Source organism: Camelus dromedarius, chromosome 17, assembly GCF_036321535.1.
Source record: "Camelus dromedarius isolate mCamDro1 chromosome 17, mCamDro1.pat, whole genome shotgun sequence".
NCBI lineage: Eukaryota > Metazoa > Chordata > Mammalia > Artiodactyla > Camelidae > Camelus > Camelus dromedarius.
In genome coordinates, this window is record NC_087452.1 from 1,859,993 (window position 1) to 1,918,629 (window position 58,637).

A 58,637-nucleotide genomic window follows, 5' to 3' on the forward strand; every position below is an offset into this window, starting at 1 on the left:
TTTTCGTCATGATTGGTGCTGCCAAGTGTCTGAGCAAGCAATTACTGATGGATGGTTCATTTTTGTGTCAATGTGTATGGGCCGTGCTGCCCACATATGTGGTCAAATATTATTCTAGAAGTTTCTGGGTGAGTGTTTTTGGATAAGACAAGCAGTCAAATCAGTGGACTTTGAGTAAAGCAGATGGCCTTCCATAATGTGGGTGGGCCTCGTCCAACCAGCTGAAGGCCTGAATCAAACAAAAGACTAACCTCCCCAACATAAGAGGGAATTCTGCAGCAGACGGACTTCAGACTTAATTTGAACGGTAACATCGACTCTTACCTGGGTCTCTAGACTGCATGCAGGCCCACCCTGCAGATTTTGGGCAGGCCAGCCATGGGCCAATTCCTTAAAAATAAATCTCTCCCTAGATATATACACATCCTCTTGTTTCTGTTTCTCTGCAGAACCCTGACTAATGCCCTGGCACTAGTATGTTTATTTTCCAGAGTACATTCAGACACTGGGTGAATTCCTTTGCACTCCAGATTCTTTATATTGATTTCTGTTCTAGAGGCCTTTTCTTTTCTTCACCCAGCGTTTTAGGGCCAGCTTTATTTTTTAGGGGGTTGGGGAGGAGAATGTGGGAGAAGAGGAAACATTCTTGCTTTTAAAAATAGGTCTGACCTTTGAGCCTCTAAATGAACTTTTGGGATTCTGCCCTAAGAAAACATGTCTAGATATGGAGGAAGTTTTATGTACAAAGATTAAAAAAAAAGGTTTCAACCACTATGCATTTATTTGGGGTAAGGGAGCTTGGAAAGAACCTAAATGTCCCAGACAAGGGGTAGCATAGAAATGACCTTCAACAGGAAGTTTTGATTAGAATGTTGATTGGAATGCTAATATTGGTTCAAAAATGCTAGTAAAGGGGAAAACTGGACAGCGGTTTATAACTGCTGTACACAATTGTAATTGCAGTTTCCACTTAAACCTAAATGTTTAGCAATAAGAGATGAACGAATAAAATTTTAGTACAAACACAATGGGATGGAGTCTAGTCTACCCTTAAAAATGACTCAGTTAATACATACGAATAATGGAAATACGGTTCTGCCTGTGAGGACCTCCCTGCATGCTGCCTCTGGATGGAACACGGCTCTCTGGTTTGCCACAGTCCCCATCCCTCCCTGTTGTCAATCTGCCCGGAGTCTGGGACTTTTGTTCCAGCCTCACCTCTGTGGATCAGTGTCCTCCAGTGGCACTCTGTACCCATGTGGCCTTCTCTGTGACACCTTGTGCCTGCCACGTGGACTTCCTTGAGGGAATAGACCTTGGTATAATCATATTTGGTTTGGGTTGGCCAGTAATGGGCTTGTGACTGTTACATCATATGGTGGGGAAAAGTTTATTATTTTAACCACTGGCCCCAGAGTTCCGTTGAGGGAGAGAAGTTTCTTGTCTGAAGACTTCTGTGACTGTTGCTTGGGGAAGAAGCAAGAAGTGACACTTGCTTGCAGGTGTCTAATGCAGCCCCAGGAGGGGCCTTGCTTCCCTGAGAAAGGGAGGGCTCTGCTGTTGTTTCTGGAGAAGAGAGGTGGCGAGGAGGACACGGAGGGAGAGAGAGTGCGGAGATGACAAAGGATGGGGCCGGGTGAGCCCGCGTGGCCTCATGGCCAGGACGGAGGGGCCAAAGGCCATTTTGGGAGCAGAAATGTGCTTCCAAGGTGTGTCTGTCACAGAGACAAGGTAAGTCTCCTCTCCTCCCACCTGAGGTCCTCCTGCCTCCTGCTCTGCTCACTGCTGTGTTGTGAGAACAAGGTTTTCATGGAACTTGGGGGCTGAGTATTGATGCAAAGTTGACCTGGGCTGTCGGGGCAGTCATGTGGGAAGCAGGTGCCCGCAGCCGGCAGAGGGTGTGAGACGCGGAGTCCTGGGACCTGGTGGGCACTGGGAAAGGGCTGGGGCGTCCAGAGACTGTGGAACTGGGGGTGGCGTGGAGGTGGGACAAGCCGTTTTCCTGGGAGCTGGGAGACAGAGAAGCCCCAATTGGTATCTGTCATGGCAAAAATGGACACAGGTTTCCAGAAGGAGCCAGACAGGTGCTGAGAGTAAAAATACCCATCTCTGAGCCTGGCTGAAATGGCCGAGCGGCTGGTTTATTTGGAGCTACTGGTGGGCGGGCTGCCCGGGCGGCGTGCGGGGGGGGGGGGGGCGGGCTCAGGGCCTGGCCCGCCCGCCCCGGGGTGAGAGGGTGCACAGCAGGCCCGCCAGGAGAGCCAGGCTCAGCGTGGCCACGGCGGCCAGCGCCGCGTCCCACCACAGCCCCGGGGAGACCCCCGCCTTCGCGAGGCGCCAGCCGCAGCCGCCCAGCTCGGAGCCGCCCAGCTGGCCGAGCGCGCGGCCGGCGGCCACGCCGGGGCCGGCGCAGCGCACGAGCTGCAGCTCCTCGGGCGCGCGGTCCCGCAGCCACAGGCGCAAGTACGTGAGCGCGCAGTCGCAGTGCCAGGGGTTCTGCGCCGCGTCGAGGGCCTGCAGCTGTGGCAGGTGGTCGAAGGCGCCGGGGGCCACGGAGTGCAGGCTGTTGTTGGCCAGCAGGAGGCGGCGGGTGTGGACCGGCAGGGCGGGCAGCGCCGTGAGTCCCCGGCCCCGGCAGTCCACCTGCAGCCCCATGGTGTCCAGGGCCCGGCAGGCGCACGGGGCGGGGCAGTCCTCCGCGGCCTCGGCGGCCGCCCAGACCAGCAGCAAGGCCGCCCAGGCGGGCATGGGGCCGGCGGGCTGCAGGGAGAGGGGCTGCGAGGTGAGGGGGGCCTCCAGAGGCCTGCGCCCCATCCCGAGGGCCGGCGGGACCCCACCACCCGGTTAAGGGACCACTCACCTCCCCCTCAGGTCAGGCCTCGGTTTTCTCCTCTGTGAGATGAGTGGTGGAGACAAGGAAGTGAGGCAAGCCCACCTCTGGCTGGCGACCCTCCTGGACACTCAGAAGGCAGGGCGTTGGGGTGGCTGTGGTGGGGGCGGGGAGTGGGGCTCAGCCCGTGCTTGCGAAGGGGGAGGGCCCTCCTGTCCCCTGGCAGGGACCCCAGCCCCTGCTCAGGGCGGGGGGCGGGGGTGGTGTGCAGATGCCTGCTAAATGATCCCAGCTCTGGCCCCTGCCCCCAGAGGCTGGAAGGGTCCTGGAGAGGGCCTCCCAGGCTGCTCCCACCAGCCCATCTTCTATCCTGGGGTCCAACCCATCGATGGTGTGCCCAGCACAGACCCTATCTCAGCCCACGCATTCCAAACAGCTGGGCCACTGCAGAGTAAATTCTCTCGTGGTCCCTGATGTAGAAAGCAGCTGGGCGAGGTTGCTGAGGGGGGACAGGGAAGGGAACCCAGAAGGGACGCCATCTGGAAACCCACTGAGGGAGGATCAAGTTTGGAGTTGGGGCATTGAGGCCCAGAGAGGGAGACTGACTTGTGCGGGGCAGCCCAGCACTTTGTGCCAGAGACCAGACTCACTCAAGTCTTGTGAGCCCAGTCTTCTGCCTGGTCCATGCCCTCCCTCCATGACTCAGTGGGGGCTGAGTCTCCTGCTGAAGACAAGCTCCTCAACCAGGGCCTGGCCCGTGGCAGGCTTCCACTGAACATTTGTCGAATAAACCAGTGAATCTTGACTCAGCCAAGGACCCGATGTCTCAGAGGGAATGCCCCCAGCCCGTTGTCTATGGGGGAGCGAAGGAGGGGCAGAGGCTGGACTTGCCTGCTGGTGCCCTCCCTCCCTGCAGGGTCTGGACCCACTGTCCCCCCAGGAGGGCCCACACTGTGGGGAGCAGTGCTGGGTGATGAGGGCCACTTACCTGACAGGCCTGCAGTCAGGGCACCCCTTTCTCTGGCCTGAACTGCCCTGGCTGAGGCTGCAGTGGCCGCTCTGTGTGAGGCGGCTGATGGTGGCCCCAGCTTGAGTTGGGAGGAAGGAAATGGCAAAAATAGCCTGGCTTATCCCCGCGTGCAGCCCCGAGGGCCTATCTCCCTGGGGTCCTGGGACCTCGCACACAGAACCGCAGGTCAACCCCCACTTACAGAGAGGTCCCGCACCGCACCTGCTGTACCACCAGTGCTTCCAGGAGCCCCAGTACAGGGTGTGCGGGAGAACCCGGGGGGCCCTGGTCCCAGGAGGTGGGGAAGGCTTCCAGGAGGAGGAGGCCCCTGAGGTCAACAGCTCTGCTGGTTGTTCCTCCAAATGTCAGTTTTCCTCATCTGTAAAATGGGACCAGTAACCCCTCACAGAGGAGGATGGGGCGGCTGCCACGGGCTGAGAACCCCAAGTGGGGAGAGGGACTTGGTTTGTAATTCTCCTTGGTCCTTCTGAAGATGGAGAAAGTCTCCTCTGGGTGCCGTTGCATCTGTAGCGCCTTTGAACACTTGCTGGTCCTTCTTTTTAACTGAGAGCTGCATTAGCCTCAAGCTAGAAGTCAAGACCACTGTCTTATGGGTATCATATTTATTTCTAAAGTGTCATTCTGCTCAGGGTGGTGACACCAGCTTGCCATCTCTGTTGGTGATCTGAAGTTCTCCTTAAAAGAGAAGTGTATCTTTGATTATATTTTTAACATTGTAAAATAGGAATTAAAATCAAGCCCAATAGTAAAATGTTGTGAACAATTATAAAAATTAAAACATGAGCTATGCAGTTTATCACAAGTTATAAAAGTGTCACTGTTACGAAATGTCAACTTAGTCAATAAGGGATTTGCAGAGATGACAAAATTTGCAGCGGTGGAGGGCTGGGGGGCACTGAGGTGTGGGGACCCCTGAGGTATGGCAGTGCTTTGGGAACAAGTAGCAAGGTTCTAGCAACCTCTGCAAACAGAGGCTCGGCCAGAGGGGCCCAGGGGCAGGGCCCAGAGTGGGGGCTGCTGAGGAGGGGCCGAGCCCCCATCCATTTCCCGTGGTCGAGGCCAGTGTCAGCCAAAGATGTCAAACCTGAGAAGAGGGTCTGGGGCCCCCATCTGGAATGTTCTGAATCCTCTAAAACTCAGAGGGTTAGAGCTGGAGAGGGAAACTCAGGCCTGGAGTAGCCGTGATGCCAGCTGACGGGACACTGGGCCTTGGAGCGGGGCCAGGTCACCTCACCCCGCAGGAGGGAGGGAGCCTGCAACCCTCCAGCTGACTCTTGTTCTTAAACCAGGGTCGCAGCACCAGGGGTCACAGCAGCCAAGTCAAGGGCGGGGCTGAGGGTGCTTCCCCCCACCCCACTGGACCCTCATGGTCAGGACAGGGAGTGGGTGCCTGCTGTGTTTTGTCGCAGTGTCCTGTGGCTCCCAGCCCTCTGCTGTGGGGGAGCTGACCTCCAGCATTTGTGTGCTTATCGCCTGCTTCTCCCCACAGACATCAGCCCCTGAGAGCTGGCGGCCAAGTCACCGTGCTGGGTCGGTGTGGGCACCTCCAGCCGTCGGGGAGCTGTGCGTGCTCTGACTGTGAAGGAGGAGGTGGGGGTTCCATCAGCAGGAGGGACCCGTCCTTGTCCCATCCCACCAGCCCTTACTGCACGGAGCAGCGCTGTCAGCAACCCTCTGCTCCCAGGACACCTGGGGTTCCTTTTTAAAAAAATACTCAGAGATGTGTATTGCAGTGTTGCTAATGGTCGCCAGAAACGGGAAACCAAGGCAGACTCACTGGCGCAGCACATGGCACAGTATCACACGGATGTCGTGGAAAATGAAGGCAAGCTGTAAGAGCTGTGTTGAAGGAATTTCCACTGAGTATTGCTGAATGGCACGCATCAAATGCACCAGAATGTAGGATTATACCCTACTTTGGTCAAACAAATTGTGACCGACTACCCTTGCCCAGGGTTACTGAAGAGTGTGGGTTTTTTATCTCCTATCTCAGGGCGTCCCTCCCAGACTGGCCTGGCCCTCCCCTCAGGTGGCCTTCCTAGGGGGGCCACATCTCCCCTACAGCCTGCACTGAAGGGGCCCAGTCTGCACTCAGGGTAGGAGCAGGGTGGTCACCCTCCTTCTTCGCCCACGGAGGCTGCCAGCCTCCCGCTGCTCAGCCCAAACCAGGCGGGTAGGTGTGCTGTCACCTGCTGTCACCCCTGCCCTGGAGGGTGCCTGCCTGTGGGGTCACCAGGTAGGTACTCAGCGAGGGCTTTCTCCTGAGCCTGGGCCCCAGACAGGAAGTCAGCCTCCTGGGCCCTCCCTCCCTGCCTTGTGGACCCCGCCTTGCCCACCTCCCCCTGCATGCAGGCCTTTTCAGCAGGTGGGGAAGGGGCCCCAGTGAGTGGGGGACCCACTGCCCCCGGGCTGTTTCCTGACCTGACCTCACCTGGTCAGCCCCACATGCTCTCTAGGGCCTCTGAGGTTTCCCATTTATTTTCAGCAGGTACAACATAAACCAACAGAAGACACAAATAAGAAATCTTCTCATTGTGGAAAAGCTGGGCTACATGGATGAGCAGGAAGAAGGTGATAAAAGCTCCCCTCAACCCCAGTATCCGACAAGACTACCTTTTGTTCTTTCCTGCCTATGTTGTTTTCTGACCCAAATAGGGCCACGCGGGGCCCATGCCCTTCTGGAACCTCCTTTCCCATCTGTTGGTACACCGGCAGGTCACCAGCATCCACGTGGCTCCACAGTGGATGCTTATCGTTTATTCAAGAGCTCTCCCTCGCTCCTTACCTCCCTGACAGGCCTTTGTGGGATGTGCTGGGGGTGGGGGGCAGCCGTCTGGGCTTCCTGGGGGGCTCCTCCTTCCACAGCCTGAGTAGGCTGACCACACGGTTTTCCCTGTGGGGAGATGCAGGCGTTCCCGCTCTGGCCCCATCAGGTTTCTTATCAGGTCACCCTACTACCTGCCTATGGAAGCCCTCTCTCTGGCTCATTGCTGTGTCTGTAGACACACTCATGCCTCCTTTACTGTGGAAAGATCCTGTGTGCGTGCATCTGTGTGCATGTGCGTGTATGCAGGTGTGTGCTTGTGCACAGGCCCACAGTTCTGCCTTCCCACCTGCTACAGCCCAAGAGGGTCCTGCCCCCGTAAGAACCCCTCAGAACAGCTCCCACCGCCCCGCAGCCAGATCCCGGACCATCTGATCTGACATCGCAGCTCTGCCTGGTCTGTACTTCACCACACAGCTGACCCTGAAAGAGGGAGGTTTCCCAGGAGGCCTGCCTGTGAACGTGGGAGCCCTTAAATGCGGAGAGCTCTGTGCAGCTGGTGGCAGAAGCAGCAGCATGGGACGCAGCAGACGGGAAGTCAGGGCGATTCTGGGCTGAGAAGGGCTCAGGGGCCATGGCTGAGTTGAGGAGGAAGTGGGTTCCTCCCAGGGCCTCGGGGTGGGGCACAGCCCTACCCACACCGCGCCTTCTACCGGGGAGCTTGAAGCAGGGAGCCCAGAGCCACGTGCACGTTCTGCCCACAAAGAGTGAGCCACAAGACATGGGTGTTGCTGTCAGCCCTGACGTTTGTGGTGATCTGTTACAGCAGCAAGAGAACGCCAACTTAAGGGGCCCACTCTGCTCTCGACCCCTTTCGCAGGTTCAAGGACATGGCCCCTACCCATCACCCCTCCTCCCTGGACTGTTCCCAGCAGGTTGCAAACTCGGATGGAGAGTGTGACCCTTCTGAGAAGCCTGCCCCTGATTCCTGTTCTCCCAGGACTCCTCTTCTGTTGCAGACAAGTGCCTTACAGCTCAGCTGTGACAGCAACCTGGATCTGGGCGAGAAACCAAGCAGCATTCAGAGAGTTGAACAACTCAGGTTTGTTATGCCAGCGGGCCCAGAGGAGTTAACACTCCAAGCTCTGGACCCCGTCTGTAGGTTTACACAGGCTTTACTAGGCTGCCAGTTTACACTCTGCAACATCATATGCAACTAAGGTATAACAAAAGTTGACTAATTAGGAACAAGCTTTGTAGAAATGGGCCAATCAAGAGTGAGAGGAATAACCAATCAGGAGTGAGCTCCATGCAAATGAAGTACTACAAATGGACCAATCAGGAGTTAGCTTAGGGAACCAATAGAATTTTAGGGGTAAGTTCCACTTTCCTAGAAGCCATTTCAGAGACAAAAAGTGAGATAGAGCCGCTGGGCCAGGGAACCGGATGGTGTTGGCAGGAGAGCAGCGGCCCTGCCTGGGGGCCCTGCCGGTCTTTTTATGGGGCTCCCCGCCTCACTTCCACAGCACCTAGCAGGACCTAAGATTATCTCATTTTGACATGTTGCCCCGTTGATGAAATGTCTCCATCACATCTCCACTGGGTGTGATCTTCAGAAGGGCAGGGACTTGGTGCTCTTAACCGTTGTTGAGGACCACACCTGGGCCCAGGGCCTAAACAAGAACTTTGCCCGAATTGCTTTTCTGGAAACTTGGATTCAGCTGCGTCCGGTTTGAGCTCAAGCCGGTTGAGACTGGTTAGGCCGTGTTAGGACCACGACCCTCCAACTGGGCCTGCACGAGTGTCCGCTTGGTGACCTTTTGACTCCCAGGGCCTCAAATGCCACCCTCAAAAGGTGCTAAGGCTGCCTCTTACTTGTACGGTTTGTTTTTTATGAGGGGGGTAATTAGGTTTACTCATTTATTTCTGCTTGGAGGAGGGGCTGGGGCTCTAACTCCGGCCCGCTTGCGCGCTGAGCACGCGCGCTCTACCCACCCCCAGGGCTGCCTCTCTCTGCCCATGCGCCCGCGCAGGCCCGTCCTGTCCAATCGCCGCCCGCGTCCTCCGCAGCCTCCGCCCTATCCCATAAACGCCCGAGTTGGGGAGGGGTTTCAGGTTAGTTCTGTCTGGCCGTCGTCGCTGGGCGCCCCAGAAGGAGCCCCTCCTCTGCTGCACGCCTGGCGTGGGCCTCGCTGCCCGCGGGCAGACAGGCCTGGGGTGCTGCTCCCTGGGGCTCTGCGGACACGCGCTCGACCAACTGGCTGCTTGGGGCCGGGCTGGGGGCTGCGCGCCCTCTCAGTGGTCCGCGGAAGGCCTCGCCCCTCTCAGCCTGTTTGCCCAGCTTGGAGCCGGGCTGCTGCGAGCCAGGCTCCTCGGCTGCAGGGCGGCCTGGTGCCCCTGCTTGGCCCCCGCAACCTAAGGACTTATGTTTCCAGACGAGAAGGATGGACAGTCTGCAGCGCCAAAACCCACTTCCCAGTGCTGGTCTCCTTGGGCTCAGCCGACCAGGCGCACCTGGTTGCTGTTTCCTGTGGATTCATTGTCAGGCTCTGCGGGACAGGTGAGGCTGCTTTCTCAGCTGAGAACAGACACTTTCCTTTTTTTTTTCTTTTTTTAATTGAAGTATAGTTGGTTTGTTGCAGCGAAGTGTGTTACAGCTCTGTGTTATAGCTCAGTTGTGACAGCAACCTGGATCCTGGCGAGAAATCAAGCAGCACTTGGAGAGTTGAAGAACTCTGGTTTATAATGCCTGTGAGCCCAGAGGAGTTAACACTCCAATCTCTGCACCTTGTCTGTAGGTTTACACAGGCTTTTGTAGGCTGCCAGTCTAGACTTTGCAACATCTTGCAACATCATATGCAGAGTAGGTGTTAGAATTGGGCCAATTAGGAGTGATAGAAATGGACCAATCAGGAGTGAACTTTGGTAGCCAATAGAGTCTTAGGGGTAAATTCCGTTCGTCTAAAAGCAAGCCACAGAAGCAAAACGCGAGATAATGCCCCCGGTGCAGGGAACGGGATGGCGCTGGTGGAAAGTAGTGGCCTTGCCTGTGGGTCCTGCTGGTCTTTTCATGGGGCTTCCCACCTCAGGTTTACAATGTTGCGTCATTTCTGGTGTACAGCATGCTGGTTCAGTCATACGTATACGTATATTTGTTTTCATTATAGGTTACCACAAGACAGTGAATATAGTTCCCTGTGGTCTACAGTATGAGCTTATTTATCTATTTTTAAAAATTTTATTTGTTATTGCTTTATAGTTGATTTACAATGTTAGTTTCAGGTATACAGCAAAGCGATTCAGCTTACGTATATATATATATTTCAGATTATTTTCTTTTATATGCTATTATAAGATATTGAACTTTGTTCCCTGTGCTATACAGTAGGTCCTTGTTTTATATATAGTAATCCAAAACTCCTAATTTATCCCTCCCCAACCGTTTCCCCTTTGATTTATTTTCCAAGCACACGTCTTTATCTCGTCGAAATACCCCTTTGGTAAATGTAAGCCTTAAACTAGCTTGTAGCACATTATTTTCTTGTCTCTGGAAGTTCCTGGTACATCATTATTAAAGTCCATACTTTATTCAGATTTCCTTGGTTTTTGTCTAATGTCCTTTCTCTTTCTCCAGGATTTAGTTGTCATGTCTCCTTAGTCTCCTCTTGGTTGTGACAGTTTCTCAAACTTTCCTTACTTACAGTGACCTTGACAGGTTACAATGTTTCAGTTTCTGGTGTACAGCACAATACTTCAGTCATATAGGAACATATGTGTATTCGTTTTCATATTCTTTTTCACCATAGGTTACTTAAGACATTGAATATAGTTTCCTGTGCTATACAGTAGAAACTTGTTATTTATTTATTTTATATATATATTAGTATCTGCATATTTTGAACTCCCAGTTTATACCTTCCCACCCTCTTCCCCACCGGTAACCATAAGTTTGTCTTGATGTCTGCTAGTCTGTTTCTGTTTTGTAAATAAGTTTTTGTCATTTTTTTAATGATTCCACATATAAATGATATCACATGGTGTTTTTCTTTCTCTTTCTGGCTTCACTTAGAATGATGATCTCCAAGTTCATCCATGTTGCTGCAAATGGCATTATTTTTTATGGCTGAGTAGTGTTCCATTGTATAAATACACCACAGCTTCTTTTGTTTTTTAATTGAAGCAAGTCAATTACAGTGTGTCAATCTCTGGTGTACAGCAGTGTCCCAGTCATGCATATACCTACATGTATTCATTTTCGTATTTTTTCCATTAATGGGTATTACAAGATATTAAACATAGTTCCCTGTGCTATACAGAAGAAACTTTTTAAAGTCTGTTTTTATATGTAGTGGCTAACATTTGTAAATTTCCAACTCCCAAGTTTATCCCCTCCCACCCCCTTTCCCTGGTAACCATTGGATTGTTTATTAAGTCTGAGAGTCTGCTTCTGTTTTGTAGATGAGTTCATAGTATCCTTTCAAAAAAAATTCCACATATGAGTTATATCATATGGTATTGTTCTTTCTCTTTCTGGCTTCACTTAGAATGACGATCTCCAAGTTCATCCATGTTGCTGCAAATGGCATCATTTTATTTTTTATGGCAGAGTAGTATTCCATTGTATAAATATACGACAACTTTTTTATCCAGTCATCTGTTGATGGACATTTAGGTTGGTTACACATCCTGGCTATTGTATATAGGGCTACTATGAACATTGGGGTGCATGTATCTTTTCGAATTGGAGTTCCCTCCAGATACATACCCAGGAGTGGGATTGCTGGATCATATGGCAAGTCTATTTTTAGTCTTTTGAGGAATCTCCATACTGTTTTCCATAATGGCTGCACCAAACTACATTCCCATCAGCAGTGCAGGAGGGTTCCCTTCTCTCCACAGCCTCCCCAGCATTTATTGTTCATGGACTTTTGAATGATGGTTGTTCTGACTGATGTAGGTTGATACCTCATTGTAGTTTTGATTTGCATTTCTCTGCTAATTAGTGATATTGAGCACTTTTTCATGTGCCTGTTGGCCATTTGTATGTCTTCATTAGAGAATTGCTTGTTTAGGTCTTCTGCCCATTTTTGGATTGGGTTGTTTGTTTGATACTAAGGTGTATGAGCTGTTTATATATTCTGGAGACTAAGTACTTGTCAGTCTCATTTTTTGCAAGTATTTTCTCCTATTCTGTAGGTTGTCTTTTTGTTTTGTTTATGGTTTCCTTTGCTGTGTGAAAGCTTATAAGTTTAGTTAGGTCCCGTTTATTTATTTTTGCTTTTATTTGTATTGTTTGGGTGGGCTGCCCTAGGAGAACATTGTTGAGACCAAGGAAGTGAAAGACCTATATGCAGAGAACTATAAAACACTGACTAAGGAAATTAAAGATCGCTGAAAGAAATAGAAGTCTATCCCATGTCCTTGCATTGAAAGAATCAATGTTGTTAAAATGGTCACACTGCCCAAGGCAATCTGCAGATTCAATGTGATCCCTATTTAATTACCCAAGACATTTTTCACAGAATTAGAACAACTAATCCTAAAATTTTTGTGAATCACAAAAGACCCAGAATTGCCAAAGAATTACTGAAGAAAAAGAATGAAGCTGGAGGAATAACCCTCCCAGACTTCAGACAGCACTACAGAGCTGCAGTCATCAAAACAGCATGGTATTGGCACAAAAACAGACACATGGATCAATGGGACAGAATAGAGGGCCCAGAAATAAACTTACAAACTTTTGGTAAATTAATCTTTGACAAAGAAGACAAGAACATACAATGGGGTAAAGACAGCAAATGGTGTTGGGAAAACTGGACAGCTGCATGTAAATCAATGAAGTTAGAACACACCCTCACTCTATACACAAAAGTAAACTCAGAATGGCTTAAAGACTTAAATACAAGACAAGACACTATAAACTTCTTAGAAGAAACCATAGACAAAACATCTTCCAACATAAATCTCAGCAACGTTCTCCTAGGGCAGTCTACCCAGGCAATAGAATTTTTTTAATATATATTTTTATTGAAGTATAGTCAGTTTACAGTGTTGTGTCAGTCTCTGGTGTGCAGCACAGCACCTCAGTTATGCATGAATACACATATGTTCATTTTCATATTCTTTTTCACTGTAAGTTACTACAAGATATACAGTTCCCTGTGCTCTACAGTATAAGCTTGTTGTTTATCTATTTTATATATATTAGTACATGCAAATCTCAGACTCCTGATTCATCCCTTCCCGATCCCTTTCCCCCTGGTAACCGTAAGTTTGTTTTCTGTGTCTGTGAGTCTGTTTCTGTTTTGTAAATAAGTTCGTCTGTCTTTATTTTTTTACATTCCACATATGAGCGATATCATACGGTATTTTTCGTTCTCCTTCTGGCTTACTGCACTTAGAATGACAAACCTATTTTATATATAGTAGTTAGTATCTGCACGTCTCGAACTCCCAGTTTATCCCTCCCCGCTTCCCCCTCAACAGTAAGAGCGCTTTGACTGTCTCTGAGACTGTTTTACACCTGCCTTCTTAGAGTCATCTACGTAGATTTAAAAAAGTGAGCGGATTCTAAGGAAAAGGTAGAGTCGGCAACAGCACAGGTGGTGGGGAGAGTTGGCAGATACCCATGGAGGGGACCGCTGCCCTCTCCTGCTCTGAGCGCGCTGGGACCCTCTCACCGCGCTCCTCTATGCCACGGGTGCCGTCGCCACCTGGTGGCGCCAGTGTGAAACTACAGGATGTTTCCATGGTGGGGTGGGGTGGGAGCAATTTCAGGTCAGCCTGAATTTCAGGTCTGGCCATGATTTTGTGGCCAGAAAGTGAGAGAGGTCATTAGTTCAGATTTCCTAAAAAGCATTTTTAAGAAGTTGCAGACCATTTGAACAATCCCACAGGAGCCTTTCTAGAAAAAGGCAAAAGGAGAGTGGTGGACCTGAGGGCTGCCCACCAGTATTCTGTTCTCCTATTTTTCCCAAAACATGGTAGAATTCCTGCCCCACCCCCGCCCCTCCTGCCTCTTCCCCCTCCCCCCGGGCCACCTTCAGGGCCTGCAGCCAGTGTAGCTGCCCAGGGCCCACTCAGAAAGGCCCTGGGCTTGGGGTTTGGTGCCCTGCCGCCGTGGTCCTGAAATTTGTGGTCATCGTACCTTTGCGTTGTTTGTGAGTGAGGTCCAGTGGGCCCAGGGGCGTGCACCAGGGCCTGGGAGCCTGGGCTACACACTCCACTTCCCGACACCTCCCGACTCCTGGCTGCCTGCTCCCCTGGTCCTCTAGCCCCCAGCCTGCCCTTGACCAGCAGGCATCAGTCTGCAGCTGGTGGCAGAGGGTCCCTCAGGCCTGCCCTCTTCCCCCAGGTTCTTTTGAGTGTTCCTTCAGTGGGCTGCAAGCTGTGGGGGTCCTGTCCTCCTTCCAACCTGCTGGTGATGACTGTCTGGCCTCCGATGGTTACTGGTTAATATACCTAAACACCCGCTAAAATACTCCACAATTACCCTTTGTTCTCATTAGGAAATGTATCTGTTATCTGTGGCTGCTGCGTAACAAATCATTCCCCAAACTAGCAGCTTAAAACAATAACATGCATTCATTGATTATCTCCCAGTTTCTGTGGATCAAGTCCTTGTGTGTGGCTTAGCAGGGCAGCTTGGGTTCTGGGCACTGCAGGCAGGATCCCAACCAGGGCTACACTCAGGCTTGACCAGGGCTAGAAGACATGTGAGATGTGAGCTAGAAGGCTTCTGAGATGTGAGCCAGGCTGTTGGCTGGAGGCCTTGGTTCCTCACTGGCTATTGCCGGGGGACACTGGTCGCCTGTCGCAGGACCTTTCCCACAGGGTGCCTGAGTGTCCTCCAGTGTGGAGAGTGAGGGGGCAGCCCGGGCCGTCCATGACCTGGTGTCCCAGTCAGCGGCAGTTCCATCCTCTGTTAGAGGTGAGTGTCCAGGTGTGACGCACAGGCAGAGGGAAGGGCATTTGGATTTGTATCTCAGAGGGAGAGCGTCGGAGACTTGTAGACGTTTTAACAGGAGATTTTCAAATTCATGTAGTTGCAAGGCCTCTATCTGGAAGGCGCTACAGCTTGGCGAGGCATCTCCCAAGGGAGTGATTGGTTAACGGAGCTCGCAGGAGCCTCCAGGGACAGGAAACTTCGGGGTCCGGGCCGTGACGGATTCTCAGGCCTAGTGTCAGGGAGGGCCTGCTTTTGGTGAGGGTTGCTCAGGAATTGTGCACTTACCCTGCTTCCGACTGAAGGAAATCCTGTTTCCTGTGATGTAAGCTGCTCCTTTTCCCCCTGGAGGCGTCACCCCAGCCTTCAGCTCAGCAAAGGTGGCCCATCTTCCTGTGCAGTCGTGCCCGCTGACCCCTTCCTGTCAGTGACCTCTGGCCTTGATGCTCATGGGAGGCCCTGGCTGCTTACTGTGGTGACAGGCTGGTCGAGTGGTCATGAGTGTGGCTTGGGTCCTGGCTCAGCCATTGGGTTGCGTGGCCGTGGGCCAGGGTGGGGGGAACATCCTCATCAGTCGAGGGGGAGGTGGGAGGAAACCTCATGCCTGGTTTCTGTTGGTCACAGACCCAGCCCTTCTCTAGGGAAGTCCACGGTCCTCTCAGGACCTCTGCTCCTGAGGCCTCGGGCCAGGGCGGAGCATCAGGCTGGTGCTTAGGTGACATCCAAGTTCAAGGTCTTGAACTGAGGTCCCAGCCTCTCCCCCCTGGGTAGAAGGGAAGGCCACCAGGCTGCAGGTCAGCAAGGCTTAGGGTCCAGGGAGTGCCCGACACCGAGGCCGACTCTCTGCAAAGACGGCTGAGAGGCCTCCTGTACCCACTCTCCCCCTTTTTAAAAAAATAGACTTGACTTTTTAGAGAAGTTTTAGGTTTACAGCAAAATCGGGTGGAAAGCACAGAATTCCCCTGTGCCCCCTGCCCCCTGCCACGGCCTCCCCCGCTGTGAACACCCTCACCCGACGGCGCACTTGTTACAACTGATGAACCTGCGTGGACACGACACTGTCACCCAGAGTCCACAGCTCCCCCGAGGGGTCAGTCTTCGGGTTGTACGTCCCCGGGTTTGTAGCTTTCGACCCCCACCTCTGGCACCCACCAGTCTTCTCTGTAGCTGCGAGTCTGGGGGGCTAGGGTTTGTGTGTGATTCTGCATGTAAGTGAGGCCATGCGGTTTCTGTCTTTTCCTCATCTGGCTTATTTCACTTCGCATAGTTGTCGCAATGACAGGATTTCATTCTCTTTCTTTATGGCTGAAAGAATGTACAACACATAATAGAATCACATCTTCTTTATCCGTACGTTCATCGCTGGACGCCAAGCTGTGCCCACATCCTGGCTGTTGTAAGTAACTCTGCGTGAACATGGGGGTGCGAGTGTCTTTATGATTCTCTGTATTTACCTGTCTGTCTCTCCAGTTTGGGGGAGACCTGTTTGCCCTGTGATCTCATTTCTCTGAATTAAAAGAGCTGGTTTTTCAGTTGATGCAGCTTTTCACTTGTTGTTAGGACAGAGTGATTATACACTAGACTGGAAACTGCAGCCCTTCCTTCCTTCCTTCCTTCCTTCCTTCCTTAATATAGATGATGACAGATTTATTTTCCTACAAAGAATCCATTAGAATCATATAGCAGTGGTTCCCATTCACCTAATTATATGTATTATTTGTTATATTCATTCATTTCTTTTACATCCCATGTATAAGGGAAATCATGCAGTATTTGTCTTTCTCTGATTCATTTCACTAGGCATAGTAACCTCCAGGTCCATCCATATTGTTGCAAATCGTAAAATTTCATTCTTTATGTATGAGTAATATTCCTGTGTGTGTATGTGTCACATCTTTTTTATCCATTCATCCGCTGATAGGCACTTAGGCTGCTTCCATGTCTTGACTTGTAAATAATGAACATTGAGGTGATTGTATCTTTTTGAATTAGTGCTTTCATTTGCTCTGGATATATACCCGGGAGTGGAATTGCTGGATCATGTGGTGGCTCTGTTTTTAGTCTGAGGAAACTCCGTACTGTTCTCCTCAATGGCTGCACCAATTTGAATTCCTGCCAACGGTGCAGGAGGGTTCCCCATTCCCCGCATCGTCGCCAGCATTTGCTGTTTGTGGTCATTCTGATGATGGCCATTCTGAGGTGATGCCTCACTGTGGTTTTGACTTACATTTCTCTGATTAATGACGCTGAACATCTTTTCACACTCCTGTTGGCCATCTGTGTGTTGTCTTTGGGAAAATGTCTGTTCAGGTCTTTTGTGCATTTTTAATTAGATTGTTTTTTGTATTGAGTTGTGTGAGCTGTTAATATATTTTTGATACTAACCCTTATTGGTCGTGTCATTTGCAAATATTTCCTCCTGTTCAGTAGGTTGATGGTTTCCTTTGCTGTGCAAAAGCTTTTAAAGTTTAATTAGGTCTCATTTGTTTGTTTTTGCTTTTGTTTCATTTGCCTTAGGAGACAGAGCTAGAAAAATATTTATACGATTTATGTCAAAGACTATTCTGCCTATGTTTTCTTCTAGGAGTTTTACAGTTTTTGGTCTTAACGCTTAGGTCTTTAACCCATTTGAGTTTATTTTTGTAGGCGGTGTGAGAAGATGGTCTAATTCTTTAACATGTAGCTGTCCAGTTTTCCTAGCACCACTTATTTAAAAATTTTTTTTATTGAAGTACAGTCAGCTTACAATGTTGTGTCAAATTCTGGTGCACAGCGTAACGATTCAGTCATACATATACATACATACATTCGTTTTCATAGTCTTTTTCATTATAGGCGACTACAAGATATTGAGTATAGTTCCCCGTGCTGTGCAGTAGAAACTTGTTCTTCTTGTTCTTGTTTTTTGAGGATTCTCCTTGTATTTTCAGTGTAAGAGAGATTCTGCCAAAGTTCAGTGAGTGTTCTGTGGGAGCTGTTCCACCTGTAGATGTAGTTTTTGTTGTATTCGTGGGAGAGGGTGAGCACTGCGTCCTTCTGCTCTGCCGTCTTGGCAGTGCCCCGGCACCTCTCTTATTTTATTTATTTATTTATTTATTTATTTATTTATTTATTTATTTATTTATTTATTTATTTTTCAATTTTTCAGTTTTATTAGGTAGAATTGTTATAGTTTGCACATGCACAATATAGTGCATGTAAATACATATACACAATATACTGCACATTGTTTTTGCACATACGCGCACTGATCATTGTTTCCAAGAACAGTTTAGAGCTTTAGCTTTTTAAACTTACATAGTTACCAAAGGGATAAAGCCAACCACAAAATAAGAATCAACAGAATGCTGTAATCTAATCATATAGGACAGTCAAATGTGCTTACACATATTCAAGAGGTCAGTCATCTAAGTCATAAATAGTAAGTAGTTCATTTGTGTCCTTTTTTTTTTAGATTGTGCATATAAATGAGATCATATGGTATTTTTCTCTTTTTGGCTGACTTCAGTTAGAATGACAATGTCCAGGTCCATCCATGTTGTGGCAGATGGCATTATTTTATTCCTTTTTATGGCTGAGCAGTATTCCATTGTATTAATAACCACAGCTTCTCTATCCAGTCATCTGTCGATGGGCATTTAGGCTGTTTCCGTGTCTTGACTATTGTAAATAGTGCTGCTGTGAACATTGGGGTGCAGGTGTCATTTTGAATTTTATTTTTCTATGGGTACTTGCCCAGGAGTGGGATTGCTGGATCACAAGGGAAGTCTATTTTTAATTTTTCAAGGAACCTCCATACTGTCCTCCGTAGTGGCTGCACCAATTTACATTCCCACCAGCAGTGTAGGAGGGTCCCCTTTTCTCCACGCATTTATCGTTTGTGGACTTTTTAATGCTGGCCATTCTGACTGGTGTGAGGTGATACCTCATTGTAGTTTTGATCTGCATTTCTCTGACAATTAGCAATATTGAGCATTTTTTCATGTGCCTGTTAGCCATTTGTATGTCTTCATTGGAGAATTGCTTGTTTAGGTCTTCTGCCTCATTTTGGATTGGGTTGCTTGTTTTTTGATACTAAGGTGTATGAGCTGTTTGTATATTTTGGAAATCAATCCCTTGTCGGTTGCATCATTTGCAAATATTTTCTCCCATTCTGTAGGCTGTCTTTTCTTTTGTTGATGGTATCCTTAGTTGTGCAAAAGCTTTTAAGTTTAATTAGATCCCATTTGTTTGCTTTTGCTTTTATTTTTATTACTCCAGGAGCTGGCTCAAAAAATACGTTGCTGTGATTTAAGTTAAAGAGTGTTCTGCCTGTGTTTTCCTTTAAGAGTTTTGTAGTATCTGGTCTTACACTAACTCTTTAATCCATTTTGGGTTTATTTTTGTACGTGGTGTTAGAGAGTGTTCTAATTTCAGTCTTTTACAGGTAGCTGTCCAGTTTCCCAGCACCACTTATTGAAGAGACCATCTTTTCTCCAATGTGTATACTTGCCTCCTTTGTCGTAGATTAATTGACCATATCTGTGTGGGTTTATTTCTGGACTTTCTATCCTGTTCCGTTGATCTTTGTGTCTGTTTTTGTGCCAGCACCATGCTGTTTTGCTTTGTAGCTTTGTAGTAGAGTCTGCAGTCAGGGAGCATGATTCCCCCAGCTCCATCCTTCTTTTTCAAGATTGTTTTGACTATTCGGGGTCTTCCGTGTTTCCACAAACTTTAACACGTTTTGTTCCAGTTCTGTGAAGAATGTCATTGGTCATTTGACAGGGAATTGCATTGAATCTGTAGATTGCCTTGGGCAGGATGGCCATTTTAACAATATTAATTCTTCCACTTCAAGAACATGGTGTATCTTTCCATTTGCTCACGCTGTCTTCAGTTCTTCTCCATCAGCGACGTACGGTTTCGGAGTGCAGGCCTTCGCCTCCTTGGGCAGGTCTGTTCCTAGGTATTTTATTCTTTCGGCTGTGGTGGTGAATAGTATCATTTCCTTGATTTCCCTTTCAGCTGTTTTGTTGTAAGTGGATAGAAATGCAGCTATTTGTGTGTCTTAATTTTGTGTCCTGCGGCTTTATTGATGAGCTTCTGCAGGGTCTTCAGGCTTTCTGTGCATAGCGTCATGTCATCTGCAAACGGGGACAGTTCACGTCTTCTTTTCCAGTTTGGATTCCTTTAATTTCTTTGTCTTCTTTGACTGCTGTGGTCAGAACTTCCAAAACTGTGTTGGAAAAAAGTGGCGAGAGTGGGCATCCTCGTCGGGTTCCTGATCTTAGAGGAAATGCTTTCAGCTTTTCCCATTAAGTGTGATGTTAGCTGTGAGTTTGTCACATGTGGCCTTTGTTATGCTGAGGTATGTTCCCTCTGTGCCCACTTTCTGGAGAGTTTTTATTGTAAATGGATGTTGAATTTTTTCAAGAGTTTTTTCTGCATCTGTTGAGATGATCATATGGTTTTCATTCTTCAGTTTGTTAGTGTGGTGCGTCACATTGACTGATTTGCAGATACTGAAAAATCCCTGTGTCCCTGGGGTGAATCCCCCTTGATCATGCTGCATGGTCCTTGTAGTGCATTGTTGCGGCTGATTGGCTAGAATTTTGTTGAGGATTTTTGCATCTGCATTCGTAAGTGAAACTGGCATGTAATTTTCTTTTTCTGTGATATCTTTGTCTGGTTTTGGGATCAGGGTGATGGTGGCCTCATAGAATGAGTTTGAAAGTGTTCCTTCCTCTGCAATTTTTTGGGATAGTTTCAGAAAGATAGACCTTAACTCGTCTCTAAATGTTTGCTAGAATTCACCTGTGAAGCCGCCTGGTCCTGGACTTTCGTTTGTCGGGAGGTTTTTAATTACTGATTCAGTTTCATCACTGATAATTGGTCTGTTCGTATTTTCTGTTTCTTCCTGGTTCTGTTTTGGGAGATGGTAAATTTCTAGGATTTTGTCATTTCTTCTGGGTTGTCCATCTTATTGGCCATTTGCTTCTATAGCTGTTCATAGTAATCTCTCACGGTCCTTTGTGTTTCTGTGATGTTGGCTGTCACTTCTCTTTTCATTCCTAATTTTATTGATTTGGATCCCCCTCTTTTTTTTTTATTAGGCTGAAAGTTTATCGATTTTGCTTATATTTTCAAAGAACCAGCTCTTAACTTTCACTGATCTTTTCTATTTAGCCTCTATTTCATGGATTTCTGCTCTGATCTTTGACTTCCTTCTATTTTTAGGTTTTGCGTGTTCCGTCTTTTCTAGGGCCTTTAGGTGTAAGGTTAGGTTGTTTGCGATTTCTCTGACGTCCTGAGGGAGGTTTGTAGCGCTGTCGGCATCCCCTTTAGACTGCTTCTGCTGTGTCCCATCGGTTTTGGGTCGCTGTGTTTCATTTTTGTCTCCAGATATTTTTTAATTTCTTCTTTGATTTTTTTTTTTTGATGATCCATTGGTTTAACAGCATGTTGTTTAGCCTCCACATGTTTGTGTTTTTTATTTTTTTGTTTCTTTCCTTTGTTTGACTTTTGAAGTACAGTCAGGTTACAGTGTTGCGTCAACTTCTGGCGCAGGGCGCAGTGCTTCAGTCGCGCGTGGGCTTGCGTGCGCTCGTTTCCACTTCCTTTTTCATTACAGTTTACTACAAGATCCTGAGTGTAGTTCCCTGCGCTCTACAGTAGGACCGTGTTTATCTATTTTACATACAGTGGTGTGTATCTGCGAATCTCGAACTCCCAGTTTATCCCTTCCCACCCCCTTTCCCCTCGGGAACCGTAAGTTTGTTTTCTGTGAGTCTGTCTCTGTTTTGTAGATAAGCTTATGTGTGTCATTTTTTAAAGTTTCCACATATGAGTAACATACAGTATTTCTCTTTCTGGCTGACTTCACTTAGAATGACAGTCTCCAGGTCCATCCATGTTGCTGCAAATGGCATTATTTTATTCTTTAGTTTATCACTGAGTAGTATTCCACTGTATAAATATACCACAGCTTCTTTATCCAGTCATCTGTCAGTGGACATTTAGGCTGTTTCCATGTCCTGGCTGTTCTATACAGTGCTGCTGTGAACATTGGGCTACATGTATCTTTTTGAATTAAGGTTCCCTCTGGATATGTGCCCAGGAGTGGGATTGCTGGATCCTACGGCAAGTCTATTTTTAGTTTTTTGAGGAATCTACACACTGTTTTCCGTAATGGCTGCACCAAACTGCATTCCCACCAGCAGTGTGGGAGGGTTCCCGTTTTGCCACGCCCGCTCCAGCTTTAATCGTTCATGGACTTTTGAATGGTGGTCATTCTGATTGATGTGAGGTGATACCTTATTACAGTTTTGATTTATGTTTCTCTGATAATTAGTGATATTGAGCATTTTTTCATGTGCCTCTTGGCCACTTGTATGTCTACTTGAAGAATTGCTTGTTTAGGTCTTCTGACCATTTTTGGATTGGGTTGTTTGGTTTTTTCGTTACTAAGTTGTATGAGCGTTTATATATTCTGGATATTAAGCCCTTGTCAGGTGCGTCATTTACAAATGTTTTCTTGCATTTTGTAGGTTGTCTTTTTGTTCTGTTTATGGTTTCCTTTGCTGTGCAAGAGCTTGTAAGTTTAATTAGGTCCCATTTGTTTATTTTTCCTTTTACTTCTATTGCCTGGGTACACTGTCCTAGGAGATCATTGCTGAGATTTATGTCACAGAATGTTTTGCCTGTGTTTTCTTTAAGAGGTTTATAGTTTTTTGTCTTATATTTAAGTCTTTAAGCCATTTTGAGTTTATTTTTGTGTATGGAGTGAGGGAGTGTTCTAGCTTCATTGATTTACATGCAGCTGTCCAGTTTTCCCAACGCCACTTGCTAAAGAGACTGTATTTTCTCCATCATATATTCTTGCCTCTTTTGTTGAAGATTAATTAACTATAGGTCGGTGGGTTTATTTCTTGGCTCTCTTTTCTGTTCCATTGATCTGTATGTCTCTTTTTATGCCAGTACCGTGCTGTTTTGATTCCTGTAGCTCTGTAGTGCTGTCTGAAGTCTGGGAGGGCAGTGCCTCCAGCTTCATTCTTTTTCTTCAGTATTGCTTTGGCAATTCTTGGTCTTTTGTGATTCCATATAAATTTTAGGATTATTTGTTCTAGTTCTGTGAAAAATGTCCTGGATAATTTGATAGGGATTGGATTAAGTCTATAGATTGCTTTGGGTAGTAATTTTAACAATATTAATTCTCCCAATCCAAGAGCATGGGATATCTTTCCATTTCTTTAAATAATTAATTTCCTTAGTCAGTGTTTTGTAGTTCTCCTTATATAAATCTTTCACTTCCTTGGCCAGATTTATCCCTAAGTTGTTTTTTTTTTGGATGCAATTTTAAAAGGGATTTTTTTGAACTTTTCTGGTGTTTCATTGTTAGTATAAAGATTAACACAACTGATTTCTGAACGTTAATCTTGTATCCTGCTACGTTGCCAGATTCTTTTATCTGCTCTAGTAGTTTTTGTGTGGAGCCTTTAGGGTTTTTTATATGTAATATCATGCCATCCACATACAGTGACAGTTTTACCTAATTTCCTTTTCTTGTCCCCTTGGCTAGGACTTCCAATCCTACGTTGAATAGAAGTGGTGAGAGTGGGCATCCTTGTCTTGTTCCAGATTTTATCAGGATGGCTTTCAACTTTTCATCATTGAGTACGATGCTGGCTGTGGGTCTGTCATAAATGGCTTTTATCATGTTGAGATCTGTTCCCTCTGTACTCTCTTTGGCGAGAGTTTTTATCATGAATGGCTGTTTGATTTTGTCCAGTGCTTTTTCTCCATCTATTGAGCTGACCATGTGGTTTTTGTCCTCTAGTTGATGTGGTGTATCACATTGATTGATTTGTGTATGTTGAACCATCCTTGTGTTCCTGGGATGAATCCAGTTTGATCATAGTGTATGATCTTTTTAAGTGTGTTGTTGGATTCTGTTCGCTAATGTTTTGTTGAGATTTTTTGTGTCTATATTCAATTTTTTTTTCTTGTTGTTAATTCTAGTCTCATAGTGTTGTGGTTGGAAAAGATGCTTGATATGATGTAAGTTTTCTTAAATTTACTGAGGCTTGTTTTGTGGACTAGCATGTCATATATCCTGGAAAATGTTCCATGTGCACTTGAAAAGAATGTGTATTTTGCTTTTGGATGGAATGTTCTACATGTATATCCACTTAGTCTAATATGTCATTTAAGGCTAGTGTTTCACTGTTGATTTTTCTGTCTGGGTGATCTGTCCATTGATGTAAGAGGGTGTTAAAGCCCCCAGTATTATTGTGTCAATTTCTCTTTTTATGTCAGTATTTGCTTTATGTATTTAGGTGCTTATATATTTATTATAATTGTTAAATCTTCTTGGATTGATTCCCTGGATGTGTAACGTCCCTCTTTGTCTCTTGTAATCTTTGCTTCAAAGTCTGTTTGTCTGGTATAAACATTGCTGCCCCAGCTTTCTTCTGATTTCCATTTGCGTGGAGTACTTTTTCCATCCTGTCACTTTCAGTCTGTTTGTGTCTTGAGATCTGAAGTGGGTCTCTTGTAGACAGTGTTTATCTGTGGGCCTTGCTTTTGTATCCGTTCAGCCACTCTGTCTTCTGATTGGACCGTTTCGTCCATTTACATTTGAAGTAACTTTGACAAGTATGCATTTATTGCCATTTTAAAATTGTTTTGGGGTTTTTGTGGTTTTGTCCCTCCTCTCTTGTTCTCTTCTCTTGTGATTTGATGACTATCTTTAGTGTTATGTTTGGATTCCCTTCCCTTTGTTCCAGGTTCTCAAAAGTATTATTTTAATTGATATAAATACTGGATTTCTTTTGTGTGTGTGTGTGTGTGTGTTTGTGTGTGTGTGTGTGTGTGTGTGTGTGTGTATAAAATAGAGTTTTGGTTTGTGGTCACCGTGAGGTTTATGTATAGCAATCTATCTATCTGTCTGAGTATTTTAAATTGCTGATCTCTTAATTTCAAACGCATTTTTAAGCCCCTGCAGTTTTACTCCCCTCCCCTCACGATTACTCTGTTTGACGTCGTGCTTTACATCTTTTTGTGTGTCCTGAGCCACCTGTTGTGGACATGGGTGATTTTCACTCCTTTGTCTTTAGCCGTCCTGCTGGCTTTGGACGTGGCTGGCTTACCGGCTTCCCTGTGTGTTTGCCTTTACCGCTGAGCTCTTCCTTCCATAATTTTCATGTTTCTAGTTGCCTTTTCTTTTTTGCTTGAAGAAGTCCCTTTAACGTTTCTTGTAAAGCCGTTTTGGTGGCGCTGACCTCTTGGCTTCTGCTTGTCTATAAAGCTTTCAGTCTCTCCATCAGGTCTGAGCAAGAAGAGCCTTACTGGGTAGGGTGTTCTTGGTTCTAGGTTCTTCCCTCCCATCACTTTAAATATATCATGCCACTCCTCTGGCCTGCAGAGTCTCTGCTGAAAAGCCAGCTGACAGCCTTATGGGCGTTCCCTCATGTGTTACTTGTTGCTTTTCTGCTTCTGTTTTTAGTATTCTTGCTTTGTCTATAATTTTTGCCATTTTAATGACTGTGTCTTGGTGTGGTCCTCTTTGGGCGATCCTGTCTAGGGCTCTGGGATGAGAATGGAGGAGATGTGGGCCAGAGTGCTTCCCTCCCTCTCTGCTCCTCCCTGCGGGCTGAAGGCAGGCGCGGCGCGGGTGCGGTGACTTCCGCCACGTGAAGGACGACAGCACCCTAGGCATGGCAGAGCGGCAAGGTGGAGGGACCCTGGGTCCGGGGGGACCACACGGAGCAGAGCTGCTCTGCTCACTGGGGCCACTCACCTCGGGTCCGTTAGAGGAGAGAAGTAACGTTCTGTTCTGTTTGACCCAGAGAATCTGGGGACCTCTTCTGTCAGGGCGGCTTAGCCTGTACCATAACTAACCCAGCCCCCAAGCCCCCGGTAAGCCCTGGGCCTCCTAGGCAGAGACAGCTGGCGGTGGTAGGAAGTGTGTGAGGTGTGGGCTCGAAAGACAGGCCTCCCTCCAGGCGTGGATGCTAATTTGTTGTGTGACGCTGGGGAGCTCACCCGGCCTCTTCAGGCCCCTCCAAGCCCTAGTCCTCCTCGTAATTTGCCTCCAGGGATATGAGGGGCGACCGTGAACCTTCGGTTGTCAGGCAGCGGTCAGAGCTTTTTATTAGGAAGCTCCTGAGGATGGAACCCTCTGCCTGTCTGCAGACGCCAGGGGGCCAGAGCAGGGGCCGCTGCAGGAACGTCTCTTCTGGCCTCTTCTACTTTTTAAATTAACGTGCAGTGAGGTTGACTTTTTGGAAAGGAACCTCAGTTCCAAGAATCCTAACACAGTGTAGACTCACGTGGCCAGACACGAGGCGAGGCGGTGTCTGTGGGCCGTCCCCGCGGCCTCTGCCCAGGAGCGCCCGCTGGTCCCGGGCTCCCCCAGTCCTCCCTCCCTGGCGGCCGCCTTCTGTGTCCCCACGGCTCCGGCTTGAGCCCCCGGGAGACCCCTTGTCCCCACCCCCTGCAGCTGCCTCATCCACCCTCCCCGAGGCAGGTCAGAGCCCCCCATGGCCCCCACTGCGCGGGGTCCAGTCCAGGTCTCGCCTGTCACCAAGGCCCCGGGGCCTGCCCCCGCTCCCCGCCGGCGCCGGCCCTCACCCTGCCGCGGCGGTGCGTTGTGCCCCTGGGCCCACAGAGCCCTCTGGGCGGGACTCCTGCAGGCTCCGCTGCCCTGGTTAGCGCTGCTTGCACCCCTCCGCTCTGCCCGCCAGCGTGTCCTCCTCTCCTGGGAGGGCGTGAGGAGGTGAGTCCCGGTGCCTCCTGTTGCTCAGGACAGAGGGGCTCTGGGTCCTGCATTGCTGGGGGTCCTTTATGGGACCACACCCCTGTTCTTGGGGTTACCTCACTTTAAATGCCCTTCCCTCTTCTTGGCCCGTCTGCATCCTACCGCTCTTCTAGAGCTGGTTCAAGGCCAGCCTCCACCAGGAAGCCTGCAGTGGTCACTCACTCCTCCCTTGGAGTTCCCCTGCTCTGCCTGGTCTCCAGCATTCTAGGGCTTGGATAGGTTCCCCAGTGGGCTGGTGGGGTGCAGAGTCCCTGCAACAGGCACACCGCGGGGAGGAAGGGCACAGTGCTGGGAAGGGAGCCCAGGGAAGGGATTCTGGGCAGAACCAGGCAGAAAAGTGGGCACCTCTGATCCAGGGGCAGAGGAGGCAGCAGCAGGTACAGGCTGATCCAGCAGCTGCAGGGCAACGTGGACCCTGGCAGCAGGAATGCAGGGGCTCTCAGGGAATCCAGGAGGAGCCCGAGGAGAAGGGATGGCTGCTCGTCTCTGAGCTTGGGCCTGTCTTAGAAGGCGCAGTGCCTCCAGGGTTCTGAGGATGTGATGATGATCAGGCTGATCTTGGAGGCTGGTCTGATGATGGCCAGGCCGGGCCAGTGACCTCAGCAGGAGATGAGGAGGGAGTTGGTGAGTGCAGGAGCTACAGAGGCTGGTGCCGAGGGCTCTCTGCGCAGGAGCTCACAGCCAGCCAGAGCCTGGTGCAGGGCATCCAGGATGGCCGAGGGCGCAGACATCTCCTCTGGAGAGAGAGTGGGCGGGAGGGTGGGTCAGTCTGCTCACTCTGGCCCTCAGAGCCACTCCCCTCCTCCCCGGTCCCTCCCCAGCCCTGTCCAGCCATCTCCCCCTCCCCCCCTCCTCCTCTCCCATTGAGGACCCCAGGGAAGGGGGCTTCTAGGACCATCAGAGCACTGGACATACGGAGCCCTGCCCAGTGGTGCCTGGTGAGGCCGGCGAGCAAAGGCTCATCACGTCGGCCGCCCCTTAGCCTGTGAGACCCTTTTGGGCAAGAGCGGCCTTACTCCCTTGCTTTCATGGGCGTGAGCTGGCACTGATGAAATTCTGCTGCCCTGAACTTTGTCTGAACAACGGGGCCACGTGGCTTTGTGTTCCCTGAGGTCCGAGGCCTCGAGGGCGGCCGGCTGTTGGTCTGTCTGTGCCTCAGTTTCCCCATCTGTGGAATGCGTGTGATAACAGCACCACTTCTGTGGTAAGCCCAGGGACTGTGGGCAAGTCTGAACTGCCAGCAGGGAAACACCTGGCTCCCTTGGGGTCCGGCCACACTGGCTTCCGTTGGGCCCCTTCCCTGGGGTGTCTGCCCCCTGCTCTCGTCACATAGCACCTTCAACTTTCCGAAGCCTGTGCCTGACGGTACCCTTTGCAGGTGGGCAGGGCAGGGGACAGGCGGTGTTTTGCAGACTTAAGACAGAGTTGCTTGGTCAGGATGCCCTCCAGCTGCTGCCCAGGCTCTGGGAGATGGAGGGGCAGATCTCCTACCGTGTGCAGGGTCCCCGCAGGTGTCCAGCGTGCTCAGCAGGATCTTCCCCAGGGCTCTTTTCGATATGTTCTTAAAGAGAAATGGAGACAGGGCTGGACCAGGCCGTGGCTGCTGTGTCCTTGGTCGGCAGGGAGGCTGGGTAGCCCCTACAGGCTTCTCTGTGGCTCCTTGGGAGCAGATGGCTTCCCCGCTGTCCACGGTCCCTTCCTGGCCCCCACCCCTAGGCTGGCTCCACTGCTCTAGGTGGGTGATGGAGCTGTGGGCAGGACCCATTTCATCAAGGATTACGTACTTGTGGGTTAACTGTCTGTGTGCCCAAGTAGGCACTTGGGAAGTGACCGTGAATACAGAGCTTTTTTACAGGTTGGCTCCTTTAACCCCTGCAACAGCTTATTTATTCTCATCTTCACCAGTGAAAAAAGCAATGCTGAGAAAGAATGGGAAATCTGCCCAGAGCCCCCCAGCTGGGGGTGGGGGAAGCCCCAGTATTTGCCCCCAGGCTGCCCGGTGGGGCTGTGTTTCCTGCCCGCCCTGCCCGCAGGGCGCGGCTGCCACTTGGCGCTCCCCCAGGCTGCGTCACACTGCTGGGCCTCCGTAGCCCTGTGTCCTGGGCAGCCTCATGTGTAGGCAAGAGCCCACTTCAATCCCTGAAGACCTGGGTTCAAATCGGGCCTCCACCCCCAGTGCTGGGCAGTCCTGGCTGAGTTTATGTCTAAGATGTGTTTTAATGTTTTGCTGGTGCTGTTTAGGACTACAGTTGACTTCTATGTTCTGAACTTTTTTGTTCTGAACTTTTTAAAATAAGGCTCCTTGCCAAGGAATCACAACACTGTGCCTCTAGAGTCTCTTGGGGATTCTGTGTGGATAAATTTGATACACAATTACTGGTTGATTTGTCTGTTCCTTTCTAGTCCATACACTTTTCTTCTTCTTGCCTTACTGCTTAGGCTAGAATGTCCAGGTGGCACGAGCAGTGATGACAGGCATGCTGGTCTTGGTTCTGGTTTTTAAAAGGAGTCCTTCGAACATTTCGTCAGTAAGTGTGAGGTCTGTGAGAGGTGGCTGGCTGGGACTTCTGATCTGATTAAGGAAGATCCCCATTGTTCTTAATTTGCTGAGAGGTTTTATAATTTAAAAGGTGACTGTTACTGACTTTTCACTTATTGAGATGAATACATGTTTTTTCTCCTTTAATCTGCAATGTGGTGTATTATGTTAATGGATATTTGATCTTAAATGATCTTTAAGTTCCTGGGATAAATCCAGCTTGGCCACATTGGATTGCTTTAAATGCTGCCCGATTTGGTTTGCTAATATCTTATTTAATATTTTTGCATCTATATTTAAATGTGACATTAGCTTATTGTTTTCCTTTCTTGTATTTATCGTGCTCTGGTTTTGAGGTCATAGTTAGATTAGCTTCATAAAATGAATTAGATTAGCTTCTTCTTGATTGGCTCCCCTGCGCCTCCATTTCTGTATCTGAAAAGTGGAGCTGTAACACCTGCCCACATAGGGGAAGCTCAGAGCCAGTGCCCAACACAGGCCAGGCTCCTTCCTGAGTGCCCCCACCCCTCCCGGTGGTGCCAGCTCCTGCGAGCCTACCAGGTGGCGGAGCCTCTGCAGGAGCTGCAGCACGTCCTCCAGCTTCTCCTCCAGCAGGGACAGCCGCACCCTCTCCGTCTCCACCATCTGCAGCTCCAGCCTCAGCTGCTCGTTCTCCTCCACCTGCCGCTGTAGCTCTGCCTGGGGGACCGATGGGGCTTAGTGCCTGCCCTCTGGCCCGTGCTCAGAGCACCACCCCCAGGCAGGACCCACGGCCTGCCTTTACCCTCTCACAGGGGTCATCTCATCAGTCCCCCAAGCCTGCCAGGGGGCCGGGCAGATAGAACCCCGTCTTCCCAGGGATGGCACCAAGGCCCGGAGAAGCTGAATGCCTGGCCTGAGGCTGCACAGAGTGAGGCTGCTGTAAGGATACACATGTTCCCTCTTCTAGTGGGAGGCCTCCCATCTCTTCTCTAACCATCTGCTTTCTTTGCTTTTTTTTTTTTTTTTTTTTTTTTTTTTGGTTGCAAGCAACAGAAACCGATCTGGCTAGTTAAAACGGAAAAGGGCATTTGCTGGTGGTCTACTCCAGGGTTCACAGAAGGGACTGGCAGCTGGAGAACCTCAGGGATGGGGCAGCAGTTGGGGGTGAGGCAGGAGAAACATCTTGAGCCCCTTGTCCAGGGGCCACAGCTGAGAACACTCCAGCCATTCCCCCTTCCCTCAAGATGGAGAGCCCCAGGAGAGGGGGCCAGCTGGCCCAGCCTGAGTCACGGACCCACCCCTGGCCAGGGGACACTGACTCTGAGATCCCACCAAAATACCAGGGGGTAGATGCTGGGAGGTCACAAAATCTTGCATGGCCACCTGCCTTCTAGAGCAGGCTTGAGAGGGGTGAGGCAGCCCTCATTCTTGGCCCCAATGGAGGGAGAGGCAGCTGAAGGGGTGGTGTCCTTAGGCACTTGGGTCCACTCTGGGCCTCGGGCAGGAGAGAGAAGGTGCCGTGCCTAGAGCTGTCTCTGGCCCTGCATTCCCTTCCCCAGCCACATGGAGCAAGCACCTCGAGAAATACAAGCAGGTGGAGATAATCTAATCTGAGTCCCTGGATCCAGCCGTGCCTGAAGCTCATCTTAGCTGTTCTTCTGAAACTGTCCTCCCAGCTCCGTGTTCTAATAAGTTCCCATCTTGCACTCGAGCTAATCTGAGGTGGATCTTTTAACTTGCAACCAAAATATTCTTCATCAAATCTAAATCCTCTCCTCTCTGAGTCTTGGTTTACCCATCTGTGAAAAGGGCACAGGGCTTGGCTGAGATCCTTTTCTTTCCACCTGTGAGAGATGCTAGCATTGGTCCAGTCTTGGCCTCTGGGGCTCAGCTGACCTCCTTCCCAGGTGTCCCCAGGGTCTTCCGACTGCAGCCCTGGGTGTCCAGCTGCTCCACCAGCATGGCAACGCGGGCCTCCAGCTCCCCCAGGGTGCGGGCGTGGTCGGCACTGCCAAAGTGGTGGAAGTAAGTCATGAGCTTCTTGGCCATCTGGTCATCACACCTACAGCGGAGGAGAGCACCAACACTGGGGAGCTGCTTTCCCGAGTCTGTCTCCCCCGAGAGCCAAGTGAGGCCGCGACGCTACCTGCTCACGCCTTCCGCGGCTCTCCGCCCCATCAGAGCAAAAGCCAGAGGCTTCCCTGACCTCACTCCCACCCGTCTCTCCTCATTCTACTCTGGCCACAGCAGCTTCCTTGCTGCCCCTCCAGCGTGCCTCAGGGCCTTTGCACTTGCTGTTCCCTCTGCCTGGAATGCTCTTCCTCATTCGCTTCAGGTCTCTGCTTAAACAGCACCTTCTCAGAGGCCTTCCCAACATGTCCCGCACCTGCCCCTCTCTCTTCCTCACATTTGTCACCACTCACTAGAACAGAGGCCCCAGGGCAGAGGGCCTCTGTCTTGTTCATCACTGTTTTCCAGGTGGCTAGGCACATAGTAGGTGTTTGATACATGCTTGTTGGTGTCAAGGGTTGGTGGTAACAGTGGTCCCGGGAAATTAACAGAACTTTAAAATGAGAAGTCAGTGTCACCCCCAGTGGTGCACCTGCTGTGACTGGGCACCCACGGGGCGTTTTACATCCTCGGTGGCAAATCCTCACAAATCCTCTGCCAGACATGTGTTACTGTTCCATGTTAGAGGTAGGAAGACTGAGGCTCAGAAGTCGGGAGACGTGACTGAGGTGCACCAGGTGTCGGATCAGGAAAGGGGCTGACGTGTCTGGGGGTCACGCTAGAGCTCGGGGGCAAGTCTGGGACAGCGGCGAAGGGAGTGAGTGAGAATTGATGGGACGAGACCACCACGGCCTGTGCCTTTGAAAACGCTCTCATTTCACCCGCACACGTGCTGGGGGCAGTCTTACCGCCTCCACCAATGGGTGAGGGGTCAGAGCATCGCAAGGCGGACTGAATCAGGAGGCCAGCCTCCCAAGTTCAAGTTCTGTTGTGTACGGAGGGGCCACCCTGGGCTTCCAGGACGACTGTGCGAGCCCCCAGCCCAGGGCATCTGGTCCTGGGCGCTCCCCAACCCCGCACACGTACCCCTTCCCGCAGCCGGAGAGGCTGGCCAGCAGGGTCGTGACCTCGGCCGGTGGCCTCTGCTCTTCCCGCCACTTGTGGTCGTTGTCCTCCTCGTCAGAGGCGGCCTGGCCCTCCACCGAGCGGAACAGCTGCTCGTCCACCACCGGAGAAGCACGTGCTGCGGGGACGTGGGGCAACGGGAGGGGAAGCAGGTAGAGGGGAGAGGCCTGGGGGCTCTCCACCCCCTGACCAGGGAGGTGAGGCCCCCAGGGCTGGTGCAGCCCCGCCCATGCGCCTGGCCGGGAGCCCCTCCCTGGGTCTTACAGGGGACAGTGGGAGTGAGGAGCCCTCCTTTTTTCTGCTAAGATGACGCAAGAAGCCAGGGCCCGTCTGTGCCCCCAGAGGGCGCGCTGTTTCCCGTTGGGGACATGGTGATCCCAGCCAGGGAGGCCAAGGCCCTCTCGCGAGGGCTGGGGTCGGGGCTCTGCAGGGCACAGGCGAGACCACCTTCAACTCTCAGGGACTGCCTGCCTCTGACACCTGGGGACGTGGGGCAGCGGGTGTCGCGTGTGTGACTCTGTGTGGCCCCTGATGGGCTGTGCCTCATTACAGCCCTCTGGCTGGACTGTGTCAGCAACCCCGGGATCCATCACGCACACTGGATGTGGGGTCCCGGGCAGCCCTGACTCTTCTTGGGGAGCCCTCCCCCTCCCCCGACTGCACCCCAGCTTGGGGACGCAAGTCCGGCCAGGCCGGTCAGAGCGCAGACCACCGGCCACGTGGCTGTTCAGGCAGGATGTGAGCCAGGGAGTCAGGCCAGAATCTGACCCCACTTCCAGGGAGGGCAGTGCCTCTGCCCCCAGCCCGGGACCTGGAGGGCGTGGGTCTGAGCTCCTGGGCTGTCTTGTCAGTTGTGGGGGGCACCTTCTATGAAACGGGACTGGGGAGGTGGGGCTCTGCTGACCCCTGCTGTGCTGGACCCCTGCTTGGCTTTGTGTGCATCTTGTGAACCAGCAAGTTCCCTTTAATTAGAGCCAGTTCGGGCCGAATGGCCTGCCCCTCGTGGACAGTGTCCTGACTGGCGCAGCTATGTCAGCCTCGCCCCTCCCCGCACCCGCCCCACACACAGCAGCTGCCGGGGTGGGGGGGCCTGGGTGTCTGGAGCGCAGGAGACTCCTGGGTGATCCTGGCCAGCTGGCGGGTTTGGGAACACCTGGCTCAGGTATCCTGATGTTGGACATGCAGCTGGGTAGGCGCAAGGCCCTTCTGTTTTTCTCTCAGTAAAAGGTGTCCCAGACCCAGCGGAACCAGGGGTGGGTGACTGGTCCGTGACTCTGTGACTGAGGAAGTGTTTCCTGTATTGAGTTTGTTCCCATTTGGGGATTCTTTTTCAGACATTTGGGATGTTTTCCTTTTCTGACGCTGTGTGTAGTGTCACGGATGCCAGTCGTCCGGGTACCTGAGGCAGGGGCAGGCTAGGGGCTCTGAGGGTGGGATGGATGGCGCCCCACTGCATGCCTGCCTGGGGCTGAGCCGGGAGAGCCCTGGGCACCAGCTCAGACAGCTTCTCTCTCCTTTTGTCCTCATTCTTCAGCCCCACCCGGCCCAGGTTCTTAAGATGACACGCCTCTCTGTGGTCATCTTGAGAGGTGACCATCTAGTCCCTGCTTATACCCCTCTGATGACGGGGAGCTTAGCCCACCCCAGCTCCCTGGCTGCCCATCCCATCCCTGCATGGGACTAGACAGCAGATAGATTTTCCCCACACTGAGCCGGAAGCTGCTTCGTGGAACCTGCCCTCCTTGCTGGGTGTCTGCTCTCAGGCCTGAGGAAAGGGCCCATGGGGGCTCGAGAGGCCCACCCTCAGCAGGTAGAGGATAGGCTTCTGTATGAGGCCGGACGGCAGCATCAGTGCAGACAGGACCCCGGGAGCAGGGCTGGGTGCATCCTGGTCAGTTGTGAGCCAGGCAGCCAGCCTGGGTGTGTGTGCAGAGACAAACCTTCATCCAGGGGTCTGCTCCCGGAGTTGCTGTCTGAGCCCCAGGCTCCCTCTGGAGGAGGGTCTGGGTCTCTGGTCTCACCATCCTCAGGTCCACTGGTCTTGGCTTCTGGCTCTGGGCTGGCTCGTGGTGAGGCAGGGAGCTGGGTGCCCTCTGACCTGTAGGTGGGGGAAGACACAGGTGTTGAGGGGGTGGGGCTCAGCCAGTTTCTGGCAGGAGAGTGTGGATGTGGCCCTGCTGTCCTGCACCCCTTACTCTGCATAGGTAAGCTGTCTTTGTCATGCCTGAGGAGACCCTGGGTCGTGTTTGTGGCTGACCCTATGGGCTCCCTGCCCAAAGGCCAGCATGGTGCAGTCAGCCTTCCATGATGCACAGCCACCCAGCCTCCCTTCCAGCTAAGATGTGGGCTTGTAACCAGTTGTAGCCAATGGGACTAAAGGCAAGCTCTTCTGAGGAGCCTCTGCACCCAGGAGGGCTGGGCAGGAGTGCTTGGTTCTAACCTTTGCGCTGCCAACAGGAACTGGCAGTGGGACTTGGGCCCCATTTTGCAGGTGGGTCCCTGGAGTGGACAGCTTCTGAGATCCTCCCAGCTCAGCTTGGGTTCTCATGATCCGGCCTGTGCAAGGTTGGCTAGGCACTCTGCTGGCTGTGTGAGGTCAGGGAGACCACAGCAGAGTGACTGGGACCCGGGAAGGAGGTGCCCTGGGGAGGCCAGGCAGGTGTGGGCACCCAGGGTTTGTCAGGTGGACTCAACACCCAGAGGACTGTCTGCTGGGCCAAACAGGAGGTCTGCAAGGTTGCACTTGAGGCCCGGGGTGAGCCATCGGCCACCTGGGGCCATCCAGTACCCCCTCCCCAATGGTGACAGCTCCCCGGTTGTCACTCAGTTATCTCACCTGCTCGCCCACCCCGCCCCTGCTGCTGCTGCTGATCAGCTCAGAGGAGGGCAGGGCATGTGGCTCCTCCCCCATATCAGCATAATCCCACCCCTGGCTACTGTGATTGGCTAGGGGCTGCACAGGTAGCCACTGAAGTGCAAGGATCAGCCAGTTATGGGAAACCCAGGCAGCCTCTCCTGTGGCCCGCTTGCCCCACCCTGGTGTTGAATGTGGGTGCTGTGGGGAGATGTGACAGCCATTGGGGACTTTTGGGGGGTAGCTGCCTGGAGATACTGGGGGCCACGGATAGAGCCTAAAGATGATGGCAGTAGAAACAGGTCCTTAGTAACATTATTTGAGTTGCTGGATCAGGCTCTGCCTGAAGCCAGAGCTAAGCCTAAACTTTTGTGTTTTATGAGCCAGTAACTCTGACTGATAAAGTCCTGCATTCAGGCTCCCCCAGTGCAAGCTGAGAATGTGAAACCCGGGTAGGGATTCTCGGTTCAATGAGAAACCATGTGACTAAGCTTAGGTCATATCATTTGAGGTCTACCTGGGGAGGTGAGGGGCCCTCTCAACCCCAGAGGCTCAGACCACAGCCAGGAGAAGAGAAGACACAGGGGTACAGGGTCACGGTCTCCAGCACTCAAAGGTGCAGGCCAGTAGGCTTTATGTGGCCCCAGAGGGCAGTGCCTTACCAGGATGAGGTCGGTGGGGAGCAGAGATGAGAGCTGGAGCATCAAGGGAGGCAGGTTTAGCTTACATTGGGGAAACCCCCTTGTAAGGACCGCTGGCTGGGAGTGGGATGGGTGCCTCGAAAGGTGCTGAGCTTCCTGGTGGAGGGGGTACTGAGCTAATAAGCAGGGAAGGGACTTTAACGGGTGAGATTTTGCAGAGTCAAACTCGACAATATCCAGGTCTTCCCGATAGAGGAGAAGCTTCCTGTTTCTTTCCCTTAAATTATGTAAGGGCTTCAACAAGCAAACTGAGATGGAGAGACAGCCCTTACTTGAGTTTCCTCACCCATGCTGACTCAGGGAGACCGGACCCCCGCACCCGCCGCACCCCTAGCCGCTGGAGTCTTAGAAGCCTCACAGCTTCCTGCGTCAGCGCAACAATAATTCTTTCAGACCGCTTGCTCAGCGCCAGGCACCGCTCTAGGCTTTAAACCTTTGCTTGCAGCGCCCTACGAGGCAGGTAGCATCATCACTCCCTTTCTGTTAGAGTAACGGGCCCAAGGCACACAGCTCGGAAATGCAAGGGCTGGGCCTACACTCGGGCAGCGGGCTCCAGGCCCGCACCACAGGCCCCGCCAGGCGGGGGGCAAGCCTGGAGTAGCCTGGCCCAGCCGCTGTCCTCATTCGGTGACCACAGGTCACAGGCTGTGAGGTCGGGAAGAGGAAGCCAGTGGGACTAGAGTTCAGAGAGCAGGACAGATGAGGACACACTTTGGAATTTTCCAAGGAAAGAAACGTGGCCACAGAGAGACAGAGTGGGATGTGCCACTGTCGTCCACAACTGGGCTTTAGCTGAGGGATGGACGCCCCTCTCTGTCTGCTGGGTCCGTCTGCAGAAGCATTCGTGGGACCACACAAACAAGCTGTAACATCTCCCTTCACTTTAAAACAAACCAAAAAACCCTGTCACTGTTCGGCTCCCTGCCCCACCACCCCCTTCTCTGCCCACTTGGCTCCACGCCACCCCACTGCGCAGCCGGACCTGCGGAGAAGGGCTGAGTGCCACGTCACTCCCACGCTGGGATGCCTCCCCACGGCTTCTGGGAGGCGGTTCATCCCTCCCTGGCACCATCTCCTCTGCTTTCTAGATCCCCCACTTCATCGTGACCCTAAACCCCGGCGTGCCCTTGGGCTCTGTCAGAGGCCCTCTTTTCACTGCACGCACTGACCCTGAGGGTCTCTGCCAGCGCTGTGGCTTCTAGTGCGGATAGCTTGCACCTGAGCCTGCCCTCTGGCCTCTGAGGTCCAGTTTCCTAACAAGGTCCCCGGCACAGCTCCTGCCTCAGCACCTCCACTGGGATGTCCCCCAGGCAGCCTCGTCTGCCACCACCTGCTGCTCCCACTTCCCCTGGTGAAGAGCGCCGTGACCTGCTTGGCCGTCCATGGAGTGCAGATGGCCGTTGGGTTTGACCACCTGGAGGTCAGATGGGGGCTCAGGGTCTGACCCGCCGCTCAGTTCCGCCCCAGCGCCCAGCCCAGGCGTGCCGCGGCGAGGCTGCCTGGCCGAGGGCTGTGGCACAGGTGCTGCTCTGTGGCACCTTCCACGCCTGAGTCTGTGCAGGCAGGGAGAGGACGAGGGGGAAGGGCTGCAGCCCCTGCCCGCGGGGGTTCTCTGGTAGAGGCATGGGACCGTCAGGCAGGGAGAGCAGAGGGAGCCCTCACTCTTCAGGGCCATGCCCTCTGGACGCAGCGTGGGACCTCACGCAGACAAGGAGGGCCCTGAGTCTGCAGAGCTGGGAAGGCGTTCTGGAGGAGGCAGGACTTAGGGTTGAGCAGAATGAAAGGCTTGGGTGGGGAAAAAGATGGCAGGTGTTTGGGGACAGATGGCGGGGGAGGGAGGCAGCAGGGCCAGAGCAGAGGACTCACAGAGTGGCCGGATGGCTGAACAAGGCGGGAGAAAGGGTGAGACAGCCCCCAGGCACCCCGCTCTGGGTGGGGCCTCAGAGCTGGTGGGGGCAACACAGGGGTCTGGCCCCCGGGCCACCCTCAGCACAGCCTGACCTCGCCCCATGTCCGTGTCCCGCCTCCCAGGCGCGGAAGGCCCCATGCCACTCCATCTCAGAGGTGATTGGAGCGGGGCAGGCTTGCGCGTGTCAGATTGCCTCTTGCGGAGCTGCTGGTTTTTACCGCCTTTGACCTGCAGGAGGCACTCGAGAGCAGTTCAGTCTAATAGAGCCCATCTGTGTAATATTTCTTGACCGACTGCAGACCCTCCCTTCAGGAGTCTGTGAGAGGCTTTGCTAGAATATTCTGGGCCTAGAGATCGGACAGCTGCGGCCCTGGGACTGGACCACCCAGCCCAGTGGTTGAACGAGGGTTTCCCAGAAGAACAGGTCCCCTGGGGTTGGCTCTGGGGGGAGATGGAGCTGCCTGTGGCCCTGCTGCGAAGGCCCCCCCGCCTGACTCACAGCTCCAGCCCCCTTGAAGGCTCCAGCCCCGAAGGCACAGAGCTGACCCTGCAAACCCGTTGTGTGTCTTTGTCTCCCCGCCCACCCCAAGGCCGTGGCGACTTGCTGTCATGGCCATTTTCTGGAAGACAGCTCTGACCTGCTCCAGAGCCTTCTGTGTCTTCCCATGAATGCCCAGAAAAATCCAAGTCCCCAGTATCACAGCCCCTTCACAAGGGAGTTTCTGACCTGGACCAGCCCTCCAGCCTCTCCGCTGGAGACGACCCTGGGGCGGCCCAGCCAGACCCACTGAGCTTCTGGTATGTGGCCCTCCGGGGCTCTGCACGTGGTAACCACAGCCGTCCCCTTACTGTGCGCTGGACGCTGCTGTGTTAACGCCAGACTCTCCTACTCTGCCCACAACCCTAAGAAAGGCTTATCCTTATTCCTCCCAGTTCACAGATGAGGAGACTGAGGTGCAGAGCTGGAGTGACTTCCACACAGACCCCTCGGCCTGCAGAGTGCACCCCCACCCCCACCTGCTAGTTCTGCCTGGAAACCCTGCTGGTGCTTCTCTCCCCGGCCTTGACGCAAGTGTCACTTCCTCTTAGAACTCGCCTCCCCTACCTGTGCTGGGTCCCTCCTGTCTGACGGTGTTTCCTGGAGGGCATCTAGCCCAGTTTGGAGTGTCCCCGTGAAGGTTTGTTGAATGAATAGATGACGGAATGGTTAAATGACACCACTGGCAGCAGGTGCCGGCAGGTGAGGAAGAGGGAGGGCAGGTGAGGCTGGGACGAGCCCAGAGCCCCGGTGGGTGTACCAGTCCCCCCGTGCCCTCTGCTCTTGGGTTGTTTCAGAAGGACAGGGCAGCACTAGCTCTGGAGCCACAAGTCCCAGCCTCATCCCTTCCCCGACCCCCTGCCCACCCCGCCGAGCGGTGGCCCCCCCAGACTGCAGACACCTTGGGTCACTGGCTCTACTGTTTGCTGACATAGATTCCCCTTGATAGGAAGCATTATCGCCAGGAGTAAAAAGCCAGTGTCTCTGGTTGTAAAGAGAAAGTCACCAGAAAAACACGAGAAGCACACGGAACAGCCAGTCCTAGTGAGATCTTGATTTCTGTCTGCCTCTAAGCCAGGCTGTTCTTGTTTCGTTAAAAAGAGACCTTGGCATTGTTGAGGGGAGTTGGAAACTGACCAGTTCCAGTCCAGGGCCTGAGATAAGCAGGACTGAAAGGGCCGGCGGGGGCCTCCCTGGGCTGCAACCCCACCTTCACTCCCTGCTGCACCTCAGGGCCTCTCTCCTTGGGAGCCTTGGAGGGGCTGGGGTGGCGGGGGGCTGCTGGGACCTCCAGAGATGCCTGTCACTCCACAGGCTTTGCTGGAGCACCTCCCTCTCAGCTCCAGGCTGTTCTGGGGAAGGGGGGCCTTCAGCTGCCCACTGTCCCCTCGTGCCCTCTCGTTTAGACAGACCCGCGTCCTTCTGTCGGCTGGGTGTCCCCTCCAGCTGGCCACATCTGTGCACCGCCCAGAGCCCAGGGTGAGCCTCTGATGTCTTCCTCCTGCTGGAGGCCAGTGGCCACATCCGGCCCCCAGCCCAGCGGCTGACGCAGTCTGACCAGGGCCAGATGTTCCCCTCCCTCCAGCCCTGGCAGCTCCCGGCACCTGGTCTCCGACAGACAGACCTCTCCCTCGGTTCTGCGGTGCAGAGACGGGATCTTGGGAGCCGCCGAATCTGGGTTCCACCCCACAGGGCCGTGGCTTTGCAGCGGGACCCTCCTCAACGTCCCCTTGCTGCCCCACTTCCAGCCTCCGTTTTAATCCCCCTTCATTCATCAGAAAACACGGATGGGCCCTGGGGTCCCATGAAGATGAGATGAAATAACGGTGCGTCTAAACGCGTGGCGCTCCTGCTGCCTCTGCTAGTTTGAGAGGATCTGAGGCGATGCTCGGATGGACAGGCAGGTGTGTGCGTTTTAAATAGTTCAACATTTATTGTGACTGAAGACAGTGGGCACGTCAGACCGTCTGAGTTCACATGGTAGTGATAGAACTTCCTTCTAAATTATGTAAAAAGAGCGAGATGATTTCAGGAAAAGCAGCAACTACAGAATCATAACACGGGGGCTCAGCAGACATAGTGAAAAATGACACGGAACCCAGGAGATCCCAGCGTGCATGCTGTACAGAAGTAGGCGCAGTGTGGCCCACGGGCCATAGTTTGCTAGGCCCTGATTTAACCGATGGCTGCTTTCCCTGGTGGTTAGAAATTAGTCCAGGGAAAGTGTGTTGAATCTGCGTGCTGAACTCAGGTCTCACGTGTATGCCCAAGGCCACGTGGCACCTTCTGGATTTGCTGAGAGCACTGAATGAGGTTACGGAAGGTAACAGCCCCCTGGCTGGGGCTAGAAAGGCCACCCTGAGGGGGACGGAGGCCTCCCGGGTAGCCAGGACAGTGTGTCCGTCCAGGCGAGCGGGAGTTGGGGCTGTCATTGCTGGGTGAGGGGGTAGGCGGCCGACAGTCTGTAGGGCACACATTGACACACAGGTACAGGTTCACGTCAGCTTGTCTGTGGAATCTGATGACAGGGGCTCGAGACAGCGGCCACAGAGCTAGGTTGGCGGGAGGGTACCCGGCACTCTGCTCCTGGACCAGCGGGGTCTGCCCTCCCTTGCTTCCTGCCCATGTCCGGGCCTCTAGCCTGCCCAGCTGTTCTGTTAGCTCCCAGACGCCCTGTCAAGCAGTTCCCTTCCTGCTTCAGCGATGGTTTCTGTTGCTGCCACCACGAACCCCTACGGCCTTGAACAACTCACTTCACCTTTCTTCCCGATGAGATGTCCATCTCGCTGTGGCGGCACCACGGCTGCTGCAGGGTGGGCAGAATTTCTAGGAATGACCCCCAAGGTCCCCCACCCTAATTCCTGCAGTCTGGGGACGCAGGGAGGTGTCATTCCTGCGATGGTGGTGTTACGTGGGACAGCTGACCTTCAGCTGGGATATCATCTCCGTCTCGTCACATGAGTCCCTTTCAAAGCAGAGAACTTTTTCGGCTGGTACAGAACAGGATGTTAGGGAGATGTGAAATGTGAGAAGGACTGGGGTCACTGCTGGCTGGAGGACGGACAGGGCCACAGGAGGTAGGATGTAAAGAGAGACCCCCCCTAACCCGCCAGCAGCCAGCACGGGATGGGCTCTTGGTTCTACAACCACAAGGACCTGAATTCTGCCAACCCCTGGCTGAGCTTGGAAACAGATTCTTCCCCTGAGCCCAAGGCCAACGCCTTAACTCCAGCCTTGTGGGAGCTGAAGCAGAGAACCCGGGGAAGCCTGCCCAGACTCCAGCCTGTGGAACATGAGATCATAAATGGCCATCATTTCCAGCCAGTAAGTTTGTGGTCGTTTGTTACAGTTGCATAGAAACCAAATACAACAACCCAAACAGTCACACCCCATCTATCTTGCCTGCACCATCTCAGTTATTTCTTCAGGCGCTGACTGACCAAGTGCTTCCAGACAGATCTGGTTGGTCTTAGCTGATCATGAGGACTCCTTCCTTTTGTCAAGAACTGGTTGAGGAACAGGCGTGGGATGTGATCCTGGCTAATGAGAAGCAAGGGGAGGTCTGCCAGGAGGATCTCTGGGAACAGAGAAGTGGAAGGAGGAGGTTATTTTTCTGTCTCTGGATGTGGTGGTGATGCCTGAGGCCATGGCAACTATTTTGTGACCGTGAGGGACCTTTACCGACAGGCCAAGATGAGAGGCTGAGGAAGACAGAGTTGGGCGGTGGAGAGTCGGGTCCTCCCAAATCTCACTGAGCTGCTTTCCCCTGACTTCTCAGGCAGGGTCATCCCTGTCCCTGTGGTGTAAGCCATTCTGAGTTGAGTTTTCTGTCACTTGCGGCCTAAAGCATGATTGTTGATGAACGGTTCACAGCACTGCGTTGGGGTTAAATGAGGTTGTGGATGTGAGGTCCTGAGCACAATGCTTCACTCCGGGCAGGTGCACAGAAACGGTGGCGTCTGTTCCTTTGTCAGTGTCGCTCCCCTTCTGCCTCGGGCCTGGATTAGGCAGGGTTCAACCAGAGAAGTGGGGCTAGTGGGCGTGTCCACCTTTGTCCATGTCCATAGCCACAGTGCCGTCTCAAGGGCTGTATGAGCAGGAAGAGCTCTCTGTGCTGGGGGAGGGTCAGCTCAGCGAGGCTGGAACCCAGAGGAGGGGAGATCACAGGTGGCTGGGCACAGTGGGAGCTCTGTCTGTAGGCGGAACATCGCCGTTTCAGGGAAGCCCTCAGCCTCGCTTTAAGGCCATCAAATGATTAAGCCAGGCTCACCCAGACCCTCCGGGGTGACCTCCTTACTTAAAGTCAAATGGCTATGGGCTCTAATGACATCAGCGGAATGCCTGATGGCAGCTGTAGGCTCCTGTCTGAACTGGGGCTGTAATCAGCTGACTGCAAGGTGGCACATGAGAGACCATCTTACCCCCGGGGCTCAGCTTTTTCTGGAACAGGTGGGAAGCGTCATTGCCTTTGCTTCTCCCTCCTGAGTGGCCCCCGAGCTTTGGGAAGTGGCAGGGCAGGCAGGACATGCAGGGCCTGGCCAGGGCCCCCGAGGAGCAGGGACCAGAAGGCAGCCGGAGGCCCCGGCGGCTCGCACGCCCGGCTGCCTGGGCTGTGCCGCGTTTCCTGAGCCGAGGCTCGCAGGAAGCAGGGACTCGTGTGTGCAAACAAGAGAACAACAGTAGGAAGAAGAGCCTGGGGCCCTCGGAGGAAGAGCTGAAAATAAGTCATCAGGAGAGGGGGTGCAGACAGGCTTCGGGGCCTCGGGGGCCTAAGTCATCAGGAGGGGGGGTGCAGACGGGCCTCGGGGACTCGGGGGCCTTCTCGACTGTTCCTAGTCTCTGGCCCCCACCTGAACCCGGGGTGCCGCCTGTACTGGGGGAGCGGGCGCAGTGGGGGTGTCTGAGCAGGCCCCCCAGTCCGAGCTACAATTTCGCTGTGTAACTCATCCGCCAGGTGAACTGAGCCAGCCGCCCTGCTGGGCGCTGGAGGGGCTGGGCGTGGTCCCTGGGGGAGACGGACTCCATGAAGTTGTCACAAAATCAGTGAAGGATGAGTCACCTCCCCACTACGTTACATTACATAAAATATGAATATAATTATAAATAGAATTTAATATATAATTTATAAAAGGTATATATAATTTTATAAAATACTTAAATATACTCATTAAAATTAATTTAATAAAGACTATTTTATTATATAATAAATAATATATAATTATATATTATATACTTATATAATTTAATAAATATAATTATATAAGTTAATTTTTAAAGTATGAAAAGGAATTTTTTTAAATAAATGAAGGATGGGAAGGCCAGGAGCCATGAGAGAGGACGGAGGAGCAGGCTGTCTGTGGCGGGGACCTCCAAGGATGTGGCTGTGAATCAGTCAGGAGCCGGTGGGGGTGGCCAGATCAAGAACCCTGTTCCCAACTGGAGTGAGATTTGGGGGTTTGAGGAACAGAGAAGTTGGTGCAGCTGGAGGTGTGCACAGCAAACAGAGTGGGGGAAGCTGGCGCCGGAGTGGGGCCCCATTACTCAGGGCCACGGTCACCCTCAGATTCACACACTGAAGCCCTAACCCCGGGCACCTCAGGTTTTCAAGCTTAAGGCAGTTTGAGTTTGCTTTCAGTCATTAGCAACCAGAATATCCAAGACAAGGTAGCTCTCCCCCCACCCGGAGGAGGCAGACCTGTGTTCTTCACTGCTCCCCGCACAGGACCACCACCACTGCTTCTGCCCCAGGTTGACCCTGGAGACTGCGGTGCCCCTCCCTCGGGTCCTCTCGAGACTCCTTGGCTTGGGCCTGCAGAAGTCATCTGTGCCACCCAGGCCACGTTAGGGTCTTGGTTCCTCTGGAGCCGCAGGCCATGCCAGGCCTCTGCCCTGGAACTGGCCGCCCCTCATGGGTGAGCGGCACATTCTTGCGTGGACCGGGACCACCCTAGACGCGGGAGCCGGCCACGCTGCTGGGCCCGGAGGCTTTCTGGAAAATCGTCCACTACACGAAAACTTCCACCACCTGGCTCAGAGGCCCGGACATCTGCTCTTTATCTTCCTTTTGCTCGGTGCCACGCTGCGGCTTCTTGCTTCTTGGGGTCTCACCTCCAAGAGGGAGGTATGAGGTGGACGCTTGTTGCTTTTGTCTGACCGGCGTCCTTCTGTCTCCTGGTAACAGCGCCCACCCTGCTTGCCCAAGCTGTCCTGCCCCCTGCCCATCCCAGCACCCACCCTTCCAGACTACAGGGGTGAGTGTGTGTGCCAGTCCTGGCCGGCTGGAGCACCCTAGCGTCCTGGTCACGGTGGTGGCCATCACCCAGGCTGCGCCGGGCAGGCAGCGTTCTTCCCTGAACTTCACCTCCAGGTGCTGGGAGGCAGTATGTTGCGTCACTGAATTTGACAAGTTATGGATCTGGGGTCCTTGCCGCATGGAGCAGGGGTGCAGGAAATCAAGCAGGGACAAGCAGAGGCCCAGGACTGAAACGGCCTCACTCGTCCCCGGGCTCCTCTGCCCCTCGGTGACCCTGCCCTGGCTCTTGTGCCGGGTGGACGTCCAATCGAGGTTTCTGGGCAGGCCTTGTTTTTCTGGATAGAAAAGAACAGATTTCCACTTTCCTTCTGCTTTTAAAAGCGTCGTGGAGGCCACATGTCTGAGGGACATCGCAAAGACCCGTCACAGAGCCCACCCCAGACTTATGGCTAGGCGTGGACAACGAACCCTGGCGTGTTCCAAGCACGGGTAGGTGAGTTCTCCATGATGGCAGCTGAAGGTACCCCTAACTGATAAGCCTGCCACTGGAGACGTCTTCCCAGCTGCCCACGGATGTCATCCTTGTGCAGGGGTGGTGTCCCCACCCACGTGTGAGACTGGCCGGAGTGTGTAACCTGTGGACAGTGTAGCAAGAGATGTCGGGGATGCAGCAAGAAACGGCAGCTGGAATTTGAACTGAGACCCGGGTGCTGTGTCTCTACTAACTCCGGCGGCAATTTCAGGGTGGTGTCTGGGGGATAAAAGGTCTGGCCACCCCCCAGCGAAGGCTTCCTGGGCCCTGTCACGACCCTGAGGAGCCGGGAGGAACCACATTCACCCAGCACCCCTCCTCAGCCTGTGCCCAGTGCGGTCCTTTGCTGAGCTGGGCTCCTGTGGGTCTGTGACTGTGACCGTGGCCCGTGTGAGCTTCTCTTCCCCACGACCCCTGAGGTCCTAGCTCGGCCCCCGGCCCACGCGTCTCTGAAGTACCCACTGCCCATCAGCGGGTTCTCTGAATGCCAGGGTGAAAGCCACACGAGTTCGCTCTGCCTGGCCCAGCACGAGGTGAGGACGCCAAGACTCCTTCTGGGTGACCCCTTGCTGGCTCCTCCACCCCGAGGAAGGTCCCCACAGTCAACCAGCTGCTGCCTCCTGCTCCAAAGTCTGTTTCAACCTGCAAATCCTAAGGTTCTGTCCTTGAAGAATGCTCTGTCTTAGGGCAGAGGATGGCATGACTGAGGCCCCCCCCCAGCTCCAGGTGAGGCCCCCCGCTGTGTGGCTGGTAGTCCATCCCTTCTCAGGCATTGGAGGTCAGGCCTCGTCCTCTCTCTCTTGACCCAGAAACAGCCTCCTTGCCTCTGGCCTCTCCTGTCTGAGCTGTCCTCCACAGGCAGCTGGGAGGGTCTCTCCCCGTGCTCACTCGGCTCCCTGCTTCCAGCCCTCCTCTGTCTCCCTTGTTCTCCGGGGTGAAGGCCTGTGCACAGTGCTCAGGACCCTTCACCATCCCCGCCTGCCCTTCCAGCTTCCTCTCCTGACACTTGCCACTTAAAACCCGCCATCCACAACATGTCTCTCTGTTCCCAAGAGGCACCAAGCCTTCACACCTCTAAGCCTCTGCACTCACTGCAGCCTGAATCTGCGATGCCTGAGAAAACTCCTACTCATCCTTCAGCACCCAGCTCAGATGACACTGTTCTCCCCAGAGGTGCTACTCGCGCCTCCTCCCTGCGGGCCCACACTCTGTGGCTCCGGTAGGGCCCCCACACTCGGCTGACACTGTCCACTCCTTGCTGGAGGTCCCACAGACAGAAGGCTCTCTGGGGCCAGACTCTGTTAATGTTAACACCACCAGCCGCACTACCATTACTCTTTATGGGGGGCACTGTGATAAGGGATAAACACAATAATTATCTCAGTAGTCATTAGAAATTTTCTCAATGTAAGCACTATTCTAGGTGTTTTATACTTGTTAGCATTTTATCTTCAAATACCCTATGAACTGGGTAAAATAATTATGATGATGATTAATCTCATCACCCCCATTTTACAGATGAGGAAACGGAGGCTCCCAGGAGCAAGAACGACTTACGCAGGTCACCACCCCAGAGCTACACCCTCAGCCCATGCACCGTCTGCTCCCATCTTACTGAACCTCCACCAAGTTCCAGAGGAACAGGGCCACCCCCACTTCACAGATCAAGCCACTGAGGCTCACAGAGGGAGACGGAACAGCTTGGTCCCACGGTAAATATCTGGAAACGCTGGGCTTCAAGAACCAGGTCAGGCTGGGCCTCCCTCCTCACCATCTCCAAGGCCCCAGGCAGGGCCTGCGGCGGATGCCAGCCACCACTGTCCCTTTGTGGGCCCTGGGTATTGTCCCCAGGAGGAAGGCCTGGGTTCCCACTAGCGGCCACCCACACACTCGGTTCCAAGGATAATGGAATCCACAAGCAGCCGCCTCCAGCTCCAGACGGCGCCCCTGCCCACTGCCCCCCTCCCGCCCTGTCTGCTCCCCTCCCTCCCCACCCGCTGACTGCCCCTCCACCTCCCATCCCGGGTCAGGCAGGCGGCTGCACTCTGGCAGAAGAAAGGAGGTGTCCTCTGATGGCCTCCTTCTCCCTGCCCCCTCCCTCCCAGCCTTTTCATCCTTCCAGACAACAAAGCCACAGAGGCCAGGCCAGCGGCCCCTCCTCTGCTCTACCTGGGCTGGTTTGCTGTCTTCTGTTCTGAGACTCTGAGCCCAGCCCCTGCCCAGTGGTGCTGGCCCTAGGCCACCTGCCCAGGTGTCCCAAAGACCCAGCTGCTCCTCCCTGGCGCAGAGCAGGAGGTGGCGGGGCAGGCAGATGGCTGAGACCTGGGGCTTCTGGAGACTCCACAGTCATTGAGTCCAGGGCAGTTCCCCTCTAAGCAGCACCAGTCTGTCGGACCACTCGGGGCTTGCCTGGTGCTGGAGTCCTGCACGCGCAGGCCTTTTCTGCCAAGATGGTTTTGTGTTCGGCATCCATGCATGGGCTCACTGGTCTGTTCATTCATCATCTTACTGGAGCCTTGGGCTGTGCTCTGAGCCCAAAGAAACGCCAAGGGGCAGGAGACTGGTAATAAGGAACCTTTCAAGCCACCTTCCCAGCAAGTTCTGAAACACTGGGACAGGCCCAGGTCAGTGCGGGTGCAGAGGACTGTCAACCACCCCGCAGCGTTCAGCAGCCTGGAAGAGCTGACTCTGAGACGAGCCTGCCCTGCGTTTAAGCATGCTTCCTCCTGGACCCCCACTGCTCAGAGATTCTCCAGTGGCTGCAGATGGGCTGTTCCCAGGACAAGAAAGGGGATGTGGGCTGTGGATTCCAGAGAGGACCCGGGGCGTCTGGGATGCGCTCCCCTGTGGTTCTCCGGGTAGGAGCCGAGTTCGACAGAGTTGACTGTGGGTATGTGTATGTTTGGTGGTTATGTGACTAAAGTTTGGCCAATCAGAGCATCACATCCTCCTGGCCCCCTGATAGGTTCAGGGATGAACATATTTCCAAGTGGGTCCACTGAGACCCAGTCTGCACTCCAGTGGGATGGTTCAGACGAGAGAGGATCTGTGTACGAGATGTGGAGCTATGGATACGTAATTGCCCCAAGGTTGCCAGGGGAGAGAGCTTGTCTGAGAGTGAAGTACAGCTTCCATGTCTGAAGGTCACTGTTAGAGGACCTGGATCCAGCCATGCCCGAAGCTGGAAATAACCTAGACTTGACTAAGAGCCAACTTCTTCTATACCCAAGTCAGTCTGAGTCAGGCTTTCTGGCACTCATCTAAGAGACCTGGCTGAATAGGAAGAAAGACAACAGGAGATAAAGGCAGAGAGTGGCTGGGTATAGTTTGGGAGAAGTGACAGGGAAACAGTCTAGTTGGATGGCGGTATTAAATGGCGTTTTATGAATCACGTTGTAAATTTTCCACTTGAAACTCTTTGCATCATGGCAGCATAAGCCACGTCTTCCCCTCTGGCTCCTCAGTCAGGTCTACTGCAGATACACAGAAGTGATGAATCAGATATAGCCATTTGAAAGAACTCAGAGCCAAGGGCAAACACTGGAAGGGGAGATGCCCGGCCTGTGTGAGGGGCAGGCGGTGGAGCTGAAATGCCCACGAGGGGTCAGGACCGAGGTTCTGACGTCACAAGTAGGGACAGGGTCACAAGACCCCGTGTGGTGAGTTAGAAGGAGGCCCCCTGCACGAAGCCGGGGCCGGCCAGGGAGGGGCTGTCTCGTCCATGAACAGAGGTGAGAAAACCCCACTTACTGGCCTTGGGATGTTGTCCTTAGGGAAGGACCTCAACCTGTGCAGGTAGGAAACTCTGAGCTAAGAAATGAACCTAAAAATCAGCCCAGAATCAGGCCCCGGTGGTGGCAGAGGACGAACTCCACGCCCAGGATCATGGCTTCTGCCAAAGATGGGCTCACAGTCGGTAGCCACAAAGCATGCTGGGAACTTGACACCCCGGAGGAAAGAGCTTGGCAAGCTGGGGACCGCAGCGATCCCAGAGAGACTGCACGAGGAGAGGCTTACCTGGGAAAAAGGTAAGGGGCAGGGTGGAGCCCACAACAAAGGACTGAGTGGGAGGAAAAAGAACTAAACAGGAGTTGGAGAAATGAGGAAGAGAGTGGCTGGGATTCCATTTGAGCAGGTGGCGGAGAAGGGGAAGGATGCCTGGTTCGGAGGAGCTGGGAAACTCCACTCAGGCCTGGATCCTCTGAGCTTGCCTGCGTGACTCGGAGAATCACCCCCATCCCGGGGCTCTGTTTCCTCACTTGAAAACTGGTGGTCCAGCACCAACCTGAGTGTTCTCAGACCGCAGTGATCGGTTTCTGTGACAGCTTTGAAGGCTGGGAGATGCAGGAAAAGTGGGAGTCACTCCTTCTAACCAAACGGCTTCGAGCTGTCATCCCCAGGGGAGATTGCAGTCACTGCACTTTTTTTCTCCCCCAGACACATCTGCAGAGCACCTGGAGGCATTCCAGAGTAATGTCACTTAAGAGGACTTGCTGGGCCTCCAGGCTCTGGGGTGTGGGGCCTCTCCTACCCACGGGTTCCTCCAGACTGCAGGCCCAAGGGTCCAGCCGTGGAGGGAGGGGGTTCAGCTCAGCCCTCAGGGGACTGAGTTGCCAGCACTTGTCATGCAAAAGCAGAGGTGACAAGGTAGCCCACGGCCCACTCCAGCCAGTAAGGTGTTCTGCAGATACTTCTGGGGTGGGGAGTCCAGGAGGGCCTGTTACTTACCGGTGGGCCATACTGGCAAGTTGCTTCCTCCCTGGGGCTGGGCAAGGTTGAAGGGCACGTTTTTATAGGGGCAGGGAAACAGGTGACCGACCATCATCTGATCACTTTGTGACCTTCACAGGGTGTCACTCTCTGGCCCTTGGTTTCCTCATTCACTGGCCCTTGGTTTCCTCATTCACTGGGCATCTCCTTTGGAACCTCTTCACTATCAGCTCCCTCTGTCCTTCCTAAGAGAGCCCCAGTGCTTCTGGGGTAATCCACATGACCAGACCCTCTTGCAGGCAGGAGCAGCCACGTGACACAAGCTAGTCAAGCTGACGGAGGTGCAAGTTCCAGTGGAGAAGAGGGATCTCTCCCTGGAGACAAAGGCAAAGCGCACTAGAAGAAGATTCTTCCCACCACCAACGTCACTGGTTCTTCTTTTATGCCTGGACAGCAGATGTGAGGCCTGGAGGCACAGCAGCCATCTTATAACCGTGAGTCAACAACAAAAAAGGTAATGTGGAAAGACAGAACACAGGCTGAGGGGGCAGGCAGACCTTCTCCACTTCCTGGCTGTGTGGCCTCAGAGCCTCACTTCCCACAGCCTGTCAGATGGTGATGAAAACCCCTCCCTTGCACAGTCCTTGGGGGAATGAACAGGCGTTGGGTGTGAACCCAGCCCGCAGTGCAAAGAGCCAGCCCAGTGTTTGTAGTCACTTCTATAGCCATGCTGTAAAGGACAGTTACTTTAGGGCGAAAGAAAGAAGAGACCCTTTATTTCTCTTGGGGAAAGTTCCTCAGCTGGACACCGGCCTCAAGCCAGTGCGCCCCACTCTTCATCCGATCAGCTATGCAAACAGGAAGTGACTGTGCAAACATTTGGAGCTGCAGGAGGCTGGCCCAGGGTGGGCCTCCTCCCTCCGCTGCTGTGCCGTCTCATGTCCCAGCTGGGAGCGCCTCAGAAGTCAAGGGCACGGTCCCTCCTGGGAGGAACGAGGTTCAAAGCCACCCCTTCTGACTGCCCTGCCCACCAGGCTGGGCCAGACCACCTTCCTCCAAGGCTGGAGGCGGACAACAGCCTCTCCGCAGGCTCCCACTGTCTCCTGCCCTTCCCCTCTCTGTCACGACTGGAGCCAGAGTGATTTTTTTTTTTCAATGCAAGTCTGTTCCTGTCACCCTTTTGCTTAGAACTTTTTTCTAGGGCTTCATTCTCTCTTGAAGGAAAGGCTAAAGTCCTTGCCACGACCTTTGGGGTTGGCCTGGCCTCCCCAGCTCTCCCCCTCCAGCTGCTCTTTTAGTTTCTGGACGGTGCCAAGGTCCCTCTGCCTCTGCGCTCATTCCACATCATTCCCGTCTTCTAGCACGTACTCCCCCTTCCTGGCCCATCTTGCCAGGTGACAGCCCTCCCTCCGTGCTCTGCCCGAGTGTCAGGTCTTCAGGTGCTGGGGAGGGTCCTGCCCATCCCCCATAGCGCTCATCCAGCCTGCTGCTCACGTGGCAACTTCATGTGCTCACGAGTGGCTGCCCGGGGAAAGGATTTCAGGATTTCCCCCTGCCCCGGGATGTTTTGTTCACAGTTACGTCCTTAGTGCCTGACACAGCACCGAGCTGGTGCTCAGTAAATGTGGAAGGCAGGCAGCCCAAGGGCCTTGCAATTTGAAAGCGAGAGGGAGCTTTGCTTACTGAGGACTTAAGTGTGTGGGGCAGGACCTCACTGCCTCTTTACAGCCACCCTGGCAGGCAGGGACTCCAAGCTACGTTCTAGCAAAGAGGAAACGGGGGCACTGAGAGGGACAGTGATTTGCCCAAAGTCACACGTCTGTCAGAGGCCCTGCCTTGGTCCCGAGCCCAGCTTCCTCTGTCGGTGGAGCTAACACAAGGGATCACTGCGCATGTTTCCTCACCTGTAGAATGGGGCCATAACAGTACCTACCTCCCAGGGCTGGTGGTTGCGAGGGTTCAGTGAGTTAAGTCGGGAAGGTGCTTAGCTCAGAGCCTAGCACACATTAGGTGCTCAGTAATTGTTAGCAGTTATTATTATTACATTGATCACATCCAAAACCAAGAATAACTATGTCCTATTGCAGTCTGAATAGGCAAGTGGAGGGACTTCATGGGTGAACAGGCACATGGATGGATAGATGGTGGATAGATACGTGAGCACATGAACAACCAGGGGACCACGAGAACAAGCTGGGGGACAGAAAGCACGCCTGACGTTTGGGAGAACGGGAGGTGATCTTGGGCACCCGGGTCGCCTGCTCACCTGTAGCGCCGCAGCTCGTCCTCCAGCCGCCGCACGCAGCGCTGCAGGCCGGGCACCTGCCGCGCCAGCGCCTCGAGCTCGCGCACGCGCCCCAGGCTGCGCAGCACCGACTGCCGCGCCGCCTCCGCGCGCCGCCGCACCTCGGCCTGGCCCCGGCACAGCCGCCCCGCGCGGGCCTCGGCCGCCGCCAGCGCGCCCCGCGCCTCCCGCAGCTCCCGCGCCGCCGCCTCGGGCCCGCTGCGCGCCGCCTCCTGGTCGCCCGCCTGGCTCTTCCAGAGGCCAACCTGCTGGGACAGGGCAGCAGGGGCAGGCGGTGAATGCCTGGCGCCGCACCCCACCACCTGGGCCGAACACGTTAGCAGAGCAGCCATTTCTCACGCGGGTGCGTACCGCCCGCCAGGGCCCATCTGAACTCGTCTAACCCTCGCCGTAGCTCTAACGACGCAGGCGCTCTTGGCGCCCCCCTCCCCCTTTAATGGACAAGGGCAACCGAGGCACAAAGCCCGTTCTGTTCTTTGCACGGTTGTAGTGAGTCCCAACCGTCCCTTCCTTCTCTGCCTCTTGCAGTCGGAGCGCCAGCTCCCTGTGCTCTTCCACCCCCTAGACTCGGGGAGCGCTCTGTGCATCGTACGGCGACCCCGGCCCTCCCGGGTGCCTGCTGCTAGACTGCCGGCTCCTTGAGGGTGCGGTTTTTTTCTGTCTTTACTGGCACCCAGAACTGGCCTGGCACACAGTAGGTGCTCAGTAAAGACTTGGAGAACGAATGATCCTGGACGATCTGACTCCACGTAAAGGGAGTACTTCCCTGCCCCAGACTTTGCTTCTCCGGTGCACGCTGGCCGCCGCCCTTGCCCGGCCACTGCTGTGGCCACCGATACCCACACCTTGTGCCCCGCGCCTCTCTTTACCCCTCAGGGCTGTGACCAGGCCGTGTGGAGAGCCTGCAGGGCTGATACGTCAGCTCCTTCCTGGCCTGTGGTCCCCTGGGGCAGAGGCTGTTTCTGTCCTCCTCTGACTCCTCACCCTCCTGTATTGCCTTTGGTACATGGCAGGACACGGCGCCCCAGTGTTTGCTGACTGCATCCCAGGTGCCTGGGCTGGGGCCACGCCTCTCTTAGTGCTTCCTTCTCCGTATCTCAGGATGGGCTGCATGGTGCTAGGTGGCCAGTGCCTGCTTGAGCGACAGTGACATTGACTATTTAGCACTGGGATGCTAGGCCTGGCCCTGAGGGAGGCCCACTAATATTTGTTGAATGCACGGAGATGCCCACAAACCCCATTAGACAGGGAGCTCCTGAAGGGTGGGGACAGGGCCTTCCTCACACCTTATCTCCTAGACTTGGCCAGACAGAGAGCTCAGGAGCCTGTGCGAGGCAGCCCGGGTTTCCTGGGAGGGTTCCACTGCTGGGTCAGCGGGGCAAAATGAGATGGGGGCGCCATGTATGTGGGATGATTATCTGGGTGGGGCTGGGATGGGGGTTGAAATGGTGATATGAGTAGGGGTGGGGACTGGAGTGGGTTGGAGTGGAAGGGGGTGGGATAGGGACAGGATGCAAGTAGGCTAAAGTGGGGCGGGCTGCCCTCTGTGCCCTTGCTCTGCCCAGTAGGGGCTCTGCAGCCAGTCCGGTGCTCAAACGCCCCCACACCCCCGCCAGTTCCATCATTACCCGCTCCCCTATTCTGGGCTGCGGGACCCTAGCGCACCTGCAGCGCTAGGCAGCGGGCGTCACTGCTCTGCAGCGCGGCGCGCAGGTCCTCCACCAGCTCGCGCAGGCTGCTGTTCTCCTCCTCCAACCGCGCCAGGCGCTCGCTGTCCGGGCCGCCGTCGGGGCCGGGCGCGCGGGGCGCGCGGCGGCGGCGGCGCGGACGCCGCAGGCGGATCTGTGTCTCGATGTGCTCGCTGAGAGCACCGCGGGGCAGACGCGGCCCGGCGCGGGTACCGAAGTAGCCGCAGAGGCGCGCGTGGAACTGGCGGAAGGTGAGCTCGGGCGGCTCGGCGCGCAGCGCCAGACGTGCTTCCTCCTCCTCATCCGCGTCCCCGTCGGTGGCCACCCCAACGGCCTCGTCCCCAGCCATCACATCCCCAGGGTTTGTGTCTCCGGCAGCCGTATCCCCGGCGGCCTCCCTGGTGGCGCCGGTCCCTTCTGCGCGCAGTCCCAGCACCGCACAGAGGGCTCGGAAGTCGGCGCGGGGCAGGCGGCCGGCGCCGCGGCAGTCAAGGTGGTGGAAGACCTCCTGCAGATACTGGTCCAGGCCGGTAGCCAGCACCACGATCTCGTTCTCCACGCCGCGGTCCAGCCCGTAGTGGTGCGCCAGGGCGCTCAGCAGCCACTGCGTGCGTCGCGCGGGTCGCTGGTATGGGTCGCCCGCCGCGCCTTCCATGCTGGCCTCCGCGCCCGGGCCGCTGGGCTCCATCACTGCCGAGCGTGCTCCTCCAGGCCGTCCTCCCCGCCACTTCCAGGGGCGGCCCTAGAGTTTCTCGAAAGGAGGGGCTTAGCTGTGACTGGTTGGAGCGGCGCCGAGGGCTGTGTCCAGCAGCTGCGCTGGCCTGGCAGGGCGTCTGTGTTTACCCGGGTTGGCTTGAAGAGGGCTGAGGAGGGGGCCCGGGGGCCCCGAGACCCCCGCGGGGCCGCCACTGCCTGCTCTCTTTCCCATTCTCGCGTCTCTCGGTGTCCCCCGCGCTCTCCTCCCCTCATCACTCCCGGGCCGTTCCTGGTGTCTCCTCTCTTCCTCCCATTGTCGGGTCTGTCCGCTTTCAGCTCCCCGCCCGCTCTGTGCAGAAAGTTTGCCCCGAGACGAGGGCGAGGGGTGGGCGCAGGATAGGAAGCTGAGGAGAGGCTGGAGGGTGGCAGCCTGGTGCAGCTGCTGGAGGCGTGTCCCCACGCCCACGCGTCACCCCGCCCCTTCTCTCCAGAAAGCCTTTGGAGGGTAGCCCCACGAGCGAGTTCGGACAGGCCTCCTCCCCCGCATCATTCAGATACTGGGTTCGCGAAACCACGTCTCGCTCCACCAGGGCTGGTGCAGAGGGCCTCACGTGGTAACCAGGGCGGGCGGAGGAAAGCCGAGCTCGAAGTCAGGAGATACATTAGGGCCATTCCCCCAGAAAGAAGTTGATCTGAGCTGGGCCCTGGCTCTCTCAACTCTGTGTGTGTTGGAGGGCGGGCCGCCTCGGGGATAGGAAAGTGGTGGTCTTTCGTCCTCCCGCCCCTTTGTGCCCCAGGATGTGATTTGGTTATGTGACCGGAATTCAGTCTCTGAGCTGGGAGCAGGCTAACAGGTAGCTGTTTAGCCAGCATGCATGCATGCGTTCATTCCTTCCCTTCCCTTCCCTTCCCTTCCCTTCCCTTCCCTCCCCTCCCCTCCCCTCCCCTCCCCTCCCCTCCCATTTCCCTCCCTTCCCTTCCCCTCCCTCCCTTCCTTCCTTTTACAGTCAATTACCAGGTTCTGGTGTACAGCACACTGTCCCAGTCATTCATATACATACATATATTCGTTTTCATATTTTGTCATTAAAAGCTATTACAAGATATTGAACGTAATTTCCTGTGCTGTACAGAAGAAACTTTTAAAAAATCTATTCGTATATCTAGTGGCTAATATTTGCAAATCTCAAACTCCCAGATTTATCCCTTCCCACCCCCTTTCCCTGGTAATCATAAGATTGTTTACGATGTCTGTGAGTCTCTGTTTTGTAGATGAATTCATAGTGTCCATTTTCCTTTTTTTAGATTCCACATGAGTGATAATCATATGGTATTTTTCTTTCTCTTTCTGGCTTAGTTCCCTTAGAATGACAATCTCTAGGTCCATCCCTGTTGCTGGAAATGGTATTATTTTATTTTTTTGTGTGGCTGAATAGTACTCCATTGTATAAATATACCACAGCTTCTTTATCCGGTCATCTGTCTATGGACATTTAGGCTGCTTCCATGTCTTGGCTATTGTATATAGTGCTGCTATGAACATTGGGGTGCATGTAATTTTTCAAATTTTTCAAATTCGAGTACTCCCTGGATGTATACTCAGAAGTGGGACTGCTGGATCCTATGGTGAGTCTATTTTTAGTTTTTTGAGGAATCTCCACACTGTTTTCCATAGTGGCTGCACCAAACTGCATTCCCACCAGCAGTGTGGGAGGGTTCCCTTTTTATCCACAGCCTCTCCAGCATTTATCGTTTGTGGACCTTTGAGTGATGCCCATTCTGACTGGTGTGAGGTGATACCTCATTCTAGTTTTGATTTGCCTTTCTCTGATAATTAGTGATATTGAGCATTTTTTCATGTGCCTATTGGTGTTTGGCCAACATTTTCTCTGGTGCCTTAGAACACCTTTCTGGGAGATGAAAGAAAAACCAGCCTTTCAGATGAGTGTTAGGCTATTTCTCCTCCGCACCCCCACTTTTTTTTTTTTTTGACAAGAGAAGTTTTGAGATGTCCTAACCTGATACCGGAACCGGGTACCCTCATCCAGCCTCCCGGGATCAAGAGGCAGATTTCGTCAACTGTCTTCAGCTACAAGGTGGGCAGGATCTGGCCTTGTGTACAGCGCTAGGAATTTACAGGGTAAGTTCTGGGATTTGCGAAAGTGGTAAAATTCTGTCTCCTCTGCTGCAGTACCCCAGATCGAGCTCTTGATTCATTTGGCAAATTTCTACTTATGCTTAAAGACTGCCCAAGATATGCCTCTGCCAGGGAGGAGTCAGATACTCCTCCGCAACCATTTTGGACATGCATTTTTAGAAGTTATGAAAGTAGTAGCAATTTGCCTGAAAAGTTTTACATCAACTCCACTTCTTGGCCTCTGCCTTAGAAGAACACACGTGTACCGGATGTTCACTGCATCATTGTTTGTAATAGTGAGAAACGGGAGACTGTGTGGTACCCATCAGTACAGCAGCCAGGATGAATCACTGAAAAAGGATGTGTGGGAAACAGGTCACAGCATATTGTGTACACTTCAATACGGATGTAACGTGTACCACAAACCTGCACGAAACAGGGCTAAACACTTTCTATGAGGACACGTGGGTGTAAGTGCGCAGAAAAGGGAGGACTGACAAACAGATTTGGTGGTTCTTTCCTGGGGCTGGAGGTTTCTGGCTTTCACTGTAACATCTGTTTTTGACAAGGCAATGTTTTTGTTTGTTTCTTTTTTGGGGGGCAGAGGGAAGACATATTTTATTTACCAGTTATAGACCACAAAGTTCACCCGCCTAAGGTGTACACCTAAATGGCTTTTAGTGTATTTATAGAGTGTGTAACCATCATCACAGTTTCATTTTAGACCATTCTCATCCCCCATCCCCCAAAACCCTTGTGCTGGTTAACACCCCCTCCTCCAGCTTCCCACCCTCCACTCCCACTACCCCAGGCAACCACTGTTTTCTGCTTCTGTGAATTTGACTATTGTGGACCTTTGCATAAACGGAATCACATAATACATGGCCTTTTGTGACTGGCTTCTCTTTGAGAAGACTAACAACAATGTTTTCAGGGCTCATGCGTGTGATGGGTAGCATGCATGCGTTTCATTCCTGTCGATGGCTAAGTAACATCCCCTTGTATGGATGGGCCACGTTTTGTTTACCCATTCATCTCTTGGTGGACACGTGGATTGTTTCCGCTTTGGGGCTGCTGTGAATAATGCCGCTGTGAACGTGCATGTACAAGTTTTTGTGTTCGCATTTCCCTTGGGTATATACCTAGGGTAGAGATCTGGGTTGGACAGTTGTTTTATGTTTAACTTTTGGAGGGGCTTCGACTGTTTTCCAGAGTGGCCGCACCATTTTCATTCCTGCAGGCAGTGTCATGCAAGTGTGTCTTGATGGGTCAGGGGATACAGGTGTTCCCAGTCCTGGACTCCTGACCCCACCCCCACCGCCATCTCGGCTCCTCCCGCCTTCCTCGGCACATCCCTGCCGTCTCGGCGTCTTCTCTCACTTTCACGTCCACGTCCCGTCTGTCGGTCCGTCCGGTGCTCTGCCTTCAGAACTCACCCCAATCTGACCCCTTCTCTCTGCTCCCCTGCCACCACCCTGGACCAAGCCCCCAGCAGCTCTCACCTGTATCTTTGCAACAGCCTCCTCTCAGGAACTGCCCCTGAACTCCTACATCTGTCTGTTCTCCACAGCCAAGGGGTGCCCTCCTTGGCTCAGGACCCCTAATTATTTCCCTCTCATGGGGACTAAAGGCTGAGTCCTCACAATGGCCCCAAGGCCCCGCGCAGAGGGCACCTGCATCCCCTGAAACCCCTCTGCCCTCACTACCGCACTGCTGCACTCACTGAACTCCTCAGTGTTGTTCTAACTCACCACAGGGCCTTTGCATCTGCTTCCCTCAGATACTTACAGCCCACTCCCTCACCTCCAAGTCTCTTGCTCCAACGTCGTCACCTCAGTGAGGCCTTCAGCGACAGTGCAAGCCCTCTGCCCTTTTTAACAAACTCTGTCCTTGTGTGTGTCTGTCTCCCTGTGTCAGAATATCAGCCACAAGGGCAGGGATGCTTGCCTGTCTGTTCACCAGGACCGGTGTCTGGTGCGCTGAGAGAAGACCTCCAGCTCCCATCTCGGTTGCCTCCCTGCCGCTGCCACTGGGAACGCTGTGGTGTGTGGCCTTCCATGTGCTTTCTCTGCCTACAAATGACATGTATTTTTTAAAGCGGCTGTTGCACCACACTGCCATTTATTTGCAGTCTTCCCATGAGGTCCGAGCGTCACAAGGCCGGAGACCTGGTGCACACCCCGTGCCCTGCACGGGTCCTGGCTTAAAGTAGGCACGAATCACGTTGTTTTGTTTGAACACACTTCTGTAGATGTGAACTCACTCCCTCAAAAGGAAGACGCCGTCTAGCTG

The 58,637-nt window shown here is 53.3% G+C and overlaps 2 protein-coding genes and 1 long non-coding RNA gene across 5 annotated transcripts; 1 reads left to right on the forward strand and 2 right to left on the reverse strand.

Annotated features, from left to right (window-relative positions):
- Nucleotides 1-2,202: 2,202 nt before the first annotated feature.
- GP9 (glycoprotein IX platelet) lies at nucleotides 2,203-4,107 on the reverse strand. The gene is made up of 3 exons (XM_064496833.1): nucleotides 3,819-4,107; nucleotides 2,861-2,985; nucleotides 2,203-2,775 (listed from the first exon to the last, which is right to left on the reverse strand). Exon 3 carries the CDS (start codon nucleotides 2,746-2,748, stop codon nucleotides 2,203-2,205), a length of 546 nt encoding a protein of 181 aa, XP_064352903.1. The 5' UTR covers nucleotides 2,749-2,775; nucleotides 2,861-2,985; nucleotides 3,819-4,107.
- A 2,167-nt stretch (nucleotides 4,108-6,274) lies between these two features.
- LOC135323322 (uncharacterized) lies at nucleotides 6,275-48,516 on the forward strand. Its single transcript, XR_010384748.1, has 5 exons — nucleotides 6,275-6,431; nucleotides 7,560-7,726; nucleotides 9,060-9,184; nucleotides 46,328-46,521; nucleotides 46,915-48,516. It is a non-coding gene; the product is annotated as an uncharacterized LOC135323322 (long non-coding RNA).
- EFCC1 (EF-hand and coiled-coil domain containing 1) lies at nucleotides 17,276-54,722 on the reverse strand. Of its 3 annotated transcripts, none has more exons than XM_064496171.1 (8): nucleotides 53,490-54,648; nucleotides 51,786-52,069; nucleotides 33,963-34,120; nucleotides 31,984-32,140; nucleotides 30,784-30,895; nucleotides 29,464-29,604; nucleotides 27,858-27,927; nucleotides 17,276-27,102 (listed from the first exon to the last, which is right to left on the reverse strand). In XM_064496171.1, exons 1-8 carry the CDS (start codon nucleotides 54,198-54,200, stop codon nucleotides 26,966-26,968), a joined length of 1,770 nt encoding a protein of 589 aa, XP_064352241.1. In that variant the 5' UTR covers nucleotides 54,201-54,648; the 3' UTR covers nucleotides 17,276-26,965. The 3 variants fall into 3 exon arrangements, with proteins under 3 accessions (XP_064352241.1, XP_064352240.1, XP_064352242.1); XM_064496170.1 differs by having other exon boundaries at nucleotides 30,784-30,949; nucleotides 53,490-54,646; XM_064496172.1 differs by lacking the exons at nucleotides 17,276-27,102; nucleotides 27,858-27,927 and having other exon boundaries at nucleotides 29,539-29,604; nucleotides 30,732-30,949; nucleotides 53,490-54,722.
- Nucleotides 54,723-58,637: the final 3,915 nt, after the last annotated feature.

What these genes read in the sequence shown, in the direction of transcription:
- EFCC1 (XM_064496170.1), bottom strand. Translation starts at nt 54,200, where the DNA reads ATGGAGCCCAGCGGCCCGGGCGCGGAGGCCAGCATGGAAGGCGCGGCG. An exon ending in CCCGCTGCCTAGCGCTGCAG is followed by an intron (nt 52,070 to 53,489) that starts GTGCGCTAGGGT and finishes CTGTCCCAGCAG; the next exon opens with GTTGGCCTCTGGAAGAGCCA. An exon ending in GACGAGCTGCGGCGCTACAG is followed by an intron (nt 34,121 to 51,785) that starts GTGAGCAGGCGA and finishes CCCCACCTACAG; the next exon opens with GTCAGAGGGCACCCAGCTCC.
- GP9 (XM_064496833.1), bottom strand. Translation starts at nt 2,748, where the DNA reads ATGCCCGCCTGGGCGGCCTTGCTGCTGGTCTGGGCGGCCGCCGAGGCC.